At 32.6% G+C, this 72,089-nt stretch overlaps 2 protein-coding genes and 1 long non-coding RNA gene across 4 annotated transcripts in view; all 3 read left to right on the top strand.

The window, feature by feature from the left end:
• The first annotated feature begins 20,102 nt into the window (after positions 1 to 20,102).
• LOC147077145 (uncharacterized) lies at positions 20,103 to 23,714 on the top strand. The gene is made up of 4 exons (XM_085941006.1): positions 20,103 to 20,218; positions 20,810 to 20,962; positions 22,799 to 22,967; positions 23,698 to 23,714. The coding sequence occupies exons 1-4, from the start codon at positions 20,111 to 20,113 to the stop codon at positions 23,712 to 23,714; spliced, it is 447 nt and encodes a 148-aa protein (XP_085797132.1). The 5' UTR covers positions 20,103 to 20,110.
• A 20,938-nt stretch (positions 23,715 to 44,652) lies between these two features.
• LOC147077144 (uncharacterized) lies at positions 44,653 to 55,549 on the top strand. Of its 2 annotated transcripts, none has more exons than XR_015069774.1 (3): positions 44,653 to 44,866; positions 45,586 to 45,738; positions 50,543 to 55,549. XR_015069774.1 is itself a non-coding variant. In XM_085941453.1 (3 exons), exons 1-3 carry the CDS (start codon positions 44,759 to 44,761, stop codon positions 50,626 to 50,628), a joined length of 330 nt encoding a protein of 109 aa, XP_085797579.1. In that variant the 5' UTR covers positions 44,674 to 44,758; the 3' UTR covers positions 50,629 to 55,549. The 2 variants fall into 2 exon arrangements, 1 of the variants encoding a protein (XP_085797579.1); XM_085941453.1 differs by having other exon boundaries at positions 44,674 to 44,866; positions 50,560 to 55,549.
• Positions 55,550 to 70,519: 14,970 nt separating this feature from the next.
• The window catches only part of LOC147077143 (uncharacterized), a 6,992-nt gene continuing 5,422 nt past the window's right edge, over positions 70,520 to 72,089 (top strand). Inside the window, exon 1 of the long non-coding RNA XR_015069773.1 lies at positions 70,520 to 70,705. This is a non-coding gene — a long non-coding RNA (uncharacterized LOC147077143). The remainder of the gene's footprint in view (positions 70,706 to 72,089) is intronic.

The following is a 72,089-nucleotide window of genomic DNA, read 5'->3' as shown; positions in this document are numbered from 1 at the left end:
TATAACAAATAGATGAGATCTTTTTGAAAGAAATACGACACCCAAGAGTTAAGTACTAAAGGCTTACCAATAACAATACAAAAGTGATTGCTAATACTTACTCAATTTAGAAAGCACTTCAGAGAGTTTTGTAAGAATGATTAGTAAAAATTCGTCGCAATTCGATAAGATGCCTATAGCATAGTGGTCATTACGCCCGGGCGCGAATCCAGGTTAGAATCCTGCTGCGTGTCTTATTTTCGCTATTCATTATATACCTATTCCTCAAAAGTGTTTTCAAATTATGTATGTTCAATAAAAAGAATGTAACCAATCTTAAATCTTGTGAATTCTTCGTTTAGTGAAAAAACAATTAAATTATAAAACAAATAATTAAATGGTAAGTTTCTTTTTGTCCCATCCTTCCTAAACAGCAATATAAATTATGGTCCACATATTTTGGAAATTTTTAATATGACATATTAAGCTCTACCTTTGAATGAATGAATAAAAAACCAAAAAGACTTTCATATCGTCGGTATTCTATAAGAACTTTCAAAATATGATTGGTGGTATTGACCTTCCTCGACTGTGCCATTTTCCCGGTACCTATTTAAAACCCATATCATAGAGGTGTTTTATTTTTATATTCATTTAAGTTTCCAACTTAAGGGGACGTTCTACAGAATTGGCCTTGAGAATTGAAAATATGATTTTTTAACGTGTGGTCCATAATATCGGGTCTACTAGTTAATATAAAAAGGTCGCGTCCAAGTTGTTTGTGTCGTCAAACTTGCTCGACGACTCGATCGACTCATATTTCATATTTATTTCATCAGGGCTGTCTGTCATAATTTAAAACTTTTATTTATAATATATATATTATTTAAGTTTTGTGCATCTAATGCCGGGTCCACACTGGCAACATGTTGCTGGCAACCTCGTTAGATTTTACTATAATTATGATAATTATCGTAAAATTTCTTAAGCAATTATGGTAAGTATCGTAAAATTTATTGAGGTTGCCAGTGTGGAAATGGCTTAATGTCCGCTGTGGTTCAGGTCCATTTACCTGGATCACCCAATGTTAAAACTCCAACTTTTTTTGAGTGCATTTGTTTGGGCATCGTTAGTGCACGTTTGTGCACGATTTTTTTTCGTTTGTGCACATATAATAACAGAAAAATTCCAATTTCAAATTGGGTGTTCCAGCTAAACGTTTGGTCTCTAATGACTTGATACTTGAACCAATAAATAAGCTTTAAATTTTTTTTGTTAAATGCATCTGATTAGGTATATTTATGTTATCTTTGAACACGATTTTTTAAATTTTTATCGCTTATGTTAAGCTAGTAATTTGATTTTGAGCGGACGTCAAGTTTTAAAACCAAACATTTTTTTTCCACATTTTTTAATTATACACCTTTGAGTAATTTAATTACATGATTTTTCATGAAGTTTTTATTGTTTTTTTATTTAAATTACGCGAAAAATTCGCATTTTTCCATTTTCACTTAGTAACCCGTCAAAATGTCCCGAACAAAAACAACCGCATCCGTTTGGAACATCCAGTCAAAAGAGTCTCCTCAAAATAGCCAAAACGGTGTAAGGCTCACTAAATATGTCGGCTTATACTAGATTACCTCAAAATTGACAATTTGAATACACAAAAGTGTCAAAATTACAAAATCATTCAACTTTCTTAACATTTATCTATTTATTTATGATTTTGAATGGATCAATGTCAGTTCCATAAGGAAAAATGCAGATAATTATATAATTATACTTACCTACTGTTTTTTAAAATGATCTGTAATAAAAATAAATACCGTTAAGTTATTAGAATACAATTAGGTATGCATACTTTTGAAAAATGCAATATGTTTTTATGCAACGATATTTTCTTCAAAAGATAATATTGGAATGACATTTATATTTTTTTTATATAAAGGGGTTAACTTGCAGGCACTTAACTCTTCCTTATAATATTTGCATCTTCTTTTTCTCTGTTTCTCCAGGTGGTGCAACTTATGCTTGTAATTCTGGTAGGTGTTTTGTAGGAGAGAAGTGTTAGTCACTTCATATTATGCTATTCGAATCTATATCAAATAAAGTTTTGTAGGTTCTTCAAAAAATTATTGCCTCTGACGGCTTCGATATTTGTTACACGCAAATGGTTTTCTTTTGAATGTGTGTGTTTATTAGTAAAGTTCTTAAACAACGTACCTACTTACATATCTGTTTATATTTATATTTAAACTCATCACGAGTATGAGTTTTTAAATGACATATTTGTTTAGGTACTACTTTCAAAATAAAATTCATCACACGCAAATGGTTTTTCTCCTGTTTCGTTTTATGAGCGTTAAGATAATTTTGTGCCGAGCCTCCGTATAATTAGTCAATTTATTTAAAAGGTTATTCACCATTTTGTATCTGTACATATGTTTAAAGATTACTCCGTCGCGAGCATCCAAACGAACATACATTGCATTTATAAAATTTTTAAGAGTATGTTCTATATAATATGTACATATTCATTCCATGTCTTCTAAGACAACAAAGTCGTACGCATTTATATGAATATACATCGAATTTTAAAGGTTTGTCACCAGAATTTGTCATTTGTTAGTTTTTAAGATGACTAAGTTGCGAGCATCTAAATGAACATACATTGCATTTATAAGGTTTTTCACCATCCACCAAAAATGGCCGTGCGGCTTAAGCGTTGGCATATTGCGTCAAGGGTCCCTAGTTCCAATCCTCGGTCCACAAGTACGCATATTATTCGCGAAAATCTATATGAACATTTGTTAGATTTTTCATCGGAATGTGTCATTTTGTGTCTTTTAAAACTTTTATTTGCGAGCATCTATATGAACATAAATCGCATTCGTTAGTGTGTTCAGTATTGTCATTCCACATGTTTTAAGACTACTAGGTTTTTTAAATGACATATTTGATTACATTTCAAAGTCATCACTCATTACACGCAACTGGTTTTTCTTCTGAACGTGTAAGTTTATGAGTTCTTAAACAACGTATTCGATACGATGCTGCCAAAAGTTGGTAAGTTGATAGTTTAGGTATTTTGAGTTTACCACGGATAAGATGTCTATACTTATATACGTTTGCCATATAAAAATATCAAGTTCATCCGATTTTTAAAACATAGTTTCTTTAGCAGCTATTCATTATGTTAAAAATACGTAACTCTTGATCGTTGAATTTACCATCAGAAGACTGTAAAGATGTTTACAGTTTAAATTTAGATAAGAATCTAACTAATGAAACGCAGTGGTAAAATCTTTGTAATACTATAACCTAACAGTTTTATTATTTTTCAATAGTTGAGCTAAAATAATATAGGACTTCCGAAATAAGTTTGTAAATATTATGGTAAAATAGCATAGACATTACATTATTTTCAACAGAAGGTATATGGAAGAATTATCAGAAACATATTCAAATAACATGAACTTATTCAATGAAAGAACTTATGAACTTACACATTCAGGAGAAAAACCATTTGCGTGTGATGAATGTGATTTCCAATATAATCGAAAAAGAATTAAGTATTTTATAACTAACTATAGAACTGGTCATGAAATATATAATAAATATAGCTGAACTAGATGAACTTGATATTTTTATATGGCAAACGTAGATAAGTATAGACATCTTATCCGTGGTAAACTCAAAATACCTAAACTATCAACTTACCAACTTTTGGCAGCATCGTATCGAATACGTTGTTTAAGAACTCATAAACTTACACGTTCAGAAGAAAACCAGTTGCGTGTAATGAGTGATGACTTTGAAATGTAATCAAATATGTCATTTAAAAAACCTAGTAGTCTTAAAACATGTGGAATGACAATACTGAACAGACTAACGAATGCGATTTATGTTCATATAGATGCTCGCAAATAAAAGTTTTAAAAGACACAAAATGACACATTCCGATGAAAAATCTAATAAATGCAATGTATGTTCATATAGATTTTCGCGAATAATATGCGCACTTGCCGGACCGAGGATTGGAACTAGGGACACTTGACGCAATATGCCAACGGTAAAGCCGCGTGGCCATTTTTGGTGGATGGTGAAAAACCTTATAAATGCAATGTTTGTTCATATAGATGCTCGCAACTAAGTCATCTTAAAAACTAACAAATGACAAATTCTGGTGAAAAACCTTTAAAATTCGATGTATATTCATATAAATGCGTACGACTTTGTTGTCTTAAAAGACATGAAATGAATATGTACATATTATATAGAACATACTCGTGAAAAATCTTATAAATGCAATGTATGTTCATTTGGATGCTCGCGATGGAGTAATCTTCAAACATATGTAAAGATACAAAATGGTGAATAACCTTTTAAATAAATTGACTACTTATACGGAGGCTCGGCACAAAATTATCCTAACGCTCATAAAACGAAACAGGAGAAAAACCATTTGCGTGTGATGAATTTTATTTTGAAAGTAGTACCTAAACAAATATGTCATTTAAAAACTCATAATCGTGATGAGTTTAAATATAAATGTAAACATACATGTAAGTAGGTACGTTGTTCAAGAACTAATAAACACACACATTCAAAAGAAAACCATTTGCGTGAAACAATTGTCGAAGCCGTCAGAGGCAATAACTTTTTAAAGAACCTACAAAACTTTATTTGATATCGATTCTGAATAGCATAATATGAAGTGACTAACACTTCTCTCTTAACATAACACCTACCAGAACTACAAGCATACGTTGCACCACCTGGAGAAACAGAGAAAAAGAAGATGCAAATATTATTAGGAAGAGTTAAGTGCCTGCAAGTTAACCCCTTTATATAAAAAAAATATAAATGTCATTCCAATATTTTCTTTTGAAGAAAATATCGTTGCATAAAAACATACCTATTGCATTTTTCAAAAGTATGCATACCTAATTGTATTCTAATAACTTAACGGTATTTATTTTTATTACAGATCATTTTAAAAAACAGTAGGTAAGTATAATTATATAATTTACTGCATTTTTCCTTATGAAACTGACATTGATCCATTCAAAATCATAAATAAATAGATTAATGTTAAGAAAGTTGAATGATTTTGTAATTTTGACACTTTTGTGTAATGAAATTGTCAATTTTGAAGTAGTCTATTATAAACCGACATATTTAGTGAGCCTTACACCGTTTTGGCTATTTTGAGGAGACTCTTTTGACTGGATGTTCCAAACGGATGCGGTCGTTTTTAGTCAGGACAGTTTGACGGTGTACTTAGTGAAAATGGAAAAATGCGAATTTTTCGCGTAATTTATATGGAAAGACAATACAAATTTCATGAAAAATCATGTTATTAAATTACTCAAAGGTGTGCATTTAAAAAATGAGGAAAAAAAATGTTTGGTTTTAAAACTTGACGGCCACTCAAAATCTAATTACTAGTTTAATATAAGAGATAAAAATTTAAAAAATCGTGCTAAAAGTTAACATAAATTAACTTAATCGGATGCACTAAACAAAAAAAATTTAGGGCAATTTTAATGGTTCAAGTATTAAGTCACTAAATTTTAAAAAATAATATCTCTCACGATATAATCGATAAAACAAAAAAAGCACGTGCACAAACGTAAGCCAATAATAGACAAATTGATGACTTAATAAAAAGTTAAAAAAGTTTGTTGGGTGGTTCTACTTAACGTTAATTAAATATTTCATATAGAATAACTCACGCACTATATGAGAAAAAAAATAAAAAAGTATAAAGAATTGCGCACTAGCTATGCAACAAGAGATTTAAATACAAATAATTTTTTTAAACCCACCCAGTCAGATTTTGCATACAAACTTTAAAATTATATAGCGCGCTGAATATAGGTGAAAAAGCAAAACAAAATCATGCACTAACGTACACTACCAACGCACAAGTGTTTACAATTTAAATTTAAGGAAAAACACATGTTTAGTGACACAAGTATCCAGCATTTAGCTGGGTCACCCAAATTGAAATGCGAATAACCCCCTTAATGTGCGTGCACAAACGAAAAAAACGCGTGCACAAACGTGCACTAACGATGCACAAACGAATGCACTCGAAAAAAGTTGAAATTTCAACATTGGGTGACCCAACGTTTAGCTGGAACACCCAATTTGAAATTGGAATTTTTCGGTTATTATAGGTGCACAAACGAAAAAAAATCGTGCACAAACGTGCACTAACGATGCACAAACAAATGCACGCAAAAAAAGTTGGAGTTTTAACATTGGGTGTTCCAGGTAAATGGACCTCTGTGGTTCACGTAGTGGCATGGACCTGGGGTTAACTAATTCAGGAAGTCAACACACATGATAGAATATTTTCCAGTTTTGGTTGCATTATATTCCAAAACTCTTCTGTAAAAATCGTTTGGTTCCGATTTTATAAATGGAAATTTCTCGGTGTACATAGTAAACAAACCTACGAATAAAAAAAGACAAGAATGAACATACTGATTCATCGCAGTAAAATCTGGCAATCAAATTCGCCATTTTGAAAAGCGACGATTTTGCGTAAACAAATATCACGTGGTCTGTACGTGTGCGGCAAACTTCGAATGTGTTTGTAATTTTATGTAGGTATTTTATGTTTGTGTATCACGCATTGTCAGCCATATTTGCCGGCCTTTCTGATTGCCGTGATTTGTACACATCTTCCTTCCTGTCTTTTTTATTCGTAGAAACAAACAGTATTTTTTATTAGTCATATGAAGTTGGCCTTGAATCTGTAATAAAATAATACACAATTAAAAGATTTTGAAATAGAAAAAAACACATTTACAAGCTTTCAGTGGTCTGTACGTGTGCGGCAAACTTCGAATGTGTTTGTAATTTTATGTAGGTATTTTATGTTTGTGTATCACGCATTGTCAGCCATATTTGCCGGCCTTTCTGATTGCCGTGATTTGTACACATCTTCCTTCCTGTCTTTTTTATTCGTAGAAACAAACAGTATTTTTTATTAGTCATATGAAGTTGGCCTTGAATCTGTAATAAAATAATACACAATTAAAAGATTTTGAAATAGAAAAAAACACATTTACAAGCTTTCAGCCGTGCTCACTCATGAATGTCATTCGTCATTTAGATAAGTATATACACATTTTGATGTTATCTTGAAAAGTGCGAATGTGATGTTTTCAAATAATCGATATGGATTAATTATACCATCGTCTTATTTTCTTGAAATCATAAACATACTATAATAGTATTTGAGTATCAACCTATGTTCAATTTGAATTGGGTTATAATAATAATATACCCGTATATATACCAATAGTATGTTTGCTACAAAATCCACTCAAGTTATCAGTACGTACTTGCACAGGTTTGATTAAAAACTATGATGAAATTAACATTTTAAAAATATTATATTACATAATATTATTTTGACAGCCCTGTTTTCTGATCGGCGTATATCTTGCAGGTGTTTATAAAATAATAATAATGTTCAGCGGCAGACAATATCAAAAATAATAATAATGTTTCTTGAAATAAAATCTCCGATGATTAGTAATTTTTGCGAAAAGGTCGATTTAAATTAACGTACTTACGACGCCGAGGTCCTTTTTATACTAAATTATATTTGAATGTCGGGCTCTTCAGCGGCCCCTTAAGTATATAAATCAGGAATATTTCTACGCACTGAAGACGCAGAGGGCAGAGTGAACGCAGCCCCAGTGAGCTCCTACATTTGGTCGCTCCAACGCGTCGTCGCTCATCCTCTGTTTTGCATCTTCCCTGGAAGCTACCTAAAACCGCAAGTCTCCAGGTTATCCGATCCGCGCTGAAAAGTATGTACAATATACCTACTTCAGAAGCTCAAAAATTCTGTCGAGAGCCATTTCATTATCATTGGTAGTCTTTGGATAATTATTTACCATTTTGACCTTTCTCAGTCCAAGAAATACGAAGCATTCAGCGCCAACACCAATTTCATAGTAATCAATTGCCTTTCGCTCTCCCTTCAAGGCCCATGACTCGACACCATACAAAAATATGGAGAACGCTAATGTTTGCACACGCATAATTTTCGCAAGAATTGAAATTCCCCGATCATGCCATAATATAGCGGAAGAGCACAAGCGTAGTTGATAATATATTTATTGTTCCTGTTTTAAAATTACAAATGGTATACATACTTGCGACAGTAGGATATTTTCGATCTGCGTGTGCGCAGTAGAACGATAGTGACGAACTTGCCGGCAAGAAAAACGAACTACTATAAAAAATATCTAGGAATCTGAGAACATTATTTTTTTTTTTAAATCATAGAAAAACTTATAATAATTATTGTAAAAAAAAATTTGAATTAAAATTTGTTGCATATTTATGTCCACGGTTACGCTATTATTACATTATATTTTATGGTCATATCTACTTATAAACTCTAGTTTATTAAGTTTTCAATTTATCCTCGTACAGATTTTTGACTAATGCATTGTTTGTTTTAATATTTTTTATATTTATTTTATAAGAACATCGATATTTATAAAAATATAAATGTGTATACACCTATACATGTATATACCATGAAAGCCTGAAGTTTCTTAGCTATATTTATTATATATTTCATGACCAGTTCTATAGTTAGTTATAAAATACTTAATTCTTTTTCGATCCTAGTTCGTGTAAAAATTATACTGTATTTTAATTATTGCGACATATTTTTTGAAATGGTGGTTTCAATTTTGAAAAGTCTAGCATTTATCTGGCACATTGAATAACAGTAATAGTTGTCAACACTGGTCCCAATAGGTACTTTCTTTGAATTGTTGTCTATGGTAAACAGCCAACATCGGTGGCTGCTACAAGGCCTTGTGAGTCGTGATAGTTACCGTAGTAAAAATAGTGCCATAATAAATTATTGTCGTCAGAATATTTTCGCAAAATGGACGTAAAACGTGAACCAGATGGCAGTGACTCTGACGTGGATACAGGGCAATGGTTTGATCCACCTACGGCGACTTCAAACGAAGATGTCAGATGCGTATTTGAGGTTAGGTTTTCGCCGCTCATTAAAATGTCATTAACTTATTAATTTCTTGTTTGTCCAACATTTGTATTGAACGATTGAAGATTTTTAACTAACTTACCGACTAGCTAGACATTTGAAACTTTTAGAATGTATCAGAACACAATTACAATGCCATTAGCCATCTTTAAGCAGTATTGAATTCTTTTTCAGTTAATTCTGTTTTGTATGGAAAGTTATTTCGGAAAAAAATCGTAAAAAGTAAAACAATATTATTGGTAGCTAAGGGGGTCTTAGCAACTAAATTATTGTTATATACGTGCGTTACTATGGAAATCAATATGAAATGTCAAAATGACATTTCAGTTTTCTATATTTATTCAGTATTTCTATCAAGTACCTAGGTGCAATAAAAAAGTATTCATTAATACATAGAATTGTCAAGTTTATATGATTCAACAGAAAATTAAAAAACGTATTATATAAAAAGTTCTTTTTATCTTGTGATTATTAAAATGTACGATGGAAGAACGTTGCTGGTGAAAGGCATAAATTCAACTGCTGTTTAAAAAATATGCTTAATTTTATAGTTTTTCTTACAGAACCCTTCTTCGGACCTTTTCACTGTGAATGCGGAGACTGATTCTCACCGAATTAGCGTCAAGGAAGAGCTCGTAGAGGATACAATAGCCCCATTCAATTATCAAGAGCCTCATCCAGGCTGCTCCTATTCGGAGTGCAGACCAGTAAATCAGGTAATTTTACCACCTATTCTCATTACTGCATACGCATACCTACTGCAGTAATGTAATAAATGCTATTATGATTCAATTTTTTCGCATACTCGATTGAATTAGTTAGTACCTATGTGATGGAAAAAATGAACTGACGGATATTTTGATAATTGACCATCAGTATTTTATCGTTTTTAGGAAGTTTTTCATCCACTTTTTACGATTAACTACGAACGATTCAAAATTATTATTGATTGAGCTATAATTTATAGCCAAAGTGACTTCGTGCTCATTACTATCGATCGTGTATGACAGCAGAGACCATTGACCCTCCTATCAATAACTGACAATTTAGTAATTGATACTAATACCTAACAGGCGTATGCATATAACAGCAAACTGCATTCAAGCTATTTACTGCAAATTTGCATGCATAAACCTAAATGTATCTGACGGATAGTGACGTCACGTCGCCGACGTAATACGCGTCATGCCATGGATAATGTTACCTAATTTTAAATTTAGAGGGTAAGAAGAAGTTGCACTTCTGGTGCAATGGGTAAGCCTTTCTGTGTAACTTTTTGCAGGTCACTTCTCACCATCGGGAATATCGCGTTTCGAACGACATATTTCGAAAATCGAAACTTGTTTCGAAATTCCACCACACTATACCTTGAGTATGGGTTGTCCATATCTCTGATGTATCTTTTTTGCAGTCGCAAGCGTCTCCTCCTTTCTGTTTCACACACATTTTCGCAATAATTTATAAAACCTACGAAGGTTTCAAGCCTCCTACTAAACGTTTGTTGTGATGAAGTCATTGTGTATTAAAGTGACACTGACAGCTCGCGCAGATCGCCGCCATTTTAAGTTTGGTGCGCATTCCTGTGCGCATCTCGTGACGTATGCATTTTTTATAGTTTCCTTAATCGGCCGATAAACGGCTTACTACGTTGAACGCAGTTCAAATGTATATGAATACGGCAGTAAGATGAAGGACTCACATGTCGGCCGGTGAAATTCTCCATCAGGCATTACTTCAGGTTTGAGTAGTGAGGACATCAAAGCACATTTAGTATTGATAACACACATTTTTGATCTGACAGCTCTGTGCAGGCTGGATTTATTTACAAGCATTAGTAGTTAGTATAACATTATTGGTTACATTGTAGGTTACAACAGAGAAGATACATTATCATTACGTAGAGGTTTTTGCACTATTTTTTTAAATTTATTCGACACTCAGGGTTAATCTTCTTTCTTTGGGCTGATTTAATTGAGTACCTTGTGGTATTCATTATTTATTAAATTTCGCGGGCACGTGTTAATAATTAAGAAGTTTTATTTGCACTGCGATGCGGTGAATTGAGCGCGGGAATAAACATGTTTATAAGGGCAATAATAATAGTCCGAGGCGGTCCGCCTTACGTGTCGGTGGTGTAATCGAACCTTCTGTCAATCGACTCGACTTGCTGCTATTGGGGTGAAATTATTATTAATTTTTCAAAGAGTGGCTCTCTCTTAGGGGGTGAGATAGTGGGGGGAAGGACGGGTTATTTTAAGGATTTTTGAAACTCTCTCAACGGTCAAATGCGCCGGCAGAATTCAAGGTCGCATGCCCTTTCCAAGAAGGCGTTCAGGTACTGTCCCAGGCCCCGTCTGAATGAAAGCCTTCTAGCGACGCGTTCGTTCGCGACACATTTATTTGTGATATTATTTTGTAAGGCAGGACTTTTCAACTTTCGTCAGGGATATTCTAATGACGTTTTAAATTTGTGGTTAGATTATTGATTTGATATGGAGTTCTGATGCGTGATTTGAGGCATACTTTGAAGGGGAGAATAATATATTTGATGACAATACCTAGGTACTCACACTTGATAGTTATGCGTCAAATATAATATTATGATCACATTATGTGCTTCCACAGTAAGCTACCGCTACAGCAAATAGTTGCGTAATGTCTTTTTTCTTGGTGTTTAAATGTTACCAGACTGATGCTACTATCCCGTAGCACATTTTGAATTTTTTCTTCTTGATTATTTTCCAAAATATGGACCCCAAATACTCTAAAATAGCGTTTTATAAATTGTCTTCGAGGTAAAATTAATGTTATTGATTGTATGTTTACCGACTTTTTGTATTAATTAGTACATTCACTTGAATTATGGTTAGTTGTCGGGTTAAGAATAATTATTTGTCGAGTATTGCCATAATAATAAATTATATCCTAAAATCGTAAGTTTTAACATTTGAAATCCTTCATGGTTTGTTTTATTTAAGATTGTCGCTGCCAGTAGTATACCAGTGAACGTTGCGAGTCGCAAATCTTCGCGGAAGATGGAACAAGTACAGACGACCTGCAATGATCTTCAGATTGACGAACGAGATATTAAGATAGAAATTATTGAATATTACGATACTTTGACAAATAATATAGACGATGCTACCGGTGAACGAAATAATATTCAAGTCAAATCTCAATTATTAGTACCTGTTGAAAATATAGAAAAATCTCTTTTCTATGAACAACAATTTGAATGCAATATATGTTTTAATTTATTTGCATCATTAGACCTCCTGAATATTCACAAAATATTGCATGATAAAACTGTTGTGGAACAGACATACGTCGCTGAAAAGCCATTTAAATGTGCCGAATGTAATTCTTTCTTTAGAACTGCTGGTAACATGAAATTACACAAAATGATTCATTTTGGTGAAAAGCCATTTAAATGTGTCGAATGTAATTATTCGTGTAAAACTGCTGGTCACATGAAAGTACACAAAATGATTCATTCTGGTGAAAAGCCATTTAAATGTGTCGAATGTAATTATTCGTGTAAAACTGCTGGTCACATGAAAGTACACAAAATGATTCATTCTGGTGAAAAGCCATTTAAATGTGTCGAATGTAATTATTCGTGTAAAACTGCTGGTCACATGAAAGTACACAAAATGATTCATTCTGGTGAAAAGCCATTTAAATGTGTCGAATGCGATTTTTCATGTAGAGCTTCTGGTGACATGAAAGTACACAAAATGGTTCATTCTGGTGAAAAGCCATTTAAATGTGTCGAATGTAATTATTCGTTCAGAACTGCTCGTCACATGAAAGTCCACAAAATGATTCATTCTGGCGAGAAGCCATTTAAATGTGTCAAATGTAATTTTTCCTGTAGAACTGCTGGTCACATGAAACTACACAACATGATCCATTCTGGTGAAAAGCCATTTAAATGTGTCGAATGTAATTTTTCGTGTAGAACTGCTGGTCACATGAAAGTACACAAAATGATTCATTCTGGTGAAAAGCCATTTAAATGTGTCGAATGTAATTTTTCGTGTATATCTTCTGGTAACATGAAAAGACACAAAATGATTCATTCTGGTGAAAAACCATTTAAATGTGTCGAATGTAATTTTTTGTGTCGAACCTCTGGTTACATGAAATATCATAAAATGTCTCATTCTGGTGAAAAACCATTTAAATGTGTCGAATGCGATTTTTCATGTAGAGCTTCTGGTGACATGAAAGTACACAAAATGGTTCATTCTGGTGAAAAGCCATTTAAATGTGTCGAATGTAATTATTCGTTTAGAACTGCTCGTCACATGAAAGTCCACAAAATGATTCATTCTGGCGAAAAGCCATTTAAATGTGTCGAGTGTAATTTTTCCTGTAGAACTGCTGGTCACATGAAAGTACACAACATGATTCATTCTGGTGAAAAGCCATTTAAATGTGTCGAATGTAATTTTTCGTGTAGAACTGCTGGTCACATAAAAGTACACAAAATGATTCATTCTGGTGAAAAGCCATTTAAATGTGTCGAATGTAATTTTTCGTGTATAGCTTCTGGTAACATGAAAAGACATAAAATGATTCATTCTGGTGAAAAACCATTTAAATGTGTCGAATGTAATTATTCGTGTATAACTTCAGGTCACATGAAATATCATCAAATGACTCATTCTGGTGAAAAGCCATTTAAATGTGTCCAATGTAAATTTTCGTGTAGAACTGCTGCTAATATGAAAGAACACAGCATCACTCATTCTGTGTGAAAAGCCATTTAAAACTGCCGAATGCATTTTTTTCTTTTGAACTGCTGGTAATATGAAAGTACACAAAATGATTCATTCTGGTGAAAAGTCATTTAAATGTATCGAATGTAATTGTTCGTGTAGGACTTCTGGTGACATGAAAGTACACAAAATGATTTATTCTGGTGAAAAGCCATTTAAATGTGTCGAATGTAATTTTTCGTGCAGAGCTTCTGGTGAAATGAAAGTACACAAAATTATACATTCTGTTCAATAGCCATTTAAATGTGTCGAATGTAATTATTCGTGTAAAAATGTTGGTAAAATGAAAGTACACAAAATGACACATTTTGATAAAAAGTCACTTAGCTAAATGTGTAGAATGTAATGTCTCATGTAAACTTTCTAATAAGACGAAAACCCATAAAATGACTCATTATGGTATTGACAAACACGACATTAAAAAAGAAATCATTGAATACGTTGATGCTTTGACAAATATAGACGAAGTCACCGGTAAACCAAAAAATATTCAAGTCAAACCTTTATTATTAGTACCTGTTATAAACGTAGAAAAATCCTTTCTTTATGGACAACAATTTGCGTGCGATATATTATGTTTTAATTTGTTTGCATCATTAGACTTACTGAAAACTCACAAAATGAAAAACAGTTGTGGAACAAATACATCTCGTGTAAAGATGTTTAAGTGTGCCATTTGTAATTTCTAATGTAGCACTTCTGGTCATATGAATAATTACCAAATAACTCATTCAGGTGAAAAGCCATTTAAAAATAATATCATGTTGAATGTAGTTTTTTGTGTATAACTTCTGGTTACTGCAAGATATAAAATTACTCATTCTAGTAAAACCCCATTTAAATGTGTTGAATGAAATTTTTCATGTAAGTATGACATCTAGTCAGATGAACTATCAAATAATGACTTAATCTGACGAAGTGACACTCAAATGTGTTAAAGGCATCTTTTCATAATGATTCATTATGGTAAAAACCCACCATAATATCCGAATGTAATTTTTCGTGGTGTACCTACTGCTGGTAATATGAAAGTACCCAGAATTACTCATTTTGGTGTTCTATTCAAAAGCTATCCTAATGTGTAGAATGTAATCATGTAATATTACATAAAATGTCTCTTGGTGAAATATGTTGAAATGTAATAAATAGAATTTCGTGGCTTCAAGAAGCCCACAATGCACCATTCTGGTGTAGAGCAGTTTTAATACCCATGTATCATATCTAGTGGTGTTATATGGCACAAAATCACTTGCTCAAAGAATAAGCTATTTTAATCTGTGCGTGCAATATCTCATGCACACTGTCTTTTAAAATATTCATAAAAAATTACTCATTCTGACAAAAAGCCATTTAAAAGTGTATATGTCGTGTACCAGAGGCGAATAGTGGAGATAGGCTGTTAAGATCAGTCATAAATAATGCACACTAAACTTAGTCAGTGATAAGTATTAGATTTCATTGAAATAAGACTATAATTTACAGACGGGATAGGTTAGTTTTAAAATTCAATTAAACTCTACGAAACAAAGCCATACTAAATAATAGTCAAACAATACTCGTCTATCTATAAAATACATAAAAATATTCAATTAAATCATACATAACTTTGGATATTTTATAGATGGAATAATATTTTTTATCTATTATAGTGTGGTTTACCCAGGGCTTAATGAATTTTAAAATGAACTAACAATATGTGTAAAATCTACTTAATCCAACGAAAACAAATAAGTATACATAAAAAAGTGTGCACAATTTTGGCGTATCGCCCAAAGTGTACAAAAATTACTATTGTTTGGTTTAGGCAGGGATTAATAGATTTATAAAAAAACTAACTAACACTATCTTTAAATTGTAGTCTTAGTTCAATAAAAACAAATACGTATGACTAACAAAGTTTAACATGCACTATTTATAGCGGGTCTTAATAGCCTGCTTCCATCCTTCGCTACTGTCGTGTTCAATATATTGTAGCGTTATTTCATATAAAATAACTCCAATATGTACCAGAGTGCAAAGCCATTAAAATGTGGTTAACGTATACAAATAAAAATCTAGTGACAACTATTTATTAAACGTGATAATTGAATTTTCACATCCATACGATCCATTCACATGAAATCACAAAAAATAACCCAATGTGTTGTAAAGTCTTGTATACAATCTTCTTTTTCTTTTGACCTTGTCAGATCTTAAGAAGGACCATAAATATAGTTCTCCACGGGGGGGGGGGGGTTTGTATTAACAAATTTTTGTTTTTACGAGAAATGGATGTTGGCCACTTGCTCATTCTATTGAGCCCCTCTGGAAACACAAAAACACAAATTTTCTGATTACGGTGTTGGTAAATGTAGTTATGTCACATTTTGAAATTAATGAGATGCTGTATTTCACAATTTTTTTAATTAATCATATTACCTGTAGGTATTGGTAATGGAAGAAAGAAAAAAGTATTTTTAAAACTGCCATTTATGTCAAGTGCGATAATTTCTGCTGCAACCAAACTGAGTTAAGTTTTTTTAACACTGTAACGATATAAATGATTATTAATGTGCCAATATAATATTATTTTGTAACTTATTACTCATGTTTACTACCTACCTATCTAGCAATAAGATTAACTGTTTCAATCTATTGAAAGCCAATAATTACATGCATCGAATGTAATAATTCTTCATCTACACGTTAGGTAGGTAAGTATATTCTATAAGCATAAAATCACGTAAAATGGCTTTTATTTTGATGAAAAGCCATTTATAACTTTCTTTTACTAAGCAAGAAAACACTAAAAAAATCATTTATGTATAACTAAGTCAAACTAATTTTGTTGTGTGTATTATATCTAAAACATTAAATCATAAACATACATAGTTTGAAAATACTTTTGAGAACTACACCTATAACAAATAGATGAGATCTTTTTGAAAGAAATACGACACCCAAGAGTTAAGTACTAAAGGCTTACCAATAACAATACAAAAGTGATTGCTAATACTTACTCAATTTAGAAAGCACTTCAGAGAGTTTTGTAAGAATGATTAGTAAAATTTCGTCGCAATTCTATAAGATGCCTATAGCATAGTGGTCATTACGCCCGGGCGCGAATCCCGAGAGACGCAGGTTAGAATCCTGCTGCGTGTCTTATTTTCGCTATTCATTATATACCTATTCCTCAAAAGTGTTTTCAAATTATGTATGTTCAATAAAAAGAATGTAACCAATCTTAAATCTTGTGAATTCTTCGTTTAGTGAAAAAACAATTAAATTATAAAACAAATAATTAAATGGTAAGTTTCTTTTTGTCCCATCCTTCCTAAGCAGCAATATAAATTATGGTCCACATATTTTGGAAATTTTTAATATGACATATTAAGCTCTACTTTTGAATGAATGAATAAAAAACCAAAAAGACTTTCATATCGTCGGTATTCTATAAGAACTTTCAAAATATGATTGGTGGTATTGACCTTCCTCGACTGTGCCATTTTCCCGGTACCTATTTAAAACCCATATCATAGAGGTGTTTTATTTTTATATTCATTTAAGTTTGCAACTTAAGGGGACGTTCTACAGAATTGGCCTTGAGAATTGAAAATATGATTTTTTAACGTGTGGTCCATAATATCGGGTCTACTAGTTAATATAAAAAGGTCGCGTCCAAGTTGTTTGTGTCATCAAACTTGCTCGACGACTCGATCGACTCATATTTCATATTTATTTCATCAGGGCTGTCTGTCATAATTTAAAACTTTTATTTATAATATATATTATTTAAGTTTTGTGCATCTAATGCCGGGTCCACACTGGCAACATGTTGCTGGCAACCTCGTTAGATTTTACTATAATTATGATAATTATCGTAAAATTTCTTAAGCAATTATGGTAAGTATCGTAAAATTTATTGAGGTTGCCAGTGTGGAAATGGCTTAATGTCCACTGTGGTTCACGTAGTGGCATGTTCCTGGGGTTAACTAATTCAGGAAGTCAACACACATGATAGAATTTTTTCCAGTTTTGGTTGCATTATATTCCAAAACTCTTCTGTAAAAATCGTTTGGTTCCGATTTTATAAATGGAAATTTCTCGGTGTACATAGTAAACAAACCTACGAATAAAAAAAGACAAGAATGAACATACTGATTCATCGCAGTAAAATCTGGCAATCAAATTCGCCATTTTGAAAAGCGACGATTTTGCGTAAACAAATATCACGTGGTCTGTACGTGTGCGGCAAACTTCGAATGTGTTTGTAATTTTATGTAGGTATTTTATGTTTGTGTATCACGCATTGTCGGCCATATTTGCCGGCCTTTCTGATTGCCGTGATTTGTACACATCTTCCTTCCTGTCTTTTTTATTCGTAGAAACAAACAGTATTTTTTATTAGTCATATGAAGTTGGCCTTGAATCTGTAATAAAATAATACACAATTAAAAGATTTTGAAATAGAAAAAAACACATTTACAAGCTTTCAGCCGTGCTCACTCATGAATGTCATTCGTCATTTAGATAAGTATATACACATTTTGATGTTATCTTGAAAAGTGCGAATGTAATGTTTTCAAATAATCGATATGGATTAATTATACCATCGTCTTATTTTCTTGAAATCATAAACATACTATAATAGTATTTGAGTATCAACCTATGTTCAATTTGAATTGGGTTATAATAATAATATACCCGTATATATACCAATAGTATGTTTGCTACAAAATCCACTCAAGTTATCAGTACGTACTTGCACAGGTTTGATTAAAAACTATGATGAAATTAACATTTTAAAAATATTATATTACATAATATTATTTTGACAGCCCTGTTTTCTGATCGGCGTATATCTTGCAGGTGTTTATAAAATAATAATAATGTTCAGCGGCAGACAATATCAAAAATAATAATAATGTTTCTTGAAATAAAATCTCCGATGATTAGTGATTTTTGCGAAAAGGTCGATTTAAATTAACGTACTTACGACGCCGAGGTCCTTTTTATACTAAATTATATTTGAATGTCGGGCTCTTCAGCGGCCCCTTAAGTATATAAATCAGGAATATTTCTACGCACTGAAGACGCAGAGGGCAGAGTGAACGCAGCCCCAGTGAGCTCCTACATTTGGTCGCTCCAACGCGTCGTCGCTCATCCTCTGTTTTGCATCTTCCCTGGAAGCTACCTAAAACCGCAAGTCTCCAGGTTATCCGATCCGCGCTGAAAAGTATGTACAATATACCTACTTCAGAAGCTCAGAAATTCTGTCGAGAGCCATTTCATTATCATTGGTAGTTTTTGGATAATTATTTACCATTTTGACCTTTCTCAGTCCAAGAAATACGAAGCATTCAGCGCCAACACCAATTTCATAGTAATCAATTGCCTTTCGCTCTCCCTTCAAGGCCCATGACACGACACCATACAAATATATGGAGAACGCTAATGTTTGCACAGGCATAATTTTCGCAGAAATTGAAATTCCCCGATCCTGCCATAATATAGCGGAAGAGCACAAGCGTAGTTGATATATTTATTGTTCCTGTTTTAAAATTACAAATGGTATACATACTTGCGACAGTAGGATATTTTCGATCTGCGTGTGCGCAGTAGAACGATAGTGGCGAACTTGCCGGCAAGAAAAAAGAACTACTACAAAAAATATCTAGGAATCTGAGAACATTAATTTTTTTTTTTAAATCATAGTAAAAAAAAATTTGAATTAAAATTTGTTGCATATTTATGTCCACGGTTACGTTATTATTACATTATATTTTATGGTCATATCTACTTATAAACTCTAGTTTATTAAGTTTTCAATTTATCCTCGTACAGATTTTTGACTAATGCATTGTTTGTTTTAATATTTTTTATATTTATTTTATAAGAACATCAATATTTATAAAAATATAAATGTGTATACACCTATACATGTATATACCTTGAAAGCCTGAAGTTTCTTAGCTATATTTATTATATATTTCATGACCAGTTCTATAGTTAGTTATAAAATACTTAATTCTTTTTCGATCCTAGTTCGTGTAAAAATTATACTGTATTTTAATTATTGCGACATATTTTTTGAAATGGTGGTTTCAATTTCGAAAAGTCTAGCATTTATCTGGCACATTGAATAACAGTAATAGTTGTCAACACTGGTCCCAATAGGTACTTTCTTTGAATTGTTGTCTATGGTAAACAGCCAACATCGGTGGCTGCTACAAGGCCTTGTGAGTCGTGATAGTTACCGTAGTAAAAATAGTACCATAATAAATTATTGTCGTCAGAATATTTTCGCAAAATGGACGTAAAACGTGAACCAGATGGCAGTGACTCTGACGTGGATACAGGGCAATGGTTTGATCCACCTACGGCGACTTCAAACGAGGATGTCAGATGCGTATTTGAGGTTAGTTTTTCGTCGCTCATTAAAATGTCATTAACTTATTAATTTCTTGTTTGTCCAACATTTGTATTGAACGATAGAAGATTTTTAACTAACTTCCCGACTAGCTAGACATTTGAAACTTTTAGAATGTATCAGAACACGATTACAATGCATTATTTTAATACCATTAGCCATCTTTAAGCAGAATTGAATTCTTTTTCAGTTAATTCTATTTTGTATGGAAAGTTATTTCGGAAAAAAATCGTAAAAAGTAAAACAATATTATTGGTAGCTAAGGGGGTCTTAGCAACTAAATTATTAATATATACGTGCGTTACTATGGAAATCAATATGAAATGTCAAAATGAAATTTCAGTTTTCTATATTTATTCAGTATTTCTATCAAGTACCTAGGTGCAATAAAAAAGTATTCATTAATACATAGAATTGTCAAGTTTCTATGATTCAACAGAAAATTAAAAAACGTATTATATAAAAAGTTCTTTTTATCTTGTGATTATTAAAATGTACGATGGAAGAACGTTGCTGGTGAGAGGCATAATATCAACTGCTGTTAAAAAAATATGCTTAATTTTATAGTTTTTCTTACAGAACCCTTCTTCGGACCTTTTCACTGTGAATGCGGAGACTGATTCTCACCGAATTAGCGTCAAGGAAGAGCTCGTCGAGGATACAATAGCCCCATTCAATTATCAAGAGCCTCAACCAGGCTGCTCCTATTCGGAGTGCAGACCAGTAAATCAGGTAATTTTACCACCTATTCTCATTACTGCATACGCATACCTACTGCATTAATGTAATAAATGCTATTATGATTCAATTTTTTCGCATACTCGATTGAATTAGTTAGTACCTATGTGATGGAAAAAATGAACTGACGGATATTTTGATAATTGACTATCAGTATTTTATCGTTTTTAGGAAGTTTTTCATCCACTTTTTACGATTAACTACGAACGATTCAAAATTATTGATTGAGCTATAATTTATAGCCAAAGTGACTTCGTGCTCATTTCTATCGATCGTGTATGACAGCAGAGACCATTGACCCTCCTATCAATAACTGACAATTTATTAATTGATACTAATACCTAAGTGCAAGAACGTAGTGGTCGCGCGGGGACGGCGCGGCGGCGTCTTGCGAAACTCAAACGTATAACCGTGTGTAAAATGTTCGTAGACAGTGTGTTTTTTGGGGCATAATACACACGGTTATAAGTTTGAGTTTCGCAAGACGCCGCCGCGCCGCGCCCGCCAAATGACTACGGACGAGCACTATGATGAAGGACTCACATGTCGGCTGGTGAAATTCTCCATCAGGCATTACTTCAGGTTTGAGTAGTGAAGACATCAAAGCACATTTAGTATTGATAACACACATTTTTGATCTGACAGCTCTGTGCAGGCTGGATTTATTTACAAGCATTAGTAGTTAGTATAACATTATTGGTTACATTGTAGGTTACAACAGAGAAGATACATTATCATTACGTAGAGGTTTTTGCACTATTTTTTTAATTTATTCGACACTCACTGAGGGTTAATCTTCTTTTTTTGGGCTGATTTAATTGGGTACCTTGTGGTATTCATTATTTATTAAATTTCGCGGGCACGTGTTATTTAATAGTTAAGAAGTTTTATTTGCACTGCGATGCGGTGAATTGAGCGCGGGAATAAACATGTTTATAAGGGCAATATTAATAGTCCAAGGCGGTCCGCCTTACGTGTCGTTGGTGTAATCGAACCTTCTGTCAATCGACTCGACTTGCTGCTATTGGGGTGAAATTATTTTTAAATTTTTCGAAGAGTGGCTCTCTCTTAGGGGGTGAGATAGTGGGGGGAGGGGCGGGTTATTTGAGGGATTTTTGAAACTCTCTCAACGGTCAAATGCGCCAGCAGAATTCAAGGTCGCATGCCCTTTCCAAGAAGGCGTTCAGGTACTGTCCCAGGCCCCGTCTGAATGAAAGCCTTCTAGCGACGCGTTCGTTCGCGACACATTTATTTGTGATATTATTTTGTAAGGCAGGACTTTTCAACTTTCGTCAGGCATATTCTAATGATGTTTTAAATTTGTGGTTAGATTATTGATTTGATATGGAGTTCTGATGCGTGATTTGAGGCATACTTTGAAGGGGAGAATAATATATTTGATGACAATACCTAGGTACTCACACTTGATAGTTATGCGTCAAATATAATATTATGATCACATTATGTGCTTCCACAGTAAGCTACCGCTACAGCAAATAGTTGCGTAATGTCTTTTTTCTTGGTGTTTAAATGTTACCAGACTGATGCTACTATCCCGTAGCACATTTTGAATTTTTTCTTCTTGATTATTTTCCAAAATATGGACACCAAATACTCTAAAATAGCGTTTTATAAATTGTCTTCGAGGTAAAATTAATGGTATTGATTGTATGTTTACCGACTTTTTGTATTAATTAGTACATTCACTTGAATTATGGTTAGTTGTCGGGTTAAGAATAATTATTTGTCGAGTATTGCCATAATAATAAATTATATCCTAAAATCGTAAGTTTTAACATTTGAAATCCTTCATGGTTTGTTTTATTTAAGATTGTCGCTGCCAGTAGTATACCAGTGAACGTTGCGAGTCGCAAATCTTCGCGGAAGATGGAACAAGTACAGACGACCTGCAATGATCTTCAGATTGACGAACGAGATATTAAGATAGAAATTATTGAATATTACGATACTTTGACAAATAATATAGACGATGCTACCGGTGAACGAAATAATATTCAAGTCAAATCTCAATTATTAGTACCTGTTGAAAATATAGAAAAATCTTTTTTCTATGTACAACAATTTGAATGCAATATATGTTTTAATTTATTTGCATCATTAGACCTCCTGAATATTCACAAAATATTGCATGATAAAACTGTTGTGGAACAGACATACGTCGCTGAAAAGCCATTTAAATGTGTCGAATGTAATTATTCGTGTAAAACTGCTGGTCACATGAAAGTACACAAAATGATTCATTCTGGTGAAAAGCCATTTAAATGTGCTGAATGTAATTTGTTCTTTAGAACTGCTCGTAACATGAAAGTACACAAAATGATTCATACTGGTGAAAAACCATTTAAATGTGCTGAATGTAATTTTTCGTGTAGATCTGCTAGTAACCTGAAAGTACACAAAATGATTCATTCTGTTGAAAAGCCATTTAAATGTGCTGAATGCAATTATTCGTGTAAAGCTGCTTGTAGCATGAAATTACACAAAATGATTCATTCTGGTGAAAAGCCATTTAAATGTGCTGAATGTAATTTTTCGTGTAGGACTGCTTTCAAAATGAAAGGACACAAAATGATTCATTCTGGCGAAAAGCCATTTAAATGCGTCGAATGTAATTTTTCGTGTAGAAATTCTGGTAACCTGAAAGTACACAAAATGATTCATTCTGGTGAAAAGCCATTTAAATGTGTCGAATGTAAATTTTCTTGTAGAACTTCTGGTGACATGAAAGTACACAAAATGATTCATTCTGGCGAAAAGCCATTAAAATGTCACGAATGTACGTTTTCGTGTAGAATTTCTAATGACATGAAAGTACACAAAATGATTCATTCTGGTGAAAAGCCATTTAAATGTGTGGAATGCAATTTTTCGTGTAGAACTTCTGGTCACATGAAGTATCATAAAAAAACTCATTCTGGTAAACACTAATTTAAATGTGCTGAATTTAATTTTTCGTGTAGGACTGTTGGTAATATGAAAGCACTCAAATGACTCATTTCGGTGAAACCCTTTTAAATAATCTGAATGTTATTTTTCTTGTAAAACTTTTAGTAAGGTAAAAACACATAAAAAGACTCATTATGGTATTGACAAACAAGACATTATAAAAGAAATCATTGAATCGTTGATGCTTCCACAAATATAGACGATGTCACCGTTAAACCAAATAATAGTCAAGTCAAACCTAAATTATTAGTAGGTACCTGTTATAGACGTAGAAAAACCTTTTTTTTAAGGACAACAATATGTTTTAATTTGTTTGCATAATTGAATGTAATTTTTCATTGTGATTTGTTCTGGTAGAAAGCCACTTAAATATGCTGAATGTAATTTTTCGTGTTGAACTTCTGGTCACATTAAATATTATAAAATGATTCATACTGGTGAAACGCCATTCAAATGTGCTGAATGTTATTTTTCGTGAAGAACTGATGGTAATATTAAAGTACCCAAAATACTCATATTGGTGTAAAGCTTTCAAATGACGTGTAGAATGTAATTATTACTAATATTACATAAAATGGCTCTTGGTGAAAATTTTTAAAATGTAATAAATGAGGCGTGTAGTTTCAAAAACAACTTATTCCACTACTCGACGAAAATGAGTAATGCATGCCAAAATCTAAAGGATAAAGTATTTTTTGTATATCACGACCTAATAGCATTCAATCGAGTAGAACAATCAATTTCAAAATCGCTATTGGTAACAAAAGAAACTTATTCCAGGAGTGTCGCAAACCGTTTTCACTTATTCGGAATTGACCAATAAGAAGACTGCATTTGCAAGAGCGTCTTTCAGTTGAACAGTAAACACTGTACGAAATTGCGTAAATATTGTTATTATCAATTAATATTTACTTACCTAATTTTTATTGTAAAATTATACTTTCTTTATATTAGTATACTTAATAAAAATATCAGGTATTTTATTGTTTAATTACTATTTTCTAAACAACGGTTGTTGTTTTTTGTTATAATAATAAAAAATCGGTGCGTGTACTTATATACGCGCGTGCGCGTTAGAAGTTATACTTTTTTGGCGTAACAAAACAAAACTTGTGATTATCTATATTCTTCGACTAGCTCTGGTGTGGTGACTTAGAATCAGGTTCATAAAATAAATAAAAGTTTTTCTTTGGTTCATCCAAATTATTTATTTGTCTTATTGGTAATAAGTTGAAACGAAGCACTTCGAAAGTTTGGAGTAGTTTGTATTCTTCAATAATTACACATGATACACTTTATAAATTATACCTTCATTTTTTCAATCCCCTAATTTTAACGTACAATTATCTCTTGGACATTAAAATTCTTATTCATATTATTGTCTATATATTTATATATATATTTATTTTGAAGGTTTAAATTATCTTGTTAAATTAAACACTCGAGAAAACGGGCCAATTTTTGGAGTGCCGCTGGTTTAAATTTATCTTGTTGCTTCATTCCGTATTTATTAATATCATTTACTCTATTTTAATTATCTTGTTAGATTACACACTCAGAAAAAAAGACTCTTATTGGAGCGCCACTGGTTTAAAATTATTTTATTACTTCGTTCCTTGATTATTAATATTATTTAATATAACTATTTTAATTATCTTGTTATATTACACACTCAAGAAAAGGGGCCGCTTATTGGAGTGCAGCTGGCTTAAAATTATCTTGCCATTTCATTCCGTATGGTGATGGTACCTCGATCACGTGATCATGTCGCACTTTCGGTGCGCAGTGTGCGCGCGCAGCTCAATTATTGTACCCTCTACTAAACGCGCCAAAAAAAGTATAACTTCAAAAATTTTATTTTGTATCAAAACCATTTTAATAGGATGTACCAATGCCTAAATTTCACAAAACAGTGAAATAATTTGAATGACCAATTTTATTTACCTAATTTCAATTATTTTAAAATTAGTAACCCAAAATAATTATTTTTGATGGGTACGAATATTCAGACTTTTCCTGCAACATTCAACATGACAGTTTTTTTAGTGGTTTTTACAAACGCAATTTATTCCAAATGTATTGGTTTCAAATATAACTTATTCCAAGTGTCAGAAACAAAAGTAACTTATTCTAAATATAATATTAGAAAAAAAACAATTTTTTAACAACATTGGCGTAGTTTTTAGCATTGAGATATCCATTTCGAAGTGTAAACTACAATTTTCAACAGAAATAACAAAAAAATATGTAAAACCAACACCGTAAACAGTTTTTTGGTGTTTGCCAACAATTTGTAAAAAGGGAATAAGTTGACTTTGAAACTACACGCCTCAAATAAAATCTGTTAACTTCAAAAAGCACAAAATGCACCATTCTGATGAAAAGCCTTTTTATGCGACCCATGTCTAACATCTGGCGTTAGGTATTATGACACAATATCACTTAATCACGGAATAAGCTATTTTACCCTGTGCATGTAATTTCTTATGCATACGGTCTTGTAATAGTCATACTTACAAAATTACTCATTCTGACAAAAAGCCGTTTTAAAGTTTATGTTTCGTTACAATATTTTGTAGCGTGGTATCACACAAAATAACTCATTCTGGTGCAACCCATTAAAATGTGGTTAACGTAAACAAACAAAAATCCAATGACAACTATTTATTAAAGGTGATAAGTGTTTTTTCTCATGCATACCATCCATTGGCATGACATCATAAAAAATAACCCATTGTGTTAAAAAACTCTTGTATAAAATGATTTACATAATGAAGACTCATCTATCTATACAATACATAAAAATATTCAAATAAATCATACGTAACTTTGGATATTTTATAGATGGAATAATATTTTTTATCTATTATAGTGTGGTTTACCCAGGGCTTAACGAATTTTAAAATGAACCAACAATATATTGTGTAAAATGTATTCTACTTAATCCAACGAAAACAAATAAGTATAAATAAAAAACTGTGCACAATTTTGTCGTATCGTCCAAAGTGTACAAAAATTACTATTGTTTGATTTAGGCAGGGATTAATAGATTTATAAAAAAATTAACACTATCTTTATATTGTAGTCTTAGTTCAATAAAAACAAATACGTTTGACTAACAAAGTTTAACATGCACTATTTATGGCGGATCTTAATAGCCTGCCTCCATCCTTCGCTACTGTCGTGTTCAATATATTGTATCGTTATTTCATACAAAATAACAGATCATCATCATGCACCAGAGTGCTAAGCTATTGAAATGTGGTTAACGTATACAAATATTAATCTAGTGACAACTACTTATAAACGTGATAATTGTATATTCACATGCATACGATCCATCAACATGAAATCGTTGTATAAAATCTTGTTTTTCTTTTGACCATGTCAGATCTTAAGAAGATCATAAATATACGTCTCCACTGGGTGGAGGTTTGTGTTAACAAATTTTTGTTTTTACGACAAATGGATGTTGGCCACTTGCTCAATCTATTGAGCCCCTCTAGAAACACAAAAACACAAATTTTCTGATTACGGTGTTGGTAAATGTAGTTATGTCACAATTTGTAAGTTATGACATGCTGTATTTCACAAATTTTATAATTAATCATATTACCTGTAGGTATTGGTAATGGAAGAAAGAAAACAGTATTTTTAAAACTGCCATTTATTTCAAGTGCGATAATTTCTGCTGCAACCAAACTGTGTTAAGTTCTTTTAACACTGTAACGATAGAAATGATTATTAATGTTACCAATATAATATTAATATGTAACTTATTACTCATGTTTACTACCTACCTATCTAGCAATAAGAATAACTCTCTCAATCTATTGAAAGCCAATAATTACATGCATCGAATGTAATAATTATTCATCTACACGTTAGGTAGGTAAGTATATTTTATAAGCATAAAATCACGTAAAATATCTTTCATTTTGATGAAAAGCCATTTATGACTTTCTTTTAATAAGCATGAAAACACTAGAAAAATTATTTATGTATAACTAAGTCATACTTATTTTATTGTGTGCATTATTTCTAAAACATTAAATTATGAACATACATAGTTTGAAAATACTTTTGAGAACTACATCTATAACAAATAGAAGAAATCTTTTTGAAAGAAATATGACACCCAATAGTTAACTACTATAGGCTTACCAATAACAATACAAAAGCCGATTGTCAATAGTTACTCGATTCAAAAAGAACTTCAGAGAGTATTGTAAGAATCATTGGTAAAAATTCGTCGCAATTCGATAAGATGCCTATAGCATAGTAGTCATTACGCCCGGGCGCGAATCCTGAGAGATGCAGGCTAGAATCCTGCTGGGTGTCTTATTTTTTTCTATTCGTCATATACTGTGACAAGGGTGGTCTAAATGAAACACTCGGTTTTTTTAACAGAGACCCGTTTAATGCAATAGCCGACAGAAATATGGGTTAAGTTATTGTTTATTAACAACGACAAATTCAATTCTGGAGTTACACACAAAAAGAACAAACAAAATTTTTCTAATTAATAACAAAACAAATTTAATTAGTGATTTACACAGGTAAATGAAAAATTAATTTACAGCCTAGGTGAAGATTTAAGATTTAAAGAAAGTGACAAGTCGGGTGTTACATAAATCCAATTGGCAAAAAAAAAATACATTCAATTAAGAAATAGTCGTATGGGTTATACAGCAGTTATAACATAAATCATATTACAACAGTGACACATCAAAATAATAGATGAAAATCTTATTATTATAAAGAAAAATTACACACTAATTTAATCCTATATAATATGACCAATATAGGACTTCGTTTGAGAGTACTGGGTCAAAGATGCCCAGTATGACAACCACTGATTGAACCTGTAGGGATTTGGCCCACGAAGCTACTTATCAGTCCTCAAATCTGCCCTTTACCAGAGAAAGGAGAGCGCCCTGGTTTTCTGAGCATATTTATTTTATATGAAGAATTATTATGTTGCATAAATGAACCACAGGTGGCAGTAGTATTTACGAATAAAATTATATTAATTCAAAATCAAGGATTGGAAGCCTTTAAAAGCTTGCTAGTCGTCCTGATACGATTTTATTGGCTGTGGAGCCAACAAAGGACAAACGGAACCCTATATCTATGTATATTTGATGAAATATTGTGCCACAAAACTCGCCAATTATAGAAAAATTGCGTCCGGTGGTGAAAAACAGTTGTGGAACAAAAACACCCAAAAACAATCATTTGTAATTTCTAATGTACTACTTCTGGTCATATGAATTATCACCAAATAACTCATTTTGAAAAGAAAAGCCATTTAAAAATAACATCGTGCAGAGTGCTAAGCTATTAAAATGAGGTTAACGTATACAAATATAAATCTAGTGACAACTATTTATTAAACGTGATAATTGTATTTTCACATGCATACGATCTATTGACATGAAATTGTTGTAAAGTCTTGTATAAAATCTTGTTTTTCTTTTGACCATTTCAGATCTTAAGAAGATCATAAGTATAGGTCTCCACCAGTGGCGAAGGGTGGAGGTAGGCTGTTAAGATTCGCTATAAATAGTGCACACTAAACTTTTTTAGTCATATTTATTTGATTTTATTGAACTAAGACTACAATTTACAGATGGTGTTAGTTAGTTTTTAAAAATCAATTAAAGCCAGCCTAAACGAAACCATAATAGTTTTGGTCTAATTTGGGCAATACGACAAAATTGTGCACACTTTTTCATTCATAGTTATTTGTTTTCATTGGATTAAAAATACATATTACACATATTGTTGGTTATTTTTTTTAATTCATTAAGCCCTGCCTAAACCAAACTATAATAAATAAAAAATATTATTCTATTTATAAAATATTCAAAGTTATGTATGATTTAATTGCATAATTTTAGATATTTTATAGATAGACATGTATTTTTTGACTATTATCTATTATGGCTTGGTTTCTCAGGGTTTAATTGAATTTTAAAAACTAACTAACACTATCTGTAAATTGTAGTCTTATTGCAATGAAAACAAATATGTATGTCTGAAAAAGTTTAATGTGCACTGCTTATGGCGGATCTTAACAGCCTACCTCCACCCTTCGCCACTGGTCTCCACTGGGTGGAGGTTTGTATTAACAAATTTTTGTTTTTACGTCAAATGGATATTGGCCACTTGCTCATTCTATTGAGTCCCTCTGGAAACACAAAAACACAAATTTTCTGATTACGGTGTTGGTAAATGTAGTTATGTCACATTTTGAAAATAATGAGATGCTGTATTTCACAAATTTTATAATAATCAATCTATTACCTGTAGGTATTGGTAATGTAAGAAAGAAAACAGTATTTTTAAAACTGCCATTTATTTAAAGTGCGATAATTTCTGCTGCAACCAAACTGTGTTACGTTCTTTTAACACTGTAACGATAGAAATGATTATTAATGTTACCAATATAATATTATTATGTAACTAATTACTCATGTTTACTACCTACCTATCTAGTAATAAGAATATCTGTCTCAATCTATTGAAAGCCAATTACATGCATCGAATGTAATTATTCATCTACACGTTAGGTAAGTAGGTATTTGCATAAAATCACGTAAAAAAGCTTTTATTTTGATGAAAAGTCATTTATGACTTTCTTTTACTAAGCAGGAAAACACTAAAAAAATCATTTATGTATAACTAAGTCAAACTAATTTTGTTGTGTGTATAATTTCTAAAACATTATAAACATACATAATTTAAAAATACTTTTGAGAACTACACCTTAACTAATAGAAGAAATCTTTTTCAAAGAAATACGACACCCAAGAGTTACTTTTGGTTTTAGGCTTACAAATAACAACACAAAAGTTGATTGCCAATAGTTACTCAATTAAGAAAGCACTTCAGAGAGTATTGTAAGAATTATTCATTAAAATTCGTCGCAATTCGATAAGATGTCTATAGCATAGTGATCAATAAGCCTGGACGAGAATCCCGAGAGACGCAGGTTAGAATAATGCTGGGTATCTTATTTCTTCCATTTGCTATATACCTATTCCTCAAAAGCGTTTTCAAATCATGTATGTTCAATTAAAAGAATGTAACCAATCTTAAATCATATGGATTCTTCGTTGAATAAAAAAAGAATTTATAAAACAAATAATTAACTTGTATGTTTCTATTTGTTGCATCCCTCCTAAACAGCAATATAAATTATGGTCTATAGATTTTGAATATGACATATTGGATCCTACCTTTGAATGAATGAATAAAAAACCAAAAAGACTATCATATCGTTGGTATTATATAAAGGTGATATTTACCTTCCTCGATTGTGCCATTTTCCCGGTTTTTAAAACCCATCTCATAACGGTGTTTTATCTTTATATGTAAGTACTCATTTGGTCTGCAGCTTTAGTCCCTATTTATTTCAGGAATATTTTACGCACTGAAGACTACAACAGACTTACCTACTTTCGGAGAGGGCATAGTAAACGCTGCCCCAGTGAGCTCCTTTACTTGGTCGCTCCAGCGCGTCGACACATCTTTCGTTTTGCACCTACCCTGGAAGCTATCCAAAACCGCCAGTCTCCAGGTTATCCGATTCGCGCTGAAAAATATGTCCAACAAACTGCAGAAGCTCAGAAATTTTATCGAGAGCCGTTTCATTATCTCTGGTACCTAATCTTTGGATGCTTATTATTGACCATTTCGTGCTATGCTTAGTCCAAGAAATACGAAGCATTCAGCGCCAACATATTTTCCTTCATATTTAATTCAAATCCAAAAATCCAATTTCTAAACAACAATTTTAAATATGAATATTTAAATATGAAGGAAAATATGTTGGCGCTGAATGCTTCGTATTTCTTGGACTAAGCATAGGACGAAATGGTTAATCCAAAGATTAGGTACCAGAGATAATGAAACGGCTCTCGACAAAATTTCTGAGCTTCTGCAGTTTGTTGGACATATTTTTCAGCGCGAATCGGATAACCTGGAGACTGGCGGTTTTGGATAGCTTCCAGGGAAGGTGCAAAACAGAAGATGAGTGTCGACGCGCTGGAGCGACCAAGTGAAGGAGCTCACTGGGGCAGCGTTCACTCTGCCCTCTCCGAAAGTAAGTCTGTTGTAGTCTTCAATGCGTAGAAATATTCCTGAAATATATAGGGACTAAAGCTGCAGACCAAATGAGTACTTAGTACTAGAACTTATTATTGTAAAAAAAAAATGAATTTGTTACATATTTATGTCCACAGTTACGTTATTATTACATTATATTGTATGGTCATTTAGTATTCAACTTAAGTTTATTATGTTTTAAATTTTTCCTCGTAGGTACAGATTTTTGATTAATTCATTGTTTTAATATTTTTTTTATATTTATTAAAAAAAAAACATCTATATTTATAAAAATATAAATGTGTATAGGTATTGAATTCCTGACGTTTCTTACCTAAATTTATTTTATATTTAATGACCTGTTCTATAGTTAATTATAAAATACAAATTCTTTTTCGTTCCTAGTTCTTGTAAAAATTATATCGTATTTTAATTATTGCGACATATTTTTTTGCAATGCTGGTTTCGATTTCGAAAATTCTAGCATTTATCTGGCACATTTTTTGTGAATGCAAGTAGTTGTCAACACTGGTTCCAATAGGTACTTTCTTTGAATTGTTGTCTATGGTAAACATCCAACACCGGTGGCTGCTGCAAGCCCCCGTGAGTCGTGGCAGTATAATACCTAAGTAACGATAATAATAGAATATTTTCGCAAAATGGACGTAAAACGTGAACCAGATGGCAGTGAATCTGACGTGGATACAGGGCAATGGTTTGATCCACCTACGGAGACTTCAAACGAGGATATCAGATGCGTATTTGAGGTTAGTTTTTCGTCGTTCATTAAAATGTCATTAACTTATTTACTTAATATAATAATTGTAAATCAAAACATTGTTTTGGAAATTCAGTACGCATGTGCGAATGTAAAACAGTTTACGTGTATTTTACCACGTTTTTATTAGCTCGTATTCTTGTTTGTCCAGTACAATTTTTTTTTGTTTGTCCAACATTTGTATTGAACGATTGAAGACTTTTAACTAACTTCCCGACTAGCTAGACATTTAAGAATTTTATAATGTATCAGAGCAAGATTACAATGCATTATTTTAATTATTTAGCCATCAAGCAGAATTGAATTCATTTTCAGTTAATTCTGTTTTGTATGGAAAGTTATTTCGGAAAAAAATCGTAAAAGTAAAACATTAATATTGGTAGGTAACTAAGGGGGTCCTTGCAACTAAATTATTAATATATACATGCGTAACTATGGAAATCAATATGAAATGCCAGAATGGCATTTCAGGTATTCTATATTTATTCAGTATTTCTATCAAGTAGGTACAAAAAAAAGTATGTATTAATACACAGAATTGTCAAGTTTATATGATTCAACAGAAAGTTTAAAAGCGTGGTATATAAAAAGTTATTTTTATCTTGTAATTACTTAAATGTACGATGAGAGAACGTTGCTGGTGTGAGGCATACATTCAACTGCTGTTAAAAAATATGCTTAATTTTATAGTTTTTCTTACAGAACCCTTCTTCGGACCTTCACACTGTGAATGCGGAGACTGATTTTCACCGAATTAGCGTCAAGGAAGAGCTCGTCGAGGATACAATAACCTCGTTCAATTATCAAGAGCCTCAACCCGGCTGTTCCTATTCGGAGTGCAGACCAGTAAATCAGGTAATTTTACCACCTATTCTCATTACTGCATACTCATACCTACCTATGTAATAAATGCTATTATGATTTCAATGACTCGATTGAATTATGTGATGGAAACAATGAACTGACGAATATTTTGATAATTGACAATCAGTATTTTATCGCTTTTAGGAAGTTTTTCGTCCACTTTTTACGAATAACTGTCTTACCTATTCAAAATTATTGATTGAGGTATAATTAACAGCCAAATTGACTTCGTGCTCATTTCTATCGATCGTGTATGACAGCAGAGACCTTTGACTGCCCTATAAATAACTGACAATTTGATTGATACCGAGGTACTCACACTTGACAGCTATGCGTCAAATATAATAATATACACATTATGTGCTGGCACAGTAAGCTAACGCTACAAGAAAATAGTGTGTAATGTTTTTTTCTTGGTGTTTAAATTTTACCTGACTGATGCTACTATCCCGTAGCCAGTGGCGAAGGCTCCATACTAAGCGATTATTTAAAGCTTACCTTCTATTTTCAAGTATGTAATTTAAATAAATAAATATCTATATTGTCTAGGACTAGGTAATATAATAAAAATATTGATTGTCATCTATCGTCGTCATTTAGAAGTAGTATAGCGTTTAATTTAGTCAAGTTTCGAATCAAAAATAAATGACGAAAAGTCAGACGAGAGTGCTATTTTTAGGATTATGTCGAACGTAATCCTCGCTGAATTCTCCACCGCGATTCCGTTGCCAACTTCATACATGTCTGCATATTTGTTCCAGACTAGTAAGCGCTGCAGGACAAGCTTTGATTGATTTGTTTATTGTCGCTGATTATCCTTTCAAGCAAATAATAAATAATAAGGATGTTAAAAAAAAATAACTAAGTATTGTGTTCGATCACAAATAATTTATAAATTGTTATTAAAAATAAATACTTATTGTATTTCGTGATTATTATTTAGGTTACTTTAGTCATAGACAAACATAACATGCTATTCACAGTTCATGTCATATTGACATTTCAAAGAGGGTGATAAAGTTTTATTTTATAAAACAAAATTCAGTGTATTACTGTGTTTTGAATGTGGATAAAATATCTCATATTGTACCGAAATCATTCGTCAGTGCTTTAAATATATAAGTATTGTTAAATTGTCTAGTGTTTTTGTAGATTTCACTTTAAAAAGATCATTCCCGAGTTTGACGTTTCTTCAAAAATTAAAAATTATGAAAGCTTGACCTTACAAAGGTTTCATTTAGATTTGAATACAGCAAAAAAACTTATATTAGACATTTTCACAACAATTTATATAATACATATACGTTTTTAACTTACAGTTATACATTAAAGAAACTTTTTTGTTGGCCATGCGTATTGTTTGCTAAAGAAAAGTGGCATTCTACTGCCATAAGTGATTTAAATAATTTGACAAATTCAGCGGTGAAACCTATGACCAGTGTGTCGTTATTAGTGTGAACCTATTCATCACTAGTAATATCGTAATTATTATTTTCTTATTCTTATTCTTATTTATTAGTGCTTTTTTTCTTTGATCTCCACAGCTTACCTCTTTCCAAAAGTCACCTTTTCTCACTCATGACACACTGAAAGTCTTTTCAGAATTCCGCGGCACACCACACGGAAAACAATTTATATACCAAAATATGGACTACATATACTCGAAAATAGCGTTTTTTAAATGGTCTTCGAGGTAAAATTAATGGTATTGATTGTATGTTTACCGAGTTTTTGTATTTATTAGTACACTAACTTGAATTATGGTTCGTTGTAGGGTTAAGAATAATTATTTGTCGAGTATTGACATAAGTTTTATCATCTGAAATCCTCCATGGTTTGTTTTATTTAAGATTGTCGCTGCCAGTACCATACCGGTGAACGTTGGGGGTCTCAAATTGTCGCGGAAGATGGAACAAGTACAGATGACCTGCGATGATCTTCAGATTGACGAACAAGACATTAAAAAAGAAATCATTGAATATTTCGATACTTTGACAAATAATAGAGACGATGCTACCGGTAAACGAAATAATATTCAAGTCAATTCTCAATTACTAGTACCTGTTATAAACATAGAAAAATCTTTTTTCTATGGACAACAATTTGTATGCAATATATGTTTTAATTTATTTGCATCATTAGACTTACTGAATATTCACAAAATATTGCATGATAAAACAGTTGTGGAACAGACATACATTGGTAAAAAGCTATTTAAATGTGCCGAATGTAATTTTTCGTGTAGAACTTCTGGCCACATGAGAGTACACAAAATGATTCATTCTGGTGAAAAGCCATTTAAATGTGTCGAATGTAATTATTCGTCTAGAATTGCTGGTCACATGAAAGTACACAAAACGATTCATTCTTTTGAAAAACCATTTAAATGTGCCGATTGTAATTTTCTCTTTAGAACTGCTAGTAACCTGAAAGTACACAAGACGATCCATTCTGGTGAAAAGCCATTTAAATGTGCTGAATGTAATTTTTCGTGTAGAACTTCTCGCCAGATAAAAGTACATAAAATGATTCATTCTGGTGAAAACCCATTTAAATGTATCGAATGTAATTTTTCGTGTATGGCTGCTAGTAACATGAAAGTACACAACATGATTCATTCTAATGAAAAGCCATTTAAATGTGCTGAATGTAATTTTTCATGTAGAACTTCTGGCCACATGAAAGTACACAAAATGATTCATTCTGGTAAAAAGCCATTTAAATGTGCTGAATGTAATTTTTCGTGTAGAACTTCAAGTCACATGAGATATCATAAAATGACTCACAATGGTGAAAAGCCATTTAAATGTGTCGAATGTAATTTTTCGTGTAGAGCTTCTGGTGACATGAAAGTACACAAAATGATTCATTCTGGTGAAAAGCCATTTAAATGTGTCGAATGTAATTATTCGTGTAGAATTGCTGGTCGCATGAAAGTACACAAAATGGTTCATTCTGGTGAAAAGCCATTTAAATGTGTCGATTGTAATTATTCGTGTAGAACTGTTGGTAATATGAAAGCACACAAAATGACTCATTTCGGTGAAAAGCCATTTAAGTAGGTTGAATGTATTTTTTCTTGTAAAACTTCTGCTAAGATAAAAAAACATAAAATTACACATTCTGATAAAAAGTCAATTAGCTAAATATGTAGAATGTGACAAACAAGACATTAAAAAAGAAATTAGACGATGTCACCGGTAAACCAAATAATATTCAAGTAAAACCTATATTATTAGTACCTGTTATAAACGTAGAAAATCTTTTTTTTATGGACAACAATTTGCGTGCGATATATGTTTTAATTTGTTTGCATCATTAGACTTATTGAGAACTCACAAAATGTAAAAAATCAAGTTGTCGAACAAAACATCTTGTGTAAGATGTTCAAATGTGTCATTTGTAATTTATAATGTAGCACTTCTGCTCATATGAATTATCTCCAAATAATTCATTCAGGTGAAAAGCCATTTAAATAATATTGTCTTGAATGTAGTTTTTTTTGTGTATAACTTGTATAAATTACTCATTCCAGTAAAACCCCATTTAAATGTGTTGAATGTAGTTTTTCATGTAAGTATGACTTCTAATCAGATGAACTATCAAACAATGACTTTATCTGGAGAAATGTCACCTAAATGTGTTGAAGGTAATTTTTCGTACCTAATGATTCATTCTGGTAAAAGCCCACTTAAATATCGTGAATGTAATTTTTCGTGTAGAACTTAATCTGGTCACATGAAATATCATAAAATGACTCATACTGGTAAAGGCCATTTAAATGTGCCGAATTTAATTTTTCGTGATGTACCTACTGCTGGTAATATGAAAGTACACAGAATTACTCATTTCGGTGTTCTATTCAAAAGCTATCCACATGTGTAGAATGTTATTATGTAATCTAATATATAAAAATTAATATTTGTGTGTTTGTGTATTTGTGTGTTTGTGTGTTTGTTTGTTCGTATTTAATGCGCAGCCATACCGTTCATCCGATTGCGATAAAACTTTGTAAACTTATTGCTTTCACTTGCGGGAAGAGTATAGGCTATACTAATATATAAAAATGAATGTCTGTCTGTCTGTATGTCTGTCTGTCTGTGTGACTGTCCCGTATGCGTTCCTATATCATTCATCCGATTGCAATGAAATTTTGGTAAGTGGTTGTATGCACACCCATAAAGGTTTCTGAATTAGAAAAATCCTCATCTTCTTCTTCTTCTTCATTCTATTTTCTTTTATTCGTATGGTTCCTATACCATTCATCCGATTGCAATGAAATTTGGTAAGTGGTTGTATGCACATCCATAAAGGTTTTTGAATTAGAAAAATTATCATCTTCTTCTTCTTCTTCATTCTATCTTCTTTTATTCGTATGGTTCCTATACCATTCATCCGATTGCGATGAAACCTTCGTCAGTTGTTGTGTTAACACCCGCAAAGGTTTCTGAAATAGTACAACTATCTTCTTCTTCTTCTTCATCATTTTATCTTCTTTTATTCGTATGGTCCCTATACCATTCATCCGATTGCAATAAAACCTTCGTCAGTTGTGTTAACACCCGCAAAGGTTTCTGAAATAGTACAACCATCTTCTTCTTCTTCTTCATTTTATCTTCTTTTATTCGTATGGTCCCTATACCATTCATCCGATTGCAATAAAACTTTCGTCAGTTGTTGTGGTAACACCCGCAATGGTTTTTGAATTAGTACAACCATCTTCTTCTTCTTCTTTTTCTTCTATTCTATATTCTTCTATTCGTATGCGTTCCTATTCCATTCATCCGATTGCAATAAAATTTTCGTCAATAATTGTGCCAACACCCGCGAAGGTTTCTGAATTAGTAAAACCATCTTCTTCTTCTTCTTCTTCATTCTATCTTCTTTTATTCGTATGGTCCCTATACCATTCATCCAATTGCGATGAAACCGTCGTCAGTTATTGTGGTAACACCCGCAATGGTTTTTGAATTAGTACAACTATCTTCTTCTTCTTCCTTGGTTCCTATACCATTCATCCGATTGCAATGAAATTTTGGTAAGTAATTGTATGCACATCCATGAGGTTTCTGAATTAGAACAATCATCATCTTCTTCCTCTTCTTCATTCTATCTTCTTCTATTCGTATGCGTTCTTATACCATTCATCCAATTGCGATGAAAATTTGACCAGTTGTTGTGCACAAGCCCGCGAAGGTTTCTGAATTAGTACAACCATCTTCTTCTATTCGTATGCGTTCCTATACCATTCATCCGATTGCAATGAAACTTTGGTGAGTTGTCGTGCGTACGCCTGCGAAGGTTTCTGAATTAGTAAAACCATCATCTTCTACTTCTATTCTTATGCGTTCCTATACCATTCATCCGATTGCAATGACATTTTGATCAAGTGTTGTGCCCTTGCCCGCAAAGGTTTCTGAATTAGTACAACCATCTTCTTCTACTTCTATTCTTATGCGTTCCTATACCATTCATCCGATTGCAATGAAATTTTGACCAGTTGTTGTGCACAAGCCCGCGAAGGTTTCTGAATTAGTACAACCATCTTCTTCTATTCGTATGCGTTCCTATACCATTCATCCGATTGCAATGAAACTTTGGTGAGTTGTCGTGCGTACGCCTGCGAAGGTTTCTGAATTAGTAAAACCATCATCTTCTACTTCTATTCTTATGCGTTCCTATACCATTCATCCGATTGCAATGACATTTTGATCAAGTGTTGTGCCCTTGCCCGCAAAGGTTTCTGAATTAGTACAATCATCTTTTTCTTCTTCTATTTGTATGCGTTCTTATGCCATTCATCCGATTGTGATGAAATTTTGACCAGTTGTTGTGCGCACGCCCGCGAAGGTTTTTGAATTAGTACAATCATCTTCTTCTTCTTCTATTCGTATGCGTTCCTATACCATTAATCCGATTGCAATTAAACTTTGGTGAGTTGTCATGCGCATGCCCACGAAGATTTCTGATTTAGAAAATCATCTTCTAATATTCGTATGCGTTCCTATACCATTCATCCGATTGCGATGAAACTTTTGTCAGTTGTTGTGCGCACACTTGCGAAGGTTTCTAAATTATTATTATATAAAATACAAAGTTTGTTGTTTGTTTGTTCCATCCAATTTTGATTTTTTTTTACTACATATTAATAACATTAATAACGTTTTCATATTTTGGATTCGATTTTAATTTAGTGTTCTTATGTTTGACCTTTACTCCTATTAGAATTATTTTCATATTGCCATATTGTATTACACAGATATTTTAATATTAAAAAAATAATTAACTCTTATTATTTTTCAAATATCTAAGATAAATATAACCACGAAGTGACCCTGTGCGAAGCCGGGTACTTCAGCTAGTATTACATAAAATGTCTCTTGGTGAAATATGTTGAAATGTAATAAATAGAATTTCGTTGCTTCAAAAAGCCCTCAATGCACCATTCTGGAGTAGAGCAGTTTTAATACCCATGTATCATATCTTGTGGTGTTATATAGCACAAAATCACTTGATCAAGGAATAAGCTATTTTATTCTGTGCGTGCAATATCTCATGCATACTATCTTTTAAAATATTCATACAAAATTACTCATTCTGACAAAAAGCCATTTTAAAGTGTATATGTCGTACCAGTGGTGAATGGTGGAGATAGGCTGTTAAGATCAGCCCTAAATAGTGCACACTAAACTTTGTCAGTCATACGTATTTGTTTTCATTGAAATATGACTACAATTTACAGACGGGGTGGTTAGTTTTTAAAATTCAATTAAACTCTACGAAACAAAGCCATACTAAATAATAGTCAAACAATACTCATATATCTATAAAATACATAAAAATATTCAATTAAATCATACATAACTTTGAATATTTTCTAGATGGAATAATATTTTTTATCTATTATAGTGTGGTTTACCCAGGGCTTAATGAATTTTAAATTGAGCCAACAATATGTGTAAAATCTACTTAATCCAACGAAAACAAATTAGTATAAATGAAAAAGTGTGCACAATTTTGTCGTATCGCAAAAAGTGTACAAAAATTATTATTGTTTGGTTTAGGCAGGGATTAATAGATTTATAAAAAAAACTAACTAACACTATCTTTTAATTGTAATCCTAGTTCAATAAAAACAAATACGTATGACTAACTAAGTTTAACATGCACTATTTATGACGGATCTTAATAGCCTGCCTCCATCCTTCGCTATTGTCGTGTTCAATATATTTAGCGTTATTTCACACAAAATAACTCATGCACCAGATTGGAAAGTTTTAAAATGTGGATAACGTATACCTAAAAATAAAAATCCAGTGAACACTATTTATTAAACGTGATAATTGTATTTTCACATGCATACGATCCATCGACATGAAATCTTCTTTTTTTTTGACCATGTCAGATCTTAATAAAATCATAAATATAGGTCTCAGCTTTGTATTAACAAATTTTTGTTTTTACGACAAATGGATGTTGGCCACTTGCTCAGTCTATTGAGCCCCTCTGGTAACACAAAAACACAAATTTTCTGATTATGGTGTTGGTAAAAGTAGTAATGTCACGTTTTGAGAATAATGAGATGCCGTATATCAAAAAAAATATAATTAATCATATTATATTGGTACCTAATGTAAGAAACATAACAGTATTTTGAAAACTGCCATTTATTTCAAGTGCGATAATTTCTGCTGCAACCAAACTGAGTTAAGTACTTTTAACACTGTAGCGATAGAAATGATTATTAATGTACCAATATAATATTATTATGTAACTAATTACTCATGTATACTACCTACCTATATAGTAATAAGAATAACTGTCTCAATCTATTGAAAGCCAATTACATGCATTAAATGTAATTATTCATCTACACGTTAGGTAAGTATTTGCATAAAATCACGTAAAAAAGCTTTTATTTTGATGAAAAGTCATTTATGACTTTCTTTTACTTAGCAGGAAAACATTAAAAAAATCATTTATGTATAAGTAAGTCAAACTAATTTTGTTGTGTGTATAATTTCTAAAACATTATAAACATACATAATTTAAAAATATTTTTGAGAACTACACCTATAACTAATAGAAGAAATCTTTTTCAAAGAAATACGACATCCAAGAGTTACTTTTGGTAATAGGCTTACAAATAACGACACAAAAGTCGATTGCCATTAGTTACTCAATTTAGAAAGTACTTCAGAGAATATTTTAATAATCATTTATTAGTAAAAATTCGTCGCAATTCGATAAGATGCCTATAGCATAGTGGTCAATACGCCTGGACGCGAATCCGGAGAGACGCAGATTAAAATCCTGCTGCGTGTCTTATTTTTTTCTATTCGTTATTTACCTATTCCTCAAAAGTGTTTTCAAATTATGTATGTTCAATAAAAAGAATGTAATCAACCTCAAATCTTGTGAATTCTTCGTTGAATAAAAAACAATTAAATTATAAAACAAATAATTAACCTGTAAGTTTCTTTTTGTACCATCCTTCCTAAACAGCAATTTAAATTATGGTCCACAGATTTTGAATATGACGTATTGGGTCCTACCTTTGAATGAGTGAATAAAAAACCAAAAAGACTTTCATATCGTCGGTATTCTATAAGAACTTTCAAAATATGATTAGTAGCAGTTAGGTCGGGAATATACGGGCAACTTCGTGTTGCTGCTAACGAGCAGTCCACTACAGCAACTCGTGCTGCCGACCAAGGCAACTCATGCTGCTGTGCTTGGCAGCAAATGTGTCAGCGGGAGATGGAGTTTACGAACGAATGTCGACCCATATCCAAAATGAATGTTGAAGGAGAAGCTGAAAGTGTTATCACATGTGCTTTTAGTACGTAAAAGAAGACGTAGAAAAACTCGCAGATTTTGGATACATCTTATCATGTCTCAAAGGGTTAGACATGTTGAATTTCATACTCTATTTATGCAACTACGGCACATTTGAGATGACATATTTTACAAATTAATCACATTTTAGATTCCAAATGCACTCATAATTTTTTTATGTCACTTATAAAAGCGTCCGTGTCAAAATTATATTCGTCCATATTTGGCAAAAACTCGGACTAGAATGACGGTGCGCATGACAAGGCGCCAGGCGATAAGAGAGGTGGGAGGTGCTGAGTTTCTATACCGGGCAGCCAGCGCTGCCGAGTGTATGTTTGACTCGGCGACAAATTAACTGCTGCAACTCGGCGGTCCGGGCAGCGCGTCGACTGCAGCTGCCGAGGTCGGCAGCGGTGAGTTGCTGTGTGTGCGTCCATTATGAGTTTTGTGTGAAAAACTGGTAATCTGCCGGCAGCAGCAACACAAAGCTGCCCATATATTCCCGGCCTTACTTTCCTCGATTGTGACATTTTACCGGGTTTAAAACCCATCTCATAAAGGTGTTTTATCTTTATAGGTACTCATTTGGTCTGCAACTTTAGTAGGTACCTATATATTTCAGGAATATTTCTACGCACTGAAGACTACAACAGACCTTTTTTCGGAGAAGGCATAGTAAACGCTGCCCCCAGTCAGCTCTTTCATTTGGTCGCTCCAGCGCGTCGACGCTTCCTCTGTTTAGCACCTTCCCTGGAAGCTACCCATAACCGCGAGTCTCTAGGTTATCCGATCCGCGATGAAAAATATGTCCAAAATAAAGTAGAAGCTCAGAAATTCTGTCGAGAGCCGTTTCATTATCTCTGGTTGTCTTTGGATAATTATTGAACATTTCATCCTGTGCACAGTCCAAGAAATACGAAGCATTCAGCGCCAACACCAATTTCATAGGAATCAATTGCTTTTCGCTCTATGTATTCAAGGCCCATGACTCGACACCGTACAAAAATATGGAGAACAGTAATGTTTGCACAAGCATAATTTTCGTGGAAATTGAAATTCACCGATCCTTCCATATAGGGGAAGAGCACAAGCGTAGTTGATATATTTATTGTTCCTGTTTTAAAATTACAAATGGTATACATACTTGCGACAGTAGGATTTATTCGATCTGCGTGTGCGCAGTAAAACGATAGTGGCGAACTTGCCGGCAAGAAAACGAACTACTATAAATATCTATATGAGAACATTAAAAAAAAGTTTTTTTTAAGTAAAAGATAAACTTATAATTATTGTTGTATAAAAAATCTGAATTTGTTACATATTTACAATGACATTAATATGGACGAATCATCTGGGAAAAAAAATGACACTCACTTTATTGTCGAGTCTGCCGAATGGCATAATCTGTTCTAACGCCATTACAATAAAGGTGATATTGCTATAAATTCCTGATGCTTTTTGTTGGGTCTGCCGGATGGTTCGGTTCGAACGCGTTCGCTCAAATGAACATTGACATTAGAAACGATGCTCTAACGCCATTACAATAAAGGTCATATTGCTATAAATTCCCGATGCGTGATATCGCATAATGGAATTGCGTGACGTCTACCTATACATGCGAATGCGCGAATTTACTTGCTAGCTACTGTATTGAGTGCGCCGTCCATTAATAATGTCATTGCATATTTATGTCCATAGTTAAGTACTTTATAATTACATTATATTTTATGGTCATATTATCTACTATTAAATTTTAGTTTATTATGTTTTTAAATTTTTCTTCGTACAGATTTTTTCATTGTTTTAATATTTTTAATATTTATTTTGAAAAAACATCGATATTTATATAAATATAAATGTGTATAGGTAGGTACCTTGAAATCCTGAAGTTTCTTACCTATATTTATTTTATATTTAATGACCCGTTCTATAGTTAGTTATAAAATACTTAAGTAGGTAATTCTTCTTCGATCCTAGTTGTAAAAATTATACTGTATTTAAATAATTGTGACATATTTTTTGAAATGCTGGTTTCAATTTCGAAAAGTCTAGCATTTATCTGGCACATTGAATGACAGTGGTCAACACTGGTCCCAAAAGGTACTCTTTTGAAATTGTAGTCTATGGTACACAGCCAACATCGGTGGCTGCTGCAAGGAACCGTGAGTCGTGGTAGTTGCCGTAGTAAATAGCACCATAATAAATCATTGTCGTTAGAATATTTTCGCAAAATGGACGTAAAACGTGAACCAGATGGCAGTGAATCTGATGTAGATACAGGGCAATGGTTTGATCCACCTACGGCGACTTCAAACGAGGATGTCAGATGCGTATTTGAGGTTAGTTTTTCGTCGTTCATTAAAATGTCATTACTTATTTACTTTATATAATATTTGTAAATCAAAACATTGTTTTGGAAATTGAGTACGCATGTGCGAATGTAAAACAGTTTACGTGTATTTTAACGCGTTTTTATTAGCTCGTATTCTTGTTAGTCCAGTGCAATTTTTTCTTGTTTGTCCAACATTTGTATTAAACGATTGAAGATTTTTAACTAACATCCCGACTACCTAGACATTTGAAACTTTTAGAATGTATCAGAACACGATTACAATGCATTATTTTAATACTTTTAGCCATCTTTAACTAGAATTGAATTAATTTTCAGTTATTTCTGTTTTGTATGGAAATTTATTTCGGAAAAAAATCGTAAAAATTAAAACACTATTATTGGTTGCTAAGGGGGTCCAGGTAACTTAATTATTAATATATACGTGCGATTCTATGGAAATCAAATGAAATGTCAAAATGACATTTCAGTATTCTATTCTTATTCAGTATTTCTATCAAATACCTAGGTACAAAAACGGTATTTATTAATACATAGAATTGTCAAGTTGATTATAGTGATTAAACAGAAAATTTAAAAACGTGGTATATAAAAAGTTCTTTTTATCTTGTAATTACTTAAATGTACGATGAGAGAACGTTACTGGTGTGAGGCATAAATTCAACTGCTGTTAAAAAAATATGCTTAATTTTATAGTTTTTCTTACAGAACCCTTCTTCGGACCTTTTCACTGTGAATGCGGAAACTGATTCTCACCAAATTAGCGTCAAGGAAGAGCTCGTCGAGGATACAATAGCTTCATTCAATTATGAAGAGCCTCAACCAGGCTGTTCCTTTTCGGAGTGCATACCAGTAAATCAGGTGATTTTACCACCTATTCTCATTACTTCATACATACCTATCTATGAAATAAATGCTATTATGATTTTATTTTTTCGCATTACACGATTGAATTGGGTATGACGGGCTTGGAAACAATGAGCTGGCGAATATTTTGATAATTGACCATCAGTATTTTATCGTTATAAGGAAATTTTTCATTCACTTTTTACGATTAACTGGCTTACCTATTCAAAATTATTGATTGAGATTTATAGCCAAAGTGACTTCGTGCACATTTCTATCATTCGTGTATGACAGCAGAGACCATTGCCTGTCCTATCAATAACTGACAATTTATTAATTGATACTAATATCTAAGACGAAGGACTCACATGTCGGCTGGTGAAATTCTCCATCGGGCATTACTTCAGGTTTGAGGAGTGAGGACATCAAGGCACATTTAGGATTGATAACACACAATTTTGATCTGACAGCCTGCGCAGGCAGGATTTATTTACACTAAATTATACAAACATTGGTAGTAAGTGTAACATTATTGGTTACATTGTAGGTTACAACCATAGATAACAGACGTATATATATATATAAGGTTCGTATCTTTCAACCTGAACGAAACAAATCAAATTATACCATAGACAATATACGTACAAATTGTATGAGTAGAAAGTAGACCGGAAATGGTTTGAGATTTGACGTTTGGTTCAGTCTATCATTGAAAATCAAACCGTTCTCGGATCATCAGAAATGGTTTGACATGAAACGTCAAACCGATTCGGACGATCCATAGACTAATGGCAATCTGTCAAAGTGTTGATAAGCATTATTCGGCATTTATATATCGTGAGGTGTTCATATTAATATGTTAGACATTTACACCACAGGAGTTTACTTGAATTATGTATATTATAGATTATTAATCAATACCTATTATTCATAAGTAACCATACGCGAACAAGACGCCGCTTTTGGTCTTATTATCTCAAAATCCAGCTATATTTTCCATGCAAAGAGTTCGATTTAATATCATTGCTATAATTATTATGTCAGACCAAGAATTTATTTTCATTTTATTTTTATTTTTTAACGGAGATTCTAAACTACAAACTGTGTTAAATCAACCCGGAATGATCTTTATTTTATTACCTACCTAACGAATTTTATCAATTTAATATGTTCGATTGTCATCTAAGTCACAAAATCATACTGTCGACATGAACAAGTGGTCAATTATAAAAAGCTTTAATCAAAAGTAATTTTTAAAAACCTATCATACCTATAAATCTTATAAATTAACTAAATGGCTACATATTCACGAAGCATTCTTTATATTTTGTACATTTAAAATGAATGAATACGAATTTGTATTATTGTAGACGACGATAGGAGGTTAGAATTTCATAACAAGTTGACGTTTCAATAAATATGTTTCTGTTTTAGAGACTAATATGTTATGTATTAATTTTAAGTACTGGCAACACTAATTAGTCGTCAGAAAAGCGTTTCCGTGGACATTTTCCAAACAGTCCCAAACCAAACCGTCCCATTTCGTTTGTTTGAGTCAGATTGAATGATACAGACTTATATATAATTATATAGATTCGTAAGTTCCATACAAGAAGATGCCCCCTATAATCGGCACCATCTATTAGCGTGACTAGAAGTTTTGGTTATGACAGAACAATAGATCCGAACCCAAAAAAGTATTTATAATTAGAAAAACGAAATTGTGACAAAAATGAATAATAGTCGATTTCAATTCAGATAGGTACACTTTATTACAATGATAATCATATTGACAAATTATGAATAACAACATAAATTTATGAAGACATAATTATGTAATAATAATAATAATAACGCACTCCCACCATGGAAATTATTTGTCAGCACCTCCTGTCAGATTGATGATTTCATTAATTATTTCGTATATTGTGTAGCTTGAAGATTTCTTTATAAATTTTCATCGCTTGCTGTTATTCTGCGCAGTCAAAACCCCAACGAGAGAAAACATATTGATGTTAGATTCTGAAACTATAATTTTAAAACTACTTAATCTCAAAATATATAATGACAATGGTCACCATTTATACTTTTGTATGAATGCGCAAATATAATATAGACATTTTATATAGGTAGGTACGTCATTTACTCAAACATAATCTTCTTTATATACCTACCTATTTTTTATGTTTGCCTTAGTAGATTGCAAACGTGAAAATTACAATAGGTAAGTACTATCATTATTTCGATACCACGACTGCAAAGAAATTTCAAAGGGCATAAAGTGTATATACCTATAAACATAATATATTAAAAGTAGACTTACCCATTAACTTAATTTATCAGCTATCGGATTGCAAAACCTTTTTATCAATTTGGTTTAAAAACGCCGAACAGCAATAATATTATTCTGACACTGTCTTGACACTTGCACGGCTGCTTTTGTTTTGAAAATATCATGTAGAATTGACATGAAATTTTAAAAGGATGATCGAATGCTCGAATGTTGATTGCCTGAACTATGGGTGAGCTCTGATTGGTCATTGAAATGGCCCTGTAACATGCGACTTCGTGTGTGACCGTGCTACCATATATTCTGAAAACTGAGTATTAGGTGGTCACGTTCGCTGTATGGAACTTTCACCCCCCCTGGTTACAACAGAAAAGACACATTATCATTACGTTGACGTTTTTGCACTATTTTTTAATTTAGTCGACAATCACTGAGGGTTAATCTCCTTTTTTTTGGGCTGATTTAATTGGGTACCTTGTGGTATTCATATTTATTAAATTTTGCGGGCACTTGTTATTTAATAATTAAGAAGTTTTATTTGCACTGCGATGCGGTGAATTGAGCGCGGGAATAAACACGTTTATAAGGGCAATAATAATAGTCCGAGGCGGTCCGCCTTACGCGTCGGAGGTGTTATCGAACCTTCCGTCAATCGACTCGACTTGCTGTTATAGGGGTGAAATTGATATTAATTTTTCGAAGAGCGGCTCGCTCTTAGGGGATGAGATAGTGGGGGGAGGGGCGGGTTATTTGAGGGATTTTTGAAACTTTCTCAACGGTCAAATGCGCCTGCAGAATTCAAGGTCGCATGCCCTTTCCAAGAAGGCGTCCAGGTACTTATCCCCGTCTGAATTAAAGCCGTCTAGCGACGCGTTCGTTTGCGACACATTTATTTGTGATATTATTTTGTAAGGCAGGATTTTTCAACTTTCGTCAGGGATATTTAAATGATGTTTTAAATTTATGGTTAGATTACTGATTTGATATGGAATTCTGATGCGTGATTTGTGGCATACTTTGAAGGGGAGAACAATATATTTGATGACAATACCTAGGTACTCACACTTGATAGTTATGCAGAAACATAATATTATGATCACATTATGTGCTGGCACAGTAAGCTACCGCTATAGGAAAAAATTGTGTAATGTCTTTTTTCTTGGTGTTTAAGGACGAACGTGCTCAGCGTGGGTCAACATGGAGCTTCTTTCTATTTTCAAAGCATGATCCTGGTCCATGATTCATAATAAACATCCTACAAATAATGATGGCTTTATAATAAACATTGACCTAAGAATAAGGTAGTGTTTTTTTGAAATACACCATTTCTTTTGGCATTCCCCAGTGGATAAGCTACAACGTACGGCCGTAGCCATTAATTGACAAACTATAATATAAGTAGGGACTAAAATGATGTTAACGTGCGTGTTTGAACATGTACCGTTTAAAAAAAAAGATTTTTTTTCGGTTAGGTACATGTTAAAATACGCACGTTTATATGATCTTACTCCCTACTTCAATTTTAGTTTGTCAATTTATGGCTACGGCCGTAGGTTGTGGCTTAACCACTGGGGGATGACAAAAGAAATGGCGTATTTAAAAAAAACACTACCTTATTCTTAGGTCACTAATTATTATAAAGCAATCATTATTCATAGGATGTTTATCACACTTGAATGGTCAAGGACATACCTTATAATCAGTATCTTTAGAATTATCTTCAAATGTGTTAATCTTGCCGATTTTTTAAATAATAAAATGCCTAATTCTAGTCAAATTTGGGATCACAGAGATTATCACTACATTTTTTATCGTAAATATTTTACTAAAATTATCTCATCATAAATTATACTAATGGTTTTATAAATGCATTTAAAAATAATGAGTGTAAAAAATCTTAACACCACTGCACAGTTATGTACCGAAATATGACTATATTCTAAAACATTAGAACGAGAGGTTTAAAAGAACACTATTTTATGTATTAAAAGTACATTATGGAGTCCATAAATATTTAAAATAAATATAAAAGAAAATAAGGCTTCAAAATTATATAAATAGATTATCTACAACGTTTAAGGTATGTCCAGGATCATGCTTTGAAAATAAAACAATAGCTCCATTTTGACCTACGCTGAGCATGTCCCCCCTTAAAAATTACTAGACTGATGCTACTATCCCGTAGCATATTTTGATCCCTTAAACCAGTGCTCCGCAACCTTTTCTCACCAATAGCACATTAAAGGTCTTTACAGAATTTCGCGGCACACCACAAGGAAAACAATTTATACACCAAGATATGGACCCCAAATACTCTAAAATAGCGTTTTTTTAATTGTCTTCGAGGTAAAATTTTTGCTATTGATTGTATGTTTACCGATTTTTTGTATGGATTAGTACACTCACTTGAATTATGGTTAGTTGTCGGGTTAAGAATAATTATTTGTCGAGTAGTGCCATAATAATTAATTATATCCTATAATCGTAAGTTTTAACATTTGTAATCCTTCATGGTTTCTTTTATTTAAGATTGTCGCTGCCAGTAGCATACCGGTGAACGTTGGGAGTCTCAAATCGTCGCGGAAGATGGAACAAGTACAAACGACCTACAATGATCTTCAGATTGACGAACAAGACCTTAAGAAAGAAATCATTGAATATTTCGATACTTTGACAAATAATAGAGACGATGCAACCGGTAAACGAAATAATATTCAAGTCAAATCTCAATTATTAGTACCTGTTATAAACATAGAAAAATCTTTTTTCTATGGACAACAATTTGTATGCAATATATGTTTTAATTTATTTGCATCATTAGACCTCCTGAATATTCACAAAATATTGCATGATAAAACATTTTTGGAACAGACATATATTGGTGAAAAGCCATTTAAATGTGCCGCATGTAATTTTTCGTGTAAAACTTCTGGTCAGATGAAAGTACACAAAACGATTTATTCTGGTAAAAAGCCATTTAAATGTGCTGAATGTATTTTTTCGTGTAAAACTTTAAGTCACATGAAATATCATAAAATGACTCATATTGGTGAAAAGCCATTTAAATGTCTCGAATGTAATTTTTCATGTAGAACTTCTGGTAACATGAAAGTACACAAAGTGATTCATTCTGGTGAAAAGCCTTTTAAATGTGTCGAATGTAATTATTCGTGTAGAACTGCTGGTCACATGAAACTACACAAAATGATTCATTCCGGTGAAAAGCCATTTAAATGTGTCGAATGTAATTTTTTGTGTAAAACTGCTAGTCACATGAAAGTACACAAAATGATTCATTCTGGTGAAAAGCCATTTAAATGTGTCGAATGTAATTATTCGTGTAAAACTGCTGGTAACATGAAAGTGCACAAAATGATTCATTCTGGTGAAAAGCCATTTAAATGTGTCGAATGTTATTATTCGTGTAAAACTGCTGGTAACATGTAAGTGCACAAAATGATTCATTCTGGTGAAAAGCCATTTAAATGTATCGAATGTAATTTTTCGTGTAGAACTTCTAGTGACATGAAAGTACACCAAATGATCCATTCTGGTGAAAAGCCATTTAAATGTGTCGACTGTAATTATTCGTGTAAACTGCTGGTCACATGAAAGTACACAAAATGATTCATTCTGGTGAAAAGCCATTTAAATGTGTCGAATGTTATTATTCGTGTAAAACTGCTGGTAACATGAAAGTGCACAAAATGATTCATTCTGGTGAAAAGCCATTTAAATGTATCGAATGTAATTTTTCGTGTAGAACTTCTAGTGACATGAAAGTACACCAAATGATCCATTCTGGTGAAAAGCCATTTAAATGTGTCGACTGTAATTATTCGTGTAAAACTGCTGGTCACATGAAAGTACACAAAATGATTCATTCTGGTGAAAAGCCATTTAAATGTGTCGAATGTAATTTTTCGTGTCGAACGTCTGGTGACATGAAAGTACACAAAATGATTCATTCTGGTGAAAAGCCATTTAAATGTGTCGAATGTAATTATTCGTGTAAAACTGCTGGTCACATGAATGTACACAAAATGGTTCATTCTGGTGAAAAGCCATTTAAATGTGTCGAATGTAATTATTCGTGTAAAACTGCTGGTAACATGAAAGTACACAAAATGATTCATTCTGGTAAAAAGCCATTTAAATGTGCTGAATGTAATTTTTCGTGTAAAACTTTAAGTCACATGAAATATCATAAAATGACTCATATTGGTGAAAAGCCATTTAAATGTCTCGAATGTAATTTTTCATGTAGAACTTCTGGTAACATGAAAGTACACAAAGTGATTCATTCTGGTGAAAAGCCATTTAAATGTGTCGAATGTAATTATTCGTGTAGAACTGCTGGTCACATGAAACTACACAAAATGATTCATTCCGGTGAAAAGCCATTTAAATGTGTCGAATGTAATTTTTTGTGTAAAACTGCTGGTCACATGAAAGTACACAAAATGATTCATTCTGGTGAAAAGCCATTTAAATGTGTCGAATGTAATTACTCGTGTAAAACTGCTGGTAACATGAAAGTGCACAAAATGATTCATTCTGGTGAAAAGCCACTTAAATGTATCGAATGTAATTTTTCGTGTAGAACTTCTGGTGACATGAAAGTACACCAAATGATCCATTCTGGTGAAAAGCCATTTAAATGTGTCGACTGTAATTATTCGTGTAAAACTGCTGGTCACATGAAAGTACACAAAATGATTCATTCTGGTGAAAAGCCATTTAAATGTGTTGAATGTAATTTTTCGTGTCGAACGTCTGGTCACATGAAATATCATAAAATGTCTCATTCTGGTAAAAATCCATTTAAATGTGTCGAATGTAATTTTTCGTGCAGAGCTTCTGGTGACATGAAAGTACACAAAATGATTCATTCTGTTAAAAAGCCATTTAAATGTGTCGAATGTAATTATTCGTGTAAAACTGCTGGTAAAATGAAAGTACACCAAATGACTCATTTCGGTGAAAAGCCATTTAAGTAGGCTGAATTTAATTTTCTTTTAAAACTTCTGGTAAGATGAAAAAATATAAAATGACACATTCTTATAAAAAGTCACTTAGCTAAATGTGTAGAATGCTACAAACAAGACATTAAAAAAGAAATCATTGAATTTGTTGATGTTTGACAAATGTAGGCGATGTCACCGGTAAACCAAATAATAGTCAAGTCAAACCTATAGTACCTGTTGTAAACGTAGATAAATCTGTTTTTTATGGACAACAATTTGCGTGCGATATGTGTTTTAATTTGTTTGCATCATTAGACTTACTAAAAACTCACAAAATGTAAAGCATTAAGTTGTCGAACAAAAACATCTCGTGTAAAGATGTTCAAATGTGTCATTTGTAATTTCTGATGTAGCACTTCTGCTCATTTGAATTATCACCAAATAACTCATTCAGGTGAAAAGCCATTTTAATAATATTGTGTTGAATGTAGTTTTTTTGTGTATAACCTGTATAAATTACTCATTTCAGTAAAACCCCATTTTTATGTGTTGAATGTAATTTTTCATGTAAGTATGACTTCTAGTCAGATGAACTATCAAATAATGACTTTATCTGGAGAAATGTCACTTAAACGTGTTGAAGGTAATTTTTCATACCTAATGATTCAATCTGGTAAAAGCCCACTTAAATATCCTGAATGTAATTTTTCGTGTAGAACTTAATCTGGGCACATGAAATATCATAAAATGACTCATACTGGTAAAAGCCATTTAAATGTGCTGAATGTAATTTTTCGTGATGTACCGACTGCTGGTAATAATATGAAAGTACACATAATTACTCATTTTGGTGTTATATTGAAAAGCTATCCAAATGTGTTGAATGTAATTATATAATATTACGTAAAATGTCTCTTGGTGAAATATGTTAAAATGTAATAAATATTATTTCGTTGCGTCAAAAAGTCCACAATGCACCATTCTGGTGTAAGCAGTTTTAATGTGACCCATGTATCATATCTAGTGGTGTTATATGGCACATAATCACTTGATTAAGGAATTAGCTATTTTAATCTGTGCGTGCAATATCTCATGCACACTGTCTTTTAAAATATTCATACAAAATTACTCATCCTGACAAAAAGCCATATTAAAGTGTATGTGCCGTGTACCAGTGGCGAATGGTGGAGGTAGGCTGTTAAGATTAGCTATAAATAGTGCACACTAAACTTTGTCAGTCATACGTATTAGTTTTCATTGAAATAAGACTACAATTTAAAGACAAGATTGGTTAGTTTTTAAAATTCAATGAAACTCTACGAAACAGAGCCATACTAAATAATAAACAAACAATACTCATCTATCTTTAAAATACAAAAAAGTGCAAAGCCATTAAAATGTGGTTAACGTATACAAATAAAAATCCAGTGACAACTACCTATTTATTAAACGTGATAATTAAATTTTCACATGCATACGATCCATTGACATGAAATCACAAAAAATAACCCAATGTGTGGAAAAGTCTTGTATAAAATCTTTTTTTTTTGACCATGTCACATCTTAAGAAGATCATAAATATAGGTTTCCACGGGGTGGAGGTTTGTATTAAAATATTTATGTTTTTACGACAAATGGATGTTGGCCACTTGCTGATTCTATTGAGCCCCTCTGGAAACACAAAAAAATCAAATTATCTGATAACGGTGTTGGAAAATGTAGTTATGTCACATTTGGAAAATGATGAGATGCTATATTTTACAAATTTTATAATTAATCATATTATCTATAGGTATTGGTAATGTAAGAAAGAAAAAAGTATTTTTAAAACGGCCATTTATTTCAAGTGCGATAATTTCTGCTGCAACCAAACTGAGTTATGTTCTTTTAACACTGTAACGATAGAAATGATTATTAATGTTAACAATATAATATTATTATGTAACTAATTACTCATGTATACTACCTACATATCTAGTAATAAGAATAACTGTCTCAATCTATTGAAAGCCAATTACATGCATTGAATGTAATTATTCATCTACACGTTAGGAAGTATATGCATAAAATCACGTAAAATATCTTTTATTTTGATGAAAAGCCATTTATGACTTTATTTTACTAAGCAAGAAATCACTAAAACAATCATTTATGTATCACTAAGTCTAACAAATTTTGTTGTGTATATTATTTCTAAAACATATATTATTTGAAAATACTTGTGAGAACTATACCTATAACTAATAGAATAAATCTTTTTTAAAGAAATGCGACATCCAAGAGTTACTATTGGTAATAGGCTTACAAATAACAACACAAAAGTCGATTGCCAATAGTTACTCAATTTAGAAATCACTTCAGAGAATATTGCAAGACTCATTCGTTGCAATTCGATAAGATGCCTATAGCATAGTGATCAATAGACCTGGCGCGAATCCCGAGAGACGCAGATTAGAACAATGCTGAGTGTCTATTTTTCTATTCGTTATATTTCTATTCCTCAAAAGTCTTTTCAAATTATGTATGTTCAATAAAAAGAATGTAACCAATTTTAAATCTTGTGAATTTTTCATTGAATAAAAAAACAATTAAATTATAAACCAAATAATTAACTTGTAAGTTTCTTTTTGTCCCATCCTTCCTAAACAGCAATATAAATTCATATTTATTATGGTCTACACATTTTGGAAATTTTTAATATGACATATTGAGCCCTCCCTTTGAATGAATTTTTAAAAAACCAAATGGAGTTTCATATCGTCGGTATTCTATAATAACTTTCAAAATATGATTGGTGGTATTTACCTTGCTCGATTGTGCCATTGTCCCAGTTTTTAAAACCCATCTCATAAAGGTGTTTTATCTTTATAGGCACTCATTTGGTCTGCTACTTTAGTACCTACATAAATATTTCAGGAACATTTCTACGCACTGAAGACTACAACAGACTTATTTTCGCAGAGGGCAGAGTGAACGCTGCTCTAAGTGAATTCCTTCACTTGGTCGCTCCAGCGCATCAACGCTCATTCTCTGTTTCGTACCTTTCCTGGAAGCTACCCAAAACCGCTTGTCTCCAGGTTATCCGATCCGCACTGAAAAATATGTCAAAAAAATTGCAGAAACTCTGTCGACAGCCGTTTCATTATCTCTGGTAGTCTTTGGATAATTATTAACCATTTCGTCCTGTGCTCTGTCCAAGAAATACGATGCATTCAGCGCCAACACCAATAATTTCATTGGAATCAATTGCCTTTCGCACTCTGCTTTCAGGACTCGACACCGTACAAAAATATGGAGAACGCTAATGTTTGCACAAGCATAATTTTCGTGGAGATTGAAATTCACCGATCCTTCCGTATAGGGTTAGACTTGTCATCGCATTTTTAGAAATGTGTGCACTTTTTTATTTCTACTTCACCTCCACATTTTCCAGTAATGATCGATCCCAGGTATACAAACTCCTATACTTTTTTTAGGTTTTGGAGTATACTTACTGCTGGTATAAGGCAGTGGCGAAGAGTGGAGGTAGGCTGTTAAGTTCCGACATAAATAATGCACAATCAGTCAAGCGTATTTGTTTTCATTGAACGAAGATTACGATAAGTATAATAAAGTGTTTGTTCGTTTTTATAATCCAATTAAATCCTGCCCATCTCAGCCACAGTAGATAATTAACAGTAAAAAAATATTCGTTTATTTCTAAAATATCTAAAATTATGCCAGTAAACTGTACATACTTTTAGATATTTTATAGTTAATAGAATATTTTTATCGATTATAGTTAGGTATAGTAACACCATGGCCCCTACATCCTGAAGGTTTAAGGCAGTCTTTCGCTTTACCGTGGCGTTTTCTAAATTGTGTTGGAGGTCAATAATAATTCAGTGTACCAATTTTTAATCTAACTATGGAGTGGTCGACTATCATCACACAATAATCAAAAATTGCATCGCACAACCATAATTATAACTATTTTAAAATGGTATTAACCCCGAAGTAAAATAGCACCACAGGCAACTTTTTTTACTAAAAGAGCAATTTTACGATGTGTGTTTATCTCAATTATGTGGTCGAACTGCCACGCCGGGCCCTCCCTTTAACCGGGCCTCTAGGCTAGAGCCCTGTCAGCCCCCCCTTTTGGGAGCCATGAGTAACACACCACCACTTTTACGAGCTCAGTTGCGTGTGGTGATTAAAGTTTAGAGTTTCAAAAAATGTTGTATTATTTAGATTGTTTTCAGGATTGGAGTGGATAACACTAGGTATTTAAAACAGTAAATAAAATACTGGTAATTGGTGCACTAGCGTAGTTGATATATTTATTGTTCCTGTTTTAAAATTACAAATGGTATACCTACATACATACTAAATTAATCTTAAATTTAAAGGCAGAGTTAGTAAAATTTTAGTTTTATTAAAACTCTCTGATTATTATTAAGACTTATGCCTCGTTTACACGTGCATGGATTTACTGTTGACAGAAAGAAAATGTATGGGTAAACATGTATTACCCTGCAGTTGACAAGATTTCATGCATGAATCAAAAAAAGTTTGGAAGCTTTTGAATTTTCATGCGACAGTAGGATTATTTCGATCTGCGTCTGCGCAGTAGAACGATAGTGGCGAACTTGCGGCAAAAAAAAAACGAACTACGAAGGAATTTTCGTGTAGCTGTCAAATAGTACGAAATGATAGCATACAATGACAACATCGCGTCTCGCTTACTCTTGAAGATTGAGATTGGAGAGACAATCAGCACTTTAACGTGTCAACTGATATTGTCACGATAGTTTAAAATAAGCAGTATTGCCGCCAGTAAATCCATGCACGTGTGCAGGAGCTATTACTTTCAAATTTCCCATAAATATTTGTGGTTAAATGCTCATTAGTTAAATAGTTCCCGCGCTGATGCGACTCCAAGAGACGTTTTTCTGGACCGAAAATCAACGTGGCTTCTGGTCTTTTGATGATTTCCGACTGCTCACGACTGAGACCAACTCACAACCTATCTTCACTGCATCGTAACTGAATTGCTTTATGCGCTAATTACTTTCTAATATTATCCTTAATACTATAAAACTTATATCAATGACTCTCTCCTCTAAAATGTAATGTATAGAGTTACACACATATGCCATATCATTTAATATTAGGTTTTTAAATTATTACATCTAAATTCTTATTCGACTACTAGTAAAATATAGTATTACGCCTTATCATTAATGTGAGCAGACGTCCCGTTTTCAGGCGGCGTATCCCGGTGTCCCTGAACACAGCTTCGGGACGCCAAAATGGCCCCGTTTTCGAAAAGAAAGAGACTTGTGACCAAGATACAGAAATATTTGATGAGTATTCACTTTTATTAAATTACATTACACCGCAAAAAGTGTCTGAATGGAACACTGGGAATGTCTCAACCGAAAATCGTTGGGTGGAGTTGTTCAAACACTTTCGCGTCAAGTTCGGCGGAAATACGTGGCAGCGAACGACACAGGATCGAGAGAGTTGGAAGAAGCTTGAGGAGGCCTTCATCCAGCAGTGGATTACCCCGGCTGATGATGATGATACCAGAATGGGTTATTTTGTGATATATTATGTCACTAGAATTTATACACTAACAATTACATTCTGCATATTTAAATGGCTTTTTACCAGAATGAGTCATTTTATGATATTTCATGTGACCAGAAGTTCTACACGAAAATTTACATTCGATACATTTATACTTGTTTGGACCGAGATGTGTGTTGCACAGCTGTTTTTTCGTGCAATATTTTGTGAATATCGTCTCTGTTCTGGCAGAACACACTAACTGGAGAATACTAGTTTTGAGTAATTTGCCTTTGCAGTTGTTAAAATGTTTGAAATGGTCTATCTTGTGATTTTATTAAGTAATAGTAAAAAGGATGACTTTAAAATAAAGACTGTTTATTTATTAAGAAGGTTTCCAGACGGTAAAGTTTGAAATAAGGAACATTTTGGTATAACTATCTCTATGTGTCATTTTTTCGAATTAGTGTCTTCTGCCAGAACAGTGACGATATTCAGTAAGTCAAATAATGCAATTAGATTAAAACATACTATATCGCACATAAATTGCTGTTCCTAAAAAAAGTTTATTCAATGATTTCATTTGTGATGTCTTGTTCGGAGATACCATAATGAGTCATTTCATGTTTTCTCATCTTATCAGACTGTTTACATGAAAAATTACATTCTACACAGTTAAGTAACTTTTTATCAGAATGCGTCCTATTATGTTTTTTCATCTTACCAGAAGTTCTACACGAATATTTACATTCGACACATTTAAATGGTTTTTTACCAGAATGAATCATTTTGTGTTCCTTGATGTCACTAGCAGTTCTACAGGAAAAATAACATTCAGCACATTTAAATGGCTTTTCAAGAGAATGAATCATTTTATGATATTTCATGTGACTAGAAGTTCTGCACGAAAAACTACATTCGACACATTTAAATGGCTTTTCACCAGAATGAGTCATTTTGTGATATTTCATGTGACTAGAATTTATACATGAAAAATTACATTCAACACATTTAAATGGCTTTTCACCGGAATGAGTCATTTTGTGATATTTCATATGACCAGAAGTTCTACACGAAAATTTACATTCGACACATTTATACTTGTTTAGACCGAGATGTGTCTGTTGCACATCTGTTTTTTCATGCAATATTTTGTGAATATTCAGTAAGTCTAATGATGCAAATAAATTAAAACATATATTGCATACAAATTGTTGTCCATAGAAAAAAGATTTTTCTATGTTTATAACAGGTACTAACAATAATTGAGATTTGACTTGAATATTATTTCGTTTACCGGTTGCATCGTCTCTATTATTTGTCGAAGTATCGAAATATTCAATGATTTCCTTCTTAATTTCTTGTTCGTCAATCTGAATATCATTACAGGTCGTTTGTACTTGTTCCATCTTCCGCGACGATTTGAGACTCGCAACGTTCACCGGTAGTTCACTGGCAGTGACAATCTTAAATAAAACAAACCATGAAGGATTTCAGATATAAAATTTTACAAAAAAAAAAATACTTTAAGTTGTATAAAAGTGTGTTGAACTGTAGCTGTAAAAAAAACACTGAAGGATAAGTTCATTAAACCGTCTCATTCACAACACCCGATTTATCATTCTCGTAAACTTTATAGTTGGCGTCAAGGACGCACATGAAACACAATTACCTCGTCGAATTATCTACAAATTTGTAACCGCAAATATATATTGCATCGTCCATCACTTGTGTCGCTGTAACGTTATAAACCTTTGGCGTGTCTCGTTGTTGAGGGACGAGACCGCTGTGATCATGGATGACCATCAGGTGTAGATGAAGAGTCGTCAGGAGGAGAGAAGAGTAGTCAAGCTTTGGTAGTTGCTCCGATGGATGGAGGAGCGAGTTTTATTTGCAGCGTAAACAATCAGTACAAGAGTATGTTACAAGAGCGTTATATTACAATACTTATGATACTGTTCCGAGGTCCGAGTCTCGGTGGAACAGGATGCGGTCCGGAGAGACTGACACGAAGCTTACTGATCGGACGGAGATTAAGATTGATATTATTAGGTATTTAGACTGACTAACTCATCAACTATGACGCGTTAATTATATGCATTTTCGATAAATTGCGAGTCATTGTTGATGAAGTTTACAATTGAGAAATTTGCAGCCCTCCGCATTATTGCACTTCAAACGTTTTTATCCCATCGAAGAATGTCATGCGTGTAGAATATGCTGAGTATAGATGGCGTCCTGTGTCACAGGGTGTCACAGAGTGTAAATACGATGTCATAGCTGTCATACAATATGTCGGAATGGCATAGATATGATCATTAACACTAATTCGCTCTTAGCATATATGTGCCCAATCGTCATATCGTCGGTATACTGCCAAATGTTGGTAAGTCTCGAAATCATGTTATGGAGTAATCGCAATTTGAAAGTTTGACATGCCCTCTAAAATCAGGCATAATGCTAATTTATTTGTGCCTTATTTATTTAGATGAATTGAAGTATTAACAGTTATCCCTGCATGTTAAAAAACTCAAAAATTAAATTAATCATACAAAATAATCGCATTTTGTAAGATGAGGTGGGACTTACAAACCTTTGGCAGAAATGAATCAGCTCTTTTGAGAGTTATCTTGCATAGCATTGTGTTAGGATTGAAGAAAGGGAAGGTTTATAGGTTAAAGAAATAAATTTGAAAGCAATTTTATATTATCAATGATCAATTTCAATGCATTTATAAATATTTTAATGGACATACGGCTGTTCATATTACAAATACACATAATATAAGTAATACTTAACATAAAAATTTCGAAATTTATAATAGTAAAATGTCATAGGAATTACATTATTTTCAACAGTATACATTGGAAAAGTCAGGAAAATAATAAAATTACATAAACTTTAATTATTTTAATAATTAATTACCCACATGACCTAATAAAGAGAAAAAACTTAAAATAAATCGTATTAATTAATCTGGGTACACCAAAATAGCATACAAACTTATGGGTATGATACAATTATAAAATGTATTAATTTATTAATGGACAATCAATAGTTGATTTTAAAAACATTCTTAATGCAAGACACTCTTAATATGAAAATATTGATATTAATTAGTAAAAAATACAAATAAATTTATAATACTTACAAAAGTTTACAGTTCCAAAATTGAGGACATAATAAAAATATACAAACTTATATTGAAATAACACATGAATAAAGAGATAAATTTACAAATAATTGGTTTTAACATGATTCTATTCACTATTTCCGTTCTTTTTTAACACAATTGAATGATTATTATAATAAACACTACACTACACCGTCTTCTTCGATTTCATTATCACTTATGGAAGGTTCGGGAATAATGTTTCTACATGATGCACTTGTAGGTAGGTAGTCCTTTTTATCATGAATTTAGTTCTTATGGAATTATTCCAGCACGACACATTTTTTCTTTTCTTTTCTTTAGTTATCACAACATTTTAGTATAATATCCATTCTTTAATTCACTAAACACATTGATAACAGGCCGCCCTCTCATATGACTAATAAAAAATTAGTATAATGTCCGGTATGGGCAATGATTTTGGTGATCCTTGATTTCTTCCGTAGGAGTTGATAACAGCATAGGATCCTGGAACAATTATTATTGTGTCAATAAATCTTATTCATCATTGTTATTATAAAAAACTAATGATAACCGAGCCACTGACATTAAAGCTAGGTAGACATTCTAAATTATTACTCTTGAAACGCAACACGTCACAAAGCCATAACTTGGCTATTATGATTCTATATTAGTTAAGAAATAGGTCAGAGGACTTGGCTGTTAATGTTATATAAGATAAGTTATATTATTATTAGAAGTAATACAACTTACAAACAAAACTAAAACGAAGTTATTTATTGATATTCAAATTGATGCACCGTGCATTGTGACACGTCACGAATCTATAATCTATTATTTTTATTAGTAATTATTACACGTTTATAAACACGTGGACTTTTGTAATATTATAATATCATAATCAATATACTTATTATCAAAACATTGAGAAATATAACAATTATTAATCGCCAAACAACGAAAGTAAAGACAAATGAATCAACAAAATGTAGTTACCTGATCAGTATGACATCGGACGTCAGTTTGTTTTACAGCCATCGGTTGTATTTTTATAAACTGATTATAAAATCCTCACAGCTCTAGATGACAAGCACTTTGGGAATGGTTTACTATCCATTTTATATTAACACTAAATAACGTTCCACAAATAATTACGATCACGCACCAACCTGCTCTGACAGTTGTAGGAGAAAGAATGATAATTCTGGCTAGAGTTACAGCAAAATGGCCAAAACCATAGGCAAATGCGCGCTGTAACTGAAGTTACAAATATTTGGCAGTACTAGTACATTGAATTTGACTCGACTGCGGCTTAAGAGAATACTGTAAATGTTATTACAAACTTATTTCAGAAGAAGTTTTAACTTTTAGCTCAAGTATTGAACTAAAATAAATCGGTTAGTGCCATTACAAAGATTTGACTACCGCGTTTCATTGACATTTGGTTCGATTTTTATCTAGATTAATACTGTAAGCATTTTTACAGTTTTTTTGATGTTGGATAATCGAAAAAACGGGAGTTACGTATTTTTATTAAAATAATGAATAGCTAAAAAACTATGTTCTATATATCGGATGACCTTGATTTTTTTTTCTAGCATACATATTTATATATAGACACATAATCCGTTGTTAACTCTAAATACCTAAACTATCGACTTACAAACTTTTGGCACTAACCCGACGATATAGTCTATTTGAACCTTTAGACTCCCCTATGGAGCGCTGTGGCACTAACCCGACGATATAGTCTATTTGAACCTTTAGACTCCCCTATGGAGCGCTGACATTAGACGCGTTCTATTGTCCGTTCAGTCAAGGTTTCTGTTTTGGTCCGTTCAGTTTTGAAACGGCGGAGTAAGTGTTTAGACGATCAGTTTAGTAGTTCGTTCAGTCGATGTATATTTGTATTTTTATCCATTGAAAATGAATATTATTATCTTTATAATTACTCTCTAAACATATTGGTTGATATGATGCAGTACATGATAATATTTCAAGAAATTTTAGTATTTCAATCGAAATTAGAAAAGTAGTATGAAATAATTACAAGTTAAAATGAACATTTTATATACCACGTTTTTAAATTTTCTGTTGAATCATATAAACTTAACAATTATATGTATTAATAATTTAGGTCAAATAAGGCAACAATAAGTCAACAAATCATTTTTTTACTATTTTGAAACAAACAAACAAATATAGAATACTGAAATGTCATTTTGATTTCCATAGTAACGCACGTATATATTAATAATTTAGTTGCTAGGACCACCTCCTTAGCAACTAATAATAGTGTTTTACTTTTTGCGGATTTCTTCCGAAATAATTTTTAATACAAAACAGAATTAACTGAAAATGAATTCAATTCTACTTAAAGATGGCTAAAAGTATCAAACGAATGCACCGGCATCGTGTTTTGATATATTCTAAAAGTTTCAAATGTCTAGCTAGTCGGGAAGTTAGTTAAAAATCGATTGCAAGATTTGTGCTGGATAAACAACCACCGGACAAATAAGAATACGACCTAATAAAAACGTTGTAAAATACGGCAACATGGTAATTTACGCGTCTATTTAATAGGCAACACTAAAAGCGGATATGATAACTGATGGGAAATTCACCCTGTCTTGTCTGTGGTTTGTTTCAGTCGGTCCGCGACCGCTTCAGTTTAACTGACAGCTCGACTGAAACGAAGACTGATGGGATAACAAAACTGATCGTTTATACGGATTTTTAGGTATTTACATATACTACGGTACTGCCAATCGTGATGGTCAAATATCAAAATATTCTTCAGTTCATTGTTCGCATTACATAAAAAACATTGAAACCATAATATCATTTATATCATAGGTGTAGGCATGCAGGTGACAAATGTTGAAGTTCTCAATCGAATGAAGAAGGACCGAGAAGTTCTACGTAGTGTCAAAACAGGAAACCACAGTACCTCGGCCACATTATGAGAGGACAAAAATACAGCATTCCCCAACTTGTCATTCAAGGAAAGATCAATGGGAAGCGTAACAGAGGACGGCGCCGCATTTCGTCGCTTAAGAACCTCCGTGATTGGTACAAGTGCAGCTCCACTGAACTGTTTCGGGTAGCAGACGACAAAGATAAGATCGCCTTGATGATGGCCGACCTCCACTAGGAGATGGCATAATAAGAAGAAGGTATGCAGTAATGAGAAATAGGAGATAATAATACCTGATTTACTGATCTGCACTCCGAATAGGAACAGCCTGGTTGAGGCTCTTGATAATTGAATAAGGCTATTGTATCCTCGACGAGCTCTTCCTTTACGCAAATTCGGTGAGAATCAGTCTCCGCATTCACAGTGAACATGTCCGTCGAAGGGTTCTGTAAAAAAGCTATAAAGGTAAGGGTTCTTGTCTATTAAGGCCTTCCGCTCACAAAAATACTCAAAAAAGACGAAACTGGAATTAAATTTTCAGCCAGTATCTAGCTAAATAATATATTTCAAAATATATACCTATTTAATAAGAATCGCTTTCTAAGCTTCCATCTTTAAAACGACAATTAAACTAATTTTCTTTCGCACATGCGTAGGTACCTACTCAATTTCTAAAACAATGTTCTGATTTACAAATCTAAAGCCGGCGCCCCATTGCACGCAAGTCAGACGATTTAGTCTTCGGACATTTTTACACGTGGAGCACCCCATATCTGCGGACTTTTTAATCCGCAGACCAGGCTCGTTGGATTTCAAAAATGTTTGATATTTTACTCTCCGAGTTGCCAGACTTCGTCCATCGATCGCTATGCAAATTCGATTTGAAATTAATACGCAATCATTCGGACGCAAAAAAATCTGTAATTGTTTTAAACATTTTCATTGATTAATTTTTATTAATTTACACATTAGAAAATGAGAGATTTAGGTACTAATTATTGTTTTTATTTATATTTATGAAATTCATAAAAGAAAACGTAAAACTTTGTTGTTTTCACTGCTATATTATTTTATGCAAGTCTACATATAAATAACACAAAATTATAGGATTATCACAAGACATTACGATAATCGCAACTTTTGACTTTTGACAGCTCGATTTTTTTATTTGTTCGTTGATCAGTAGCAGAGAATATACAAATCGGACGATTTATTATGTTCGGACTTTTGGCTCGCCAATGGAGCGCTGGCATAATAATCAGTGACATTTTCATGAACGACGAAAAACTAACCTCAAATATGCATCTGATAACCTCGTTTGATTTCTCCGTAGGTAGATCAAACCACCGTCCTGTATCCACATCAGATTCGCTGTCATCTGGTTCACGTTTTATATTCATTCTGCGAAAATATTCAAGCGACAATTATTATTGTGGCAACTTAATTATCAATCCTCGACGTGCGACGTACCATGAGGCTTTGCGGCAGCCATAGACTAATATTCTATCCAGTGTTGCCATATTTTTAAAGTGGAATTATTGTACAGAGCCTCCAAAATTATAGTATTTAGTTTAAAAAAATATAGTACGCGTTGAATAAACAAAATACTTTTCTGCACTTTCCAAAAATTCTGCGTAAGTTAATGATTAAACGTTTCTTTTTTTTAGTCAAATTTTTAATGTATGGTTTTATTACCTAACGTCAACTTTCTTTTTTTAGACAAAATATAGGTTGACTTTCCATTTTTAAGTTCATCCGGGTTACATTAGTGACATTTTTCATCTGTATTGCCAACTGTTTTTCCCATTTTTCAAAATTATAGTATTTTGCGCGTTATATAAGTACCTGCTTTATATCGTACATAGCACGCAGACGAAAAATATAGCACAAATACTATAATAATTATTATAGTATGGCAAGCAACGAGTGGTCCAACTGCCATACTATTTATTGATAATAAAAAAACTTGCAAGCAGAGTTTATATTCTATAATGACTGAAGAGTATAAACAATAAGGTACGTATTAGTTATTGTCGTTTAGAATCTACTGTCACATTGACAAACGTCCTAGTGTATTATGATATTGTTATACACAGAAGAAGTTTTCTTACTTTGATCGTCACTTCCAATTATTATTAATAACACAGAACCACCAAATCAGATAATCTCCAAGGTCTCCAAAGGTCCATTTACCTGGAACACCCAATGTTAAAACTCAACTTTTTTGCGTGCATTTGTTTGTGCATCGTTAGTGCACGTTTGTGCACGATTTTTTTTCGTTTGTGCACCTATAATAACCGAAAAATTCCAATTTCAAATTGGGTGTTCCAGCTAAACGTTGGGTCACCCAATGTTGAAATTTCAACTTTTTTCGAGTGCATTCGTTTGTGCACGCGTTTTTTTCGTTTGTGCACGCACATTAAGGGGGTTATTCGCATTTCAATTTGGGTGACCCAGCTAAATGCTGGATACTTGTGTCACAAAACATGTGTTTTTCCTTAAATTTAAATTGTAAACACTTGTGCCTTGGTAGTGAACGTTAGTGCACGATTTTGTTTTGCTTTTTCACTTATATTCAGCGCGCTATTCAATTTTAAAGTTTGTATGCAAAACCTGACTGGGTGGGTTTAAAAAAATATTTTGTAGTTAAATCTCTTGTTGCCTAGCTAGTGCGCAATTCTGCATACTTTTTTATTTTTTTTCTCATATAGTGCGTGAGTTATTCTATATGAAATATTTAATGATCGTTAAGTAGAACCACCCAACAAACTTTTTTAACTTTTTATTAAGTCATCAATTTGTCTATTATTGGCTTACGTTTGTGCACGTGCTTTTTTTGTTTTATCGATTATATCGTGAGAGATATTATTTTTTAAATTTTAGTGACTTGATACTTGAACCATTAAATTTGCCTTAAAATTTTTTTGTTTAGGGCATCCGATTAAGTTAATTTATATTAACTTTTAGCACGATTTAAATTTTTTTTATCTCTTATATTAAGCTAGTAATTAGATTTTGAGTGGCCGTCAAGTTTTAAAACCAAACATTTTTTTTCCACATTTTTTAAATGCACACCTTTGAGTAATTTAATTACATGATTTTTCATGAAGTTTTTATTGTTTTTCCATTTAAATTACGCGAAAAATTCGCATTTTTCCATTTTCACTAAGTACCCCGTCAAAATAACCTGAACAAAAACGACCGCATCCGTTTGGAACATCCAGTCAAAAGAGTCTCCTCAAAATAGCCAAAACGGTGTAAGGTGCACTAAATATGTCGGTTTATAATAGACTACCTCAAAATTGACAATCTGATTACACAAAAGTGTCAAAATTACAAAATCATTCAACTTTCTTAACATTTATCTATTTATTTATGATTTTGAATGGATCAATGTCAGTTTAATAAGGAAAAATGCAGTCAATTATATAATTATACTTACCTACTGTTTTTTAAAATGATCTGTAATAAAAATAAATACCGTTAAGTTATTAGAATACAATGAGGTATGCATACTTTTGAAAAATGCAATAGGTATGTTTTTATGCAACGATATTTTCTTCAAAAGATAATATTGGAATGATATTGATATTGACAATGCAATTATTGTTTATAAAGATGCTCGCAACCTAGAAACATTAAAATCTATAATATGAAACATAACGGGGGACACCCTCATTAATGCGATTTGTGTACATATAGATGCTCGCGAATTAATATTTTAGAAGACAAACAATGGCATATTCTAATGAAAAACTTTATAAATGCCATGAACGTATATAAGTATAGACATATTATCCGTGGTAAAATCAAAATACCTAAACTATACTAAACTTGAAGAAAATATCGTTGCATAAAAACATACCTATTGCATTTTTCAAAAGTATGCATACCTAATTGTATTCTAATAACTTAACGGTATTTATTTTTATTACAGATCATTTTAAAAAACAGTAGGTAAGTATAATTATATAATTGACTGCATTTTTCCTTATTAAACTGACATTGATCCATTCAAAATCATAAATAAATAGATAAATGTTAAGAAAGTTGAATGATTTTGTAATTTTGACACTTTTGTGTAATCAGATTGTCAATTTTGAGGTAGTCTATTATAAACCGACATATTTAGTGCACCTTACACCGTTTTGGCTATTTTGAGGAGACTCTTTTGACTGGATGTTCCAAACGGATGCGGTCGTTTTTGTTCAGGTCATTTTGACGGGGTACTTAGTGAAAATGGAAAAATGCGAATTTTTCGCGTAATTTAAATGGAAAAACAATAAAAACTTCATGAAAAATCATGTAATTAAATTACTCAAAGGTGTGCATTTAAAAAATGTGGAAAAAAAATGTTTGGTTTTAAAACTTGACGGCCACTCAAAATCTAATTACTAGCTTAATATAAGAGATAAAAAAAATTTAAATCGTGCTAAAAGTTAACATAAATTAACTTAATCGGATGCCCTATACAAAAAAATTTTAAGGCAAATTTAATGGTTCAAGTATCAAGTCACTAAAATTTAAAAAATAATATCTCTCACGATATAATCGATAAAACAAAAAAAGCACGTGCACAAACGTAAGCCAATAATAGACAAATTGATGACTTAATAAAAAGTTAAAAAAGTTTGTTGGGTGGTTCTACTTAACGATCATTAAATATTTCATATAGAATAACTCACGCACTATATGAGAAAAAAAATAAAAAAGTATGCAGAATTGCGCACTAGCTAGGCAACAAGAGATTTAACTACAAAATATTTTTTTAAACCCACCCAGTCAGGTTTTGCATACAAACTTTAAAATTGAATAGCGCGCTGAATATAAGTGAAAAAGCAAAACAAAATCGTGCACTAACGTTCACTACCAAGGCACAAGTGTTTACAATTTAAATTTAAGGAAAAACACATGTTTTGTGACACAAGTATCCAGCATTTAGCTGGGTCACCCAAATTGAAATGCGAATAACCCCCTTAATGTGCGTGCACAAACGAAAAAAACGCGTGCACAAACGAATGCACTCGAAAAAAGTTGAAATTTCAACATTGGGTGACCCAACGTTTAGCTGGAACACCCAATTTGAAATTGGAATTTTTCGGTTATTATAGGTGCACAAATGAAAAAAAATCGTGCACAAACGTGCACTAACGATGCACAAACAAATGCACGCAAAAAAAGTTAGAGTTTTAACATTGGGTGTTCCAGGTAAATGGACCTGGTCTCCAAGATACGTTAAAATAATCTGAAAGAAATCTGAAACTAAGAATGCTCCGACAAGTGAACACGACAGACGTGCCAGTTTGAGATTGACTCTATAGACAATGACAGTTGAATAACTGGTGTTCATCCATAAAGAACGGGAGGGGCGGAAAGGTAGAACCGGTCGTGAAATGTATCGGCTTTCCTCTTTAGTCGGCAATGACTAAACGCATCTATGAATAAGTATGCTGATGGATGGTACTGCCATCTGGTAGGTATTTTTCTTAGTAAATACTAAATACGAAAGACCAGCATGTTGATTTTCAAACAGATCTGGTAAAAAATAGTCTGGTTTTAAAACATAATATGTATGAGAAGATGTTGATATTATATTGATCGGCGTCGAAAAACGCTAGAATAAACGCTATATTATTACGCCAGATGAAAATTTTGCCAGCTAGATCTACCTATTCAAATATTCTAGATCCGGCAAAAAACGTTAAGAACGCTTTCTGGGTCATAAAAATAATTTATTATTTGATTGAATTTATTTGTCTAACACTATTATTGTATTAATTTGTAAGCTATCATAGGTTCTGAGTTGGTCAGATAATTATTAATTTAATGTACCTAGGTAGGTACTCAAATTTGAAGAAAACCTGGCAATGATTAATCTCATTATATTTTTGTCTATGGCGAAGTATAATATATTTATATAAGTTTATTAGTCTATGACCACCTCTGTCAAAAGTACTTTTGCCACGTGAGGCATTAATATGGATGAAAAACGCGAACCTGATAAATTCATAGCTGATGAAGACATGGATCATTGGTTTGAAGTGCCAATATTAGATCCAAATAGCACAGATACCAACATTTATATCAAGGAAGAGATTGCAAACGATGCCAGCTACGCTATTGAGGTAAGAATATTCTTTTTAGAGTTCTCGTTTTCCTCTTGATTTGGACGATCCAATTTGAATGGTAGGTATTTTAAATCTACCTAACAAAACACGCGTAAAGGCCGATTCGGATTAGTCGAGTAATTTATGGCGAGTAAAATCATTTAGTCGATTAATCCATTTTGTTCTAATTTTTCGGTCTAGTAGCCACCCCCACCACCTCACTAAATTTAATACTAAACAAGCTACGAGACAAGTCTGAATACGTTATCTTTAGTCAAGTTCATTAGTAAAGTTGTCGCAGAATTTCTTCCTCCAATTCTTCTAATAGGAATAGCTATTATAAATGAAGTAAATATAATTTGAAAACACTTCGAATCAGGTTCATCACGCACATAAATTGTACGTATTACATTTCACCGTAGCACAGTTCGCCTTGAGCTTTCTTATCGGGAAGTGATGGCCGTATTGTTATTATTATTTCTAATTTAGTTACATACATATTTTCTACTATATTTCCTTTGTATTTCGTTAATTTTTATTAAGTGTTTTAAATACAAGTTTGTTAACAGGCAGCCAGGTGGGAACTGCGCCAGTTTAATTTTCATAGCCGATTTTGGCAAAATTCATGAATTCAAGAATGAAAACCTAACCTAACCTAACAAATAATCCAGTACATCGGCTATTTTCAAAATAAATTTGTTTGCCGCTGGCTTCCTATAAAACGGCAAAAACCGTGTTTCATTTACACGCGAATTTTATCTCACTACTATTATACGACCCAAAGAGGTTGGACGTTCTCTAATATACAACCATTATACACAAATCACCCAATAATATGATTGGGTTTATAACGATATTATAATCGTTAACATCATCTGCCTGTAATCGACTGTTCGATTAATGGCTCTTTTATCTCTCTCCATTCTTCTCACTTCATTGTTCTACGGCCCAGTGTTTCCCAAAGTGTGGTACGCGTACCCCGTGGGGTACGGGAAGTGTTTGATGGGGGTACGCGCTGCACCGGGCTTTGGCTGCGCCTGGTGCAACAAGCATTAATACATCAATACAATATCGATGCTAGAAAGTTTATCGCATGCGGAAGAAGAGCAATTGTTGGAATTAGGTTCAGACAGATTCTTGAAAAATAAATATAAGGTGTGTAATCTGGTTCTCATCAATCTCTCGTTAATCATTCTGGTTGCAAATGCAACATGTGTATCCAGTTTTAACGGAGAATGTCCTGAAATACATCTTGCCTTTTCCAACTTCATAATATCTATGTGAAGTTGCCTCTTCAGCATTAATTATTGTGGACATTAAGCCAGAAAACGGAACAGGGTTTTGGATGTGGAACCGCATCTCAGATTAAAAGTCATAACCAGGGAGCCAAATTACGATGATT

Source organism: Rhyacophila brunnea, unplaced genomic scaffold, assembly GCF_057557595.1.
Source record: "Rhyacophila brunnea isolate RB1 unplaced genomic scaffold, BYU_Rbru_1.0 scaffold_13, whole genome shotgun sequence".
Lineage (NCBI taxonomy): Eukaryota > Metazoa > Arthropoda > Insecta > Trichoptera > Rhyacophilidae > Rhyacophila > Rhyacophila brunnea.
Note: the sequence above shows the minus strand (reverse complement) of the source record. Positions and strands in the feature narration are given on the sequence as shown.

Coding starts and splice junctions, on each gene's coding strand:
- LOC147077145 (XM_085941006.1), top strand. CDS start 20,111: ATGGACGTAAAACGTGAACCAGATGGCAGTGACTCTGACGTGGATACA. Junction 20,219..20,809: donor ATGTCAGATGCGTATTTGAG/GTTAGTTTTTCG, acceptor TTTTTCTTACAG/AACCCTTCTTCGGACCTTTT. Junction 20,963..22,798: donor AGTGCAGACCAGTAAATCAG/GTAATTTTACCA, acceptor GTTTTATTTAAG/ATTGTCGCTGCCAGTAGTAT.
- LOC147077144 (XM_085941453.1), top strand. CDS start 44,759: ATGGACGTAAAACGTGAACCAGATGGCAGTGAATCTGATGTAGATACA. Junction 44,867..45,585: donor ATGTCAGATGCGTATTTGAG/GTTAGTTTTTCG, acceptor TTTTTCTTACAG/AACCCTTCTTCGGACCTTTT. Junction 45,739..50,559: donor AGTGCATACCAGTAAATCAG/GTGATTTTACCA, acceptor CGCTGCCAGTAG/CATACCGGTGAACGTTGGGA.